Below are 72,089 nucleotides of genomic sequence, written 5' to 3'. Positions count from 1 at the left end.
TACGTTTGGAAGGGAATACAACCCGGTTCCTAATACATGTTAAGAATTGCATAAGTTAAAAGTAAAGTAAAAAGATAAAAGATAAATTTGTAAAAATAGTCTAATTTAATTGAATGTGTTCGTGTGTTGAATGTAATATGTATATGTGCGATATTTATAGACAAAGCTAATTCTACTAATCAAAATATTGTGGCCTACAAAATCTAGCCTCATTCAACTATTTTCAAGTGTACGCGACATCCCACAATTGACTTATTTCCCTCCATCTCACGACGTTTTCCGTTTTCCTAATCCATAGTATGACATTATCTCAAAACGTGCCTCTATGAAGATAGTCGCTTCTATTAATGGCATTATAAACAACGAACAAAAACAAAATGTTACATTGTAAAGTTCTACATATCTTTGACTAGTTCTGATCCACCTATAATCTACGTGAACCTTAGTGAATTTGAAAAAGATTAGTTTATCTTGTATTCGACAATTTTCTAAAGGTTTAATTGCACTTTTGGACCCCTATCTTTCCAAAAGTTGCGGTTATGGACCCCTAACTAATTTAAATACAAAACAGCCCCCTATGTTTTGATTCTTTGGCAGTTTTGGCCACCCAAGGCAAAATAAAAATAAAAAAGTTTGACACGTGGCACCTCACTTAGGGTGCCACGTCAGCGTTGACCGAGTCAACGCTGGTCTGGGGGTTCAAAACTGCTAAAGAATCAAAACATAGGGGGCTGTTTTGTATTTAAATTAGTTAGGGGTCCATAACCGCAACTTTTGGAAAGATAGGGGTCCAAAAGTGCAATTAAGCCTTTTCTAAACTATAATATGTATATAAACCTATAAGAATGATTTTTTTTGGGCCGTGGCCCACTTAGTCCCATGAGAAGAACTGCCCCATCTTAGAGGTGGTGTATTTGCAATGACTCCTATGCTCAAGCCAGTGAAAGTTTTAGGAAAGTCAAGTATTTTTTCAAAACGAGAGAGTGTATCATTTACTACTAGTTAATTACTAGGAAATTAGGAATTGAAAATAAGAGTAACACCCGGAGGTAATTTGGTAGTTGCATGAAATTCACATGATTTATGGATCATTGTTATCAAAGAGTTCATATTTGATCATATAGTATATCTTTCTTTTTGTTACGGGGGGGATATACGATGAAATTTTGGTCTTTAATTGACTTGGAATCTTAGTTACAGATTTAAGGTTTTAGATTCGGGTGAAGGTGGCTAACGAATGTGTACCTTTTGCATGCACAAGTTGCTTAGTTTCGTGTTTTGTTTGTATTTATTTATTTATTTATTTCCATTTGATTAAAAAAAGAAGAAGAAAACTGGGGCATCTCTTATAAAAGGCGGTGTAATAGTGCAACTTCTGTTACTGCAATTTGGTTTTCTCACACATGTTAACGTACATTGTATTGGGCATTGGCAACCAAATCTTTGAAAAGTATAGCATGATCAAAGAAAATGATTGATTTTAATATTATTATAAAAACATGATTTATTTAATAGTTTTGAAACTGTATACTGCTGCTGGTTTTGGTCAAGTGCACACTGCTTCTAATCCAAAATATTTGGACTGCACTACAACATTCTCATAACCTCCTAACCCATTTTTCTCAATCTCCGATTTTTCTTTTTCTCAAGGCAAGTAGTTTCGTCATGGATTGGTTAATACCTATCGTCAAAAATTACAACAAACATATATATATTTTTTTAAAGTTTTCAGAAAAATACACCAAAATTATTTAGAAAAATGTTGAAGAGACCGTCATTGATAATTTATTATACACGATCTTAACAATAATTCTCAGACATCTACTGCTACCACTAGCTCCCAACATGTTCAATCTAGCATAAGAGAAGCATAGTTTCGAGGTGAGCTTACCCGATAGATTTGCGTGCCATTTCCTTGGCTCATATGCCCAAACGGAAAAAAAAAAAAAAATCATATAAAAGTTTTGTATCGTTGTCTCTATGAGCATAATTTAGTTGATAAAAATATTGTTATATGTATGAACTAAAGTTTGAACTCTATATTCTACGCTTATTTGTTTAAGTAAAGATGAATTTCTAATTATTATGCTACTTGGCCAAAAATAAAGTCTTTGTATTACTTAGTTTATTAATTTACCTTTTTCATTGAGACGTTTTACAAATGTCCACACTCCACTGTTCATTAAATCACTTTTTAGTTAAGGACAAAACTGTTATACATCTAGAATAAAATTGTTTTCAAATTATCATGGGATTGTCTCGTATATTAGGTCACATTTTTTAAGATGTTTAGTGGCATCGACAAAAATTATAGGGTTAATAGTGCTTTATCCCTCTGTAATATAGGTCATTTTTTATTTTCGCTCCTGTAAAATATTTTTTTTTTGAATTTCATCCTTGAAATTTGAAGCTTTTTTGGTTTTGGACCTTCACGGAAAATTTCACCCCCTGTAATTTGAGCAAATATAGGTTTACCCCCTTTATAATTTGAGAAAAGTTCGGTTTACCCCCTGTTAATTTGAGCAAATTCTGGTTTACCCCCCTGTTAATTTGAGCAAATTCCGGTTTACTCCCTGCCATATCTTTGATTTTGTACTATCAAAATTCATGAAGGTCCAAAACCAAAAATCTTCAAATTACAAGGACGAAATCCAAAAAAAATATTTTACAGGGGATAAAATCGAAAATGACCTATATTATAGGGGTAAAACACTATTAACCCAAAATTATATAATCAAGCTATCAACCATGACGTTTCTAGAATAAAACATCTCAATTGAAGTTGTGTAAGAGTTTTACTACATTGTTGCATTGTAAGATCCATTCTAAAATTACAATCTTAAATATGATAGAAGTCATTCACCAACCATGATACTACGATCACTTAAAAAACATAGAGACAAAAAAGAAAAAGGGAGAAATGACTCATAAATGCTTCAAGCAGACTTTGATATCTATAAAGTTGATGACTATCCAAGGTGTGAAAGTTATCAAATGTGCAGCTCTTTCAAGCACCAATGGAAAATTAACTTTCAAAAGGAAGGTAGAATTTTCATAGATAAGAACATCATTTTTTGATTTGGTATCCTTAAAACCAAATTGTTTTGTAGACATTGTATAAACCAAAGTCTTAAACTTGTTATATTTGGAATAAAATTGTTTTGAAAAAAATATTTTTATTATCGAAGATATTATTAGATTAAATCATATAATAGGTCCTTTTTCATAAGATATTTTGTGAAACTTTTTAAGCTTGTACAAGCAGGTTATCATTCACGGAATCTCAAGAATAAAACATCTTTGTCAAAATTGAATTAGAGTCCTAGGATCTGTTCTATAACTACACCCTTAAACATGGTAGAAGCACACAATGAATTAATTTTCTATGATAAATAAGTGATTTATTCTCAAGCACCCTTAAACTTGATAAATAATTTTCTCAAGCAAAACTTTAAGATATTGTAAAAAAAATGTAATAATGATGAAAAACTTATCTAATACTAATAAAAAACATGGTGTAGACAATTAAGACCTAGTTTAAATTTAATCTCCACTAATAAACATCGTGATTTATTCCCAAATTAGTTCATCATTGAGTTTAATATCGAGTTTAAAAAAACATTATACATGAGTTGATGAGCTGTTATAAAACCACCACTCCAATCCAACTCAGCAAATTTCTCACATCATTCATAATCAGACGTAATTATTTACCGTTTTTTGGACAGCTACCGTGAAATGAAAGATACTACTACTATTTCTTTGGTGTCAGAAAATAGAATAATTTATTATCATTGATTGACGATTAAAATAAAAAAAGAATTAAGTAATGGATTGGGCAGGATGAATCCTATGGAACGCCGAAATCCACGTGTAAGAATCGTGAGTGCTAGAACTTGCTCGATATTTACCATCAAACTACTATAAAAACCCATTTCATGCTCTCTCTTCTCTCATAAAATTATTCAAATCAGAAACAAAGAACCATTGAAATTGAACTGAATTCATAGTTTTGTGCTTCTGTGTTTTATTTATAGAAGGAGCATTCCCTCCTGGAATGTACTTCTAGTTTACTTTGAATTAATTTGTTACTACTTAGTCCAATTTACATTTCTCCACAAGCGTTACGGTAAGTTCGGTTTCTTTGTGATTTATTATTAATTCAATAAATATTATGGTTTTTCTTTTGTTTTTGAAAGAAAATATTATGTATTGTAAGAGGATCATTTAACACTCACATAGCAGTTTTTGAAGATGGTAATTATTTTATGGTACGTTGAGAATCTAGATTTTGTAGGTAGTAGTAGTAGTACGACGAACTTGTCTTTCATTTTGGGCATGTGCTCTGCTCTGCTTTGTGTCTTTTTAATTGTACTTGTGTTTTTTTCCTTTTAAAGTCGGTTTACTTTTAAATTCAGTGACGGAACTGCCCTTGTTTCAAGAGCCGCCTTCTTCTATATCACAATTCACAAGGGTATAACTGGGAAAACTTAATTGTTGGATCATTTTTTTTCTTTCTTCTCATAAAATTGGATCAAACAAATAAACCTTAGCATATTTTTATTATATTAGAATTAGAATTCTCAATAATATGTTTACATATTTTTTTTTATAAAATTATTGTTTTTTTAAGTTCTTCGTACAAAAATCATAAACGCATTAAGCTTAAATTTTACATTTTTATACAATACCTCTCCGTCACAAAATAAAAATTAAGCAATATTTTTTTTTTTTTTTTTTCAGTAGTATTAATTTGATTTGTTACTACAAAATACTGCAAAACTTGATGTTATGTAACGTTCTTTTGGTAGCTTAGAATGTTAATTCATTGATGCTTGCAATTTTCATTACTTTTGATATTGATATTGATGATCCAACCAATCTTATGCTCCTTATTGTTTGCTATGGTAACACAGTGATTAAGTGCTGAGGAAAGATGACTATCACACATAATATCTCCGTTGACAATGGAAACTTGGTTGTCCATGGCAAGACCATACTCAAAGGAGTCCCAGAAAATGTTGTGCTGACTCCTGATTCTGGTAATGGTCTTGCTACTGGTGCATTCATTGGTGCTACAGCTTCCCATACCAAAAGCCTCCATGTTTTTCCCATTGGTATCTTAGAGTAAGTTCTTCTATCTTTCACAACCTTAAATACACTTATCAAGGTTTTAAATCATGGTCACAGTAACAATTGTTGTCGCATTTGAATTTCTATTATTACAGTGAATCATAGCTGCGTCGTGATCTTTGATATTCTGATAAATCAAATCAAATCACGGTTTTGTTGTTATCCATGATATTCTAGTTAATCACGGTCGTGGCTGATGCGGTCTCAATAAAAACGATGTTAAAATCAAAATTATTGTAGCAGACATTTTTGTTGACCATGTTCTGTTTTCATTGAAACTAATAAGACTAATGAAACCCTTGCACTTTATTTGCAGGGGGCTCCGGTTCATGTGTTGCTTCCGGTTCAAGTTATGGTGGATGACACAGAGAATGGGAACTTGTGGAAAGGATATTCCTCTGGAGACTCAATTCATGCTTATAGAGAGCAAAGATAGTGAAGAGGAAGGGAAAAATTCTCCCATCGTCTACACTGTCTTGCTTCCTCTATTGGAAGGTCCATTCCGATCTGTTCTACAAGGCAATGAGAAAAGCGAGATTGAGATCTGCTTCGAGAGCGGTGAGTAACTCTTTATCATGCGAAAAACGGTTTAGTGTAGGCTACATGAGACTTATAATTTAGTTATGTTTACTGTTAAATTCAGTTCCTTCCGGTCTGCCATAATTTGTGGGGTGGAGCTGTCATTAATGCGAATAGAATTGGGGCTGGATAATCTTCAATCAATTGAATCAAACAAATGGAGTTTATAGCTTTGGAGAAAATATATATAAGGTGGTATCCCAATCAAACTCCTTTTGGTATTTGATTTGGTTTTGCAGGTGATCATGCTGTTGAGACAAATCAAGGCCTTCACATGGTTTACATGCATGCTGGAACCAACCCCTTTGAAGTCATCAACCAAGCTGTCAAGTAAGACATTTTTCCCATTACTTTAGCGTTGTTAGGATGAATAAGCATTTGAGAGATTGTTTGGAAGAGCTTATGAAAAAAACTTGGGACATGTCCATAAACGATTTTTAATTTATTTCCATAAGCTCTTCAGGATAGTTTATGGAAACAACTTATAGCTTATGTGAAAACAGTTTAACTTATTTTATCTTGTTATAGAAAATAGCTTATACATAAAACACATATATGATAAGTGTTCGGGTCAAGTCGACGAACCCAGCTGGGGACACTATCCATCAAGTGTCTCATGCTAGGCTAGCCGGTTGAGCTTAGTTGAACTGTTTATCCAAACATAGTTTGTCTTGTACTTTTCCCCTAGTGTCCCCGTGATCGTTTAACTGACTTAACACATGTTACCTGACCTTGTTTGCATTGTAGTAGTTAGAATATATTCTTCATTTGGTGAACATTAGAATTTGTATATTGACAATTGTAGTTGTACTGATTCCTTTTTCTGTTTGATCTATTAAGGGCTGTGGAAAAGCACATGCAAACATTTCATCATCGTGAGAAGAAAAGAGTAAGACCCTCTTCCTTGAAGTATTACGATGAATATAAACTATGCATAATGGTTATCTTATGGATCTTTTAACCTTGTTCTGTTGGTTTATATGTTCATGCAGCTGCCATCTTTTCTTGACATGTTTGGTTGGTGCACATGGGATGCTTTCTATACTGACGTAACAGCTGAAGGTGTTGAGGAAGGCCTGAAGAGGTAATTATTGAGAGAAATTGTATACTATGTTTCGTTTCATATGAAGTAAAGATGAATTTGAAGCTGATCTTTGAAGATTAACTAAAAAATGAAATTTGTTTAATGTAACTGCAGTCTATCAGAGGGAGGTACACCTCCGCGGTTCCTCATCATAGATGACGGCTGGCAACAGATTGAAAGTAAAGCAAAGGATCCTGACTGTGTTGTACAAGAAGGAGCACAGTAAGACTTATCTCTTTCTAGAATAATGTTATTTTTCTATTTTCAGTTCAATAACTACATCTCAGTTAAGAATATAATACTTGTTCTTTTGTGACTAAACTGATTAAAATACTTGCAATTGATACGTCTTAAATTGTAATTATTATTGCAGGTTCGCTACTATGTTGACAGGGATTAAGGAGAATGCTAAATTTCAAAAGAATAAGAATGGAGAGCACAATGAACCGACATCAGGTCTTAAACATCTAGTAGACGGAGTGAAGAAACATCACAATGTCAAGTATGGTCCTATTTCCTTAACTTACTTTTTTATTGACAACAGTTTTCAGAGAATGATTGTTTGATGCGTTGCTCAGCGAATTAATTATTCGAATTCTTAATTGGTTACTTTGTTGATGGACAGAAATGTTTATGTATGGCATGCACTAGCTGGTTATTGGGGAGGAGTGAAGCCAGCAGCGACTGGCATGGAACATTATGACACTGCCTTGGCATATCCAGTGCAGTCACCGGGAGTACTAGGAAACCAACCCGACATTGTCATGGACAGCTTGTCTGTACATGGGCTTGGTCTAGTACATCCAAAGAAGGTTTTCAACTTCTACGATGAGCTCCATGCTTACTTAGCTTCATGTGGAGTAGATGGAGTGAAGGTAGATGTGCAAAACATTATTGAAACCCTTGGCGCTGGACATGGTGGCCGAGTCTCACTTACTCGCAGCTATCATCATGCACTTGAGGCTTCCATTGCTCGTAACTTTTCCGACAATGGATGCATCGCGTGTATGTGTCATAACACTGATGGACTTTACAGTGCTAAGCAGACTGCTGTTGTGCGGGCCTCTGATGATTTTTACCCGCGTGATCCCGCTTCCCACACCATCCATATTTCGTCTGTTGCATACAATTCACTTTTCCTTGGAGAGTTTATGCAGCCAGATTGGGACATGTTCCATGTAAGTTATACCATATTCATCTCCAATTAAAATTTTATCAGTGCCTGCTTTTTCAGATGTTAATTTTTCTTCATTCTAACAAATCGATCTTTGTGACTTCAGAGTTTACATCCGGCAGCAGAGTATCATGCAGCAGCTCGCGCGATTGGTGGATGTCCAATTTATGTCAGGTACAGCGATATTATCCAGCTGTACACCTGTTATTTATACATACTGAATTGGACATATATATTTAACTGATATATTTTTCTTTTTATGATGGTTTTATAGCGATAAGCCAGGCAACCACAATTTTAACCTTCTTAGGAAGTTGGTTCTTCCTGATGGTTCTGTTCTCCGTGCTCAATTGCCTGGAAGGCCTACGCGCGACTCACTCTTTGTTGATCCGGCAAGAGATAGGACTAGGTTTGTTTACTTAACTCTTAACATATTCGTCCTTTTGAGGCTATGTTTCTCAGAACTAAATTGAGGACTTGTTTATTAACTTCAGTTGTAATTTTCAGCTTGCTAAAAATATGGAACATGAACAAATGTACTGGAGTTGTTGGTGTGTTTAACTGCCAAGGTGCTGGGTGGTGCAAGGTAGAGAAGAAAACTCGCATCCATGATACATCTCCCGGTACACTTACTAGCTCTGTGTGTGCCTCTGATGTTGATCTGATCAACCAAGTAGCTGGTGCTGAATGGCATGGAGAGACTATTGTTTATGCTTACAGATCAAGTAATATTAATTAGTCACAATTAATTTTAGCAAATGAATAGAATGTGTATAAGAATGCATTTATTTCTGACTTTCAATAAGTTACAATCATCATGAAATCCACCTTCATATTTTCAGGCGAGGTGATTCGATTACCGAAAGGGGCTTCGATTCCAGTAACACTAAAGGTTCTGGAGTTTGAACTTTTCCATTTCTGTCCAATCCAAGTAAGACATCAAAATCAGCCTATGCTATATGTCATTGTTTCTAGAAATTTTCTGCCTCTAGTTTTGTTATAATAACCGATGTAATGTTTTATTCGACAGGAAATAGCGCCTGGTATATCATTTGCAGCAATAGGCCTAATGGACATGTTCAACACAGGAGGAGCTATAGAAGAGGTTGAAATCTATAGAACCTCCGACAAACAAGAACTATTTGATGGCGAGGTGACGACTTCACTCAGTTCCAACCGAACGACAACAGCAACTATTGCTTTGAAAGTGAGAGGAAGCGGCAAGTTTGGAGTTTACTCCTCCCAGCGTCCGCTGAAGTTTGCGGTAGATGGCACCAAAACCGATTTCAACTATAACTCCGAAAATGGGTTGACAACCTTCTCCATCCCAATTCCTCAAGAGGACATGTATAAATGGTCAATAGAGATCCAAGTTTAAGTCATCAAACACTTGGTATTTATAGAAATGTGTAGGGAGAAGAGTTTTGTGGTAATAACTACTACACTTTTGGTACCATGTAGCTGAGAGATTGGGAAAATTGGGTTGGCTGTTATTTTAACTTGTAACTTGTAACGTATGTAGTGCAAATTATGTCGTGTGTTGGGGAGAGGAATGATGTTCTTCTCCCATTGGATGTAGTATGTTTTGTTTCTTTTAAAATAAAAGATGTTCAATGTTTGAAATTTTTTGAGTGTATAATTCTTATATTTAGTAAACAAGAAAAAGAGTAGAACATAACATAAGATTATGAGGGTTTGCTTAAAAGGGTGTCTAAAGAACATTTCCGAATCGAAATCTACATGATCTGATTATGCCAGATTTTGATGTTGGTCATGATAATATGTGTTTTCTTCGACATCATTACATGACCAATTGAATTCAACATTATCAATTTTATAATCCCTGTGTTTATCCTTTGGTCGGTCCTTTCAACGAACGTAAGTAATATCGATATCTTGAGAATTACAGATAAATATCGACATTTTTAAGGGGGTGTTTGTTTCACCTCAGTAAATTAGATTCCTAGGAATCTAAGATGAGAATTATTTATTCCTATGTTTGGTATACATGCATACAAAAATATTTCAAGGAATAAAACATTCCCAGTAATTTTTTTTCATCCATGTTACTCTCTTTTTATTCCCAGCATAAATGGATGGGAATGATGTATTCCCGGCAGTTGATACAAGTTGTTTCTCAAAAGTTCACATATACTCTTTAAATAACGGCAATGCAACCCATCACTGCACGTCTCTACATAATTAATCTGCCACATTTTCTATTTCTAACGGTTAAACACTTTTTTTTTTTTTCAAAGTTAATCAATTTTCCTCATTTACTTTTGAATGTAGGTGGTGCATTTATTTATTTATTTATTGAGTGAAGGTATTGGAACAATAAAACTCAATTTATTTTGATTGCATCAATAGAAGTAATAGAAGTAAGACATGGATAAATTGATGTACTATATGATAAACTAAAATTGTCTTACAAATTATTCTCTAGTCACATTTATAAAAAACTTATTTTCTTTCTTTTTAAATTCATTAAATAATTAATGTATCTATGATATAAATATAATTTATATATACATAAATTATTTACCAAATTTAAAAAGAAAAAAATTACTTATAAATGTGATCGGATAGAGTAGTTTATATTGTCGCTACAATGACCAACAATAATTTAGAAAAATGAACACACATCTAGTCTAGTCTATTTTACACAGCAAGGATATTTTAATAATTACATCATTTCCTTATAAATGAATTCCTGGGGTTTCAAATCAAAGCCAAACACTTTTTCCAAACTTTCCTAGGAATAAAGTTTCCACTCTTATAATCCTGGGAAAGTTAATCCCAAAAATATTTTTTGATTCCATGAAACAAACGCCCTCTAAGAGTATAATTTTTTAATTATACTCTTTCTCAATTACTTCTACTTAATCTTTTTCATTAAAACTAAAAGTAATTTAAAGAAAAACAAAGTTTGTTTTTATTTTATTTTGTAGAAACAAAGTTTATTTTTTGTTATGTGAATATTTAAACTTGCATAAAACTAAATTTGATTCCCTATATAACAGTGGTTTTATGGTTCTAGGAAATGTTGAAATTTACTGAAATTAAAGAATTTATTGGCGAATTAAAATAAAAATAAATAGAAAAAAACTCTAAAAATTCACCACCTTAACTGGTGAATACTATTATAAAACGACATTTAAAAAAACCGGAGCAAGTACATCAAATACCTAGCAAATATCCAATATTTTTATTTAATGACAGACTATCCAAACATACACAACTACGATAATCATATTCATACAGTTGCTTATGCTTGTAGTGCTTAAGTTACCTTTCAATTTTATGATGTTGATACCATTTATGTTGCGATTGCAATTTTGACTATTAGTATATGTGTTGATTTTTGTTTTTGTACAAAACATGTAATGTAGATTTCATTCTATAAGTCCCCTACAACAGAAAAAATGAGGGTTGAATGAGAGAAAAGATGAAAAGAAAATGAAGAGAAGATTATAAGAGAGAAAAATAATCTAAAATATGAAAAGATAGATAATTATAAATTAAATAAAGATAATGCTAAAGAGAGAAATTTATGTAGAGGATCAGAATCCCAACAAGAATATGATAAGTACACCAGCTGAAAAATATAGATCCAATCAAAAGAAGAGATGTTCAAGTGATATTTTTTGTTGAGGTCCAACATTTCATCATGACATTATTAATGACATTATTATGAAATTAGTTTAGGAAACTTTTGGACACACATAGTTAATTAATGATAAGTTTCAAATGACAAACTTCTACTCCAAAACCATGCCACCAAACCATCTTCTTAAAGCTAAAGGTAATAATGCTAACAAGTAACAAGTATTACAATGCATGAAGAAACCCCTAATTCAACACGCTCGATTGGGGTTGCATCATATTCTCGTTGAATAAAATATTTAGATCACAACCTGCATATGCTTCATGATAGCCCAACTTTACACGTTGATTAAAAATCGTTTGATAACAACAAAAATATATACAAAGTTAGAACTACGGGTATTTCTCAGTAATAACTAAAAAAAAATGTGCGAAATTAAATACATGATTATCAACATTTACTGTTAAAAAAAAACTTAAAAAAATTAAATAAAATGAAAGTTTCCTTTGAATACGTGTGCATGATGAGAATCGTTCATGTATTATTTTGATTTTTGAGTACAAGTACGGCACCGATAGGCTATACTTTAACCATTTTAAACTTGTTTTCCCATAAGTATATGTATTTTAGTTTTGTTTGAACAAGTCAGAATAAAATATATTAACATAAATATATATATTTTAGTGCTAATAAAATTTATATCAATTTTTACTCCATATAGATAAACTACAAGCACTGTTTTATAAATGGTAGAAATGAAAATGGTCAAAAAAATAATTTAGTAGATCCGTAATTATTCTATAGGTCGATTAAAAATATATTTAGCATTTTCTCTTTACTTGAACAATTTTGAATATTTTGATTTCAAAAATCTCTCTATTTTAAATTTAAAATTAACTTAATGTATTAAATCCTCAATTCTACCCTTCTAGACGTTTATGCCTTTCTTATAGGTTATCTATCTATTTGAGGTAATTAAATTCTCGATATTGTTCAATGAAAGACGGGGGGGTTGATGGTGGTGGTTGTGAGGGACATATGAAATTTTTTTAGATTGTTTGAGAAAGGAGTATGGTGGGTTGGGGGTTAGGAGATTGAGGGAGTTTAATATTGCTTTGTTGAGTAAATGGTGTTGGCGTTTGTTAGTGGAGGGTAATGGTTTGGGGCGTAGGGTGTTGGTGGCTAGTTAAGGTGTGGAGGATAAATAGTTGGAGGATGAGGGCCGAAGTTGTTCTTCTTGATGGAGGGAGATAGTGAGAATCCGGGATGGGGTAGGAGGTAGTGGTGATGGGTGGTTTGCAGCATGCATGTCGCGTAGGGTGGGGGATGGTGCGACAACCTCCTTCTGGCGTCAATGTTGGTGTTTCTCTTCGTGATCGCTTTCGGCGTCTCTATGGTTTGGCTGACAACATAGCGATCATGGTTCGGAACATGTGTTTGTGTGGGTGGAAGGCAGGGGGTGAGGCGTGGAGGTGGCGTCATAGTTTGTGGGTGTGGGAGGAAGAGCTGCTAGAGGAGTGTAGGGCATTATTACTTACTGTTTCTTTGCAGGATACCATTTCTGATGTGTGGCAGTGGCATTTGGACCCGATAGGGGGGTTATTCCGTTCGTGGTGTTTATGACATGTTGACATCTCAGGAGCATGCTCAAGTTCATCCAAGCATGGATTTAATTTGGCATAAGCAGGTTCCCTTAAAGGTCTCTATTTTTGCGTGGAGGATGCTAAGTGATAGATTACCAACTAAATCAAAACTAGCGATTCGTGGTGTCATTTCTATAGAGGCACGGTTGTGTGTGGCTGTGTGTGGTCACGTCGAAGATGCTCATCATCTGTTTCTATCGTGCTCAACCTTAACCTCCCTTTGGTCGCTTGTGCGAGCATGGACCAGTTTTGATGGTGTGGACACTCAGGTTATTTTAGATCACTTCTACCAATTTATTTATTACACAGGTGGTCCGAAAGCGCGGCAAAATTTTCTACAGCTCATATGGCTTATGTGTTCTTGGATCTTGTGGAATGAGCGAAATAATAGGTTGTTTAAAAATCAGAAATGCTGTAGTCATCACTTACTTGAAAAAGTAAAATATTATTCTTTGTGATGGCTGAAAACTAATCATGCTACTTTTGTTTTTGGTACTCAGCTGTGGTGGTCGAATTCCCTCACGTTTTTGGGTATCGACTAACACTGGTGTTGTTACTTGGTTGACTGTTTGTATATTTAGTGGTCTCTTTGGCATACCTTGTTAAGAGGGGATTGCTTTGGTTTTGTTAATATAATTCATTTTGGTTTGTTAAAAAAAAGATTTTATAGGTAAAAATATTACATATGTAGACAAAAGATACCTCATAGTTTAAAACTTGCACTCACTTACTAGCAAAATTATTGAGTCGGTTTTGATATTGTCGCATATTAAACGTGGACACACACCTCTCAAATTAAAAACTTAGTTCGTCATGTTGTGTCGCTTTGGTATATTTTGCTAGCCAGACCTAACACTCATTGATTCCTAACTATTTATCTTTTTTGATAAATAGACAAAATAACAATAATTATTGAAAGCTTACACACATAAGTGAAGGAGTCGAGATTCAGATTTCAATCATGGTATTTGTCCTAATAATTTTGGTAATTTTACAAGTGAGTTAGGATATGTGAACTTTTTTTTTTTTGAAAGAAGGATTTCTGGACTTAAATTTTTTTATTTTTTTTTGTCACATAGTCTAGCGGTCGAAGAAATTCACAAAGATGAATAGATAAGAAGTCTGGGATTCGATCTCCGATCATTATATATATTATGCATTATTTTTTAACAAGTTCACATAGGACTAGAACCATCTATTATAATACCCAAAATGATTACCCCGTAAGAAAAACAAGGCCGGAATATTTATAAGTTTCAATATAGTACTCATTATATTTTCGTTTTTCTTTTTCCGTTTCTTTTTAAATACGCAATATATGAAAGATGTCGCCTCTTTTATTTTTTAGGGAATCAATATGACCAAGTTGTATCCTCTAAAAGAAATATGTCCTAAGTTATTATTTTTTTTTTTTTAGGTTATGTCCAAGTTGTAGACTGTAGTTATAATAAGAGTAATGATACATAGACACCCTTTATTCTCATACACCCTTGTACATCCCATGTATTAGGAAGAGAAAAGAGAAAGTGTGCTTGTGTGGGGTCCACGTGACTACGTGTCAGATTTTTGTGTGGGTGTCAAAGGATGTATTACCACCTAAGGGTGTCTATGTATCATTACTCTATATATTTATAGAGTAATGATACATAGACACCCTTAGGTGGCAATACATCCTTTGACACCCACACAAAAATCTGACACGTAGTCACGTGGACCCCACACAAGCACACTTTCTCTTTTCTCTTCCTAATACATGGAATGTACAAGGGTGTATGAGAATAAAGGGTGTCTATGTATCATTACTCTATAATAAATTATACGATTTCCATAATCTTTAAGGAATTATCAAAATGGATGTAAGGAATTATACGGTTTATATATCCGACCCTTTAATAAAATATGGGCCAAATTATATTAATTTTATGACTATATGTACTTATCAACTTATCAATTATCATTTACGATATTTTTTTTTTTATTCAAAAAAATCTTTTAAAATTTTGGGTTTTATTTTGATTCTTTAAGAGTAGGTTAAATTTGAATTCATTTGTCGAAATGACACGCATCTATCAATTTAGTTTGATATTGGTAGAAAAGATGTTAATAATAGTAAAAAGGACTATTCCTTAAAAAAAAAATAGTAAAAAGGACTAGTCTCCTAAGATTGAAACATTTTATTAAAATGACACTCATCAATCAATTTAACGTGACATTTTTAATAAACGATTTATTGAAATGCCGCTCATCTATCGTTGGCTGAATTTGGGAGTTATCATTTTCTTTGATATAAATTTGATTAAATTTAGCGTGATATTAGCGTCATTTCAATAAATCATTTATTAAAAATAGTACGTTAAATTGATAGATGGACGTCATTTCAATAAATGATTTTTTTAGCATAGTGGGGGTCATTGCATGAAGAAAAAAATTGAAGGCTAAAATCGTGCATTTGTGATACTTCAAAGGAGGAAAATGCAATTAAGTCTTAATATTATTTTCAAAAATTATTTTTGTGACTATATTCTTCCTTTAAGAGCCTATAAAGTTGATGCACGCACAAATAAATCACATAAATAAATCCCATTTATGGAGCAAACGTTGTATGGAGGAAAAGGAAGTGTGGTATAGAGACTTTGGGCATTTCGTCTCAATCTCTTATACCTAACTAAACTTCCATACCGATATATAACCATATGTGGGATATATTTAAATATGAAAAGCAAACATGCTCTTTTTAATTTCCTTGTCTATAAATACACAATCACCCCCCTCCTAAGTTCCATACCTCGATACATAGCTTTTGCTAAATATATATATTCTCATCAAACAATTATTATTCTTCACCTTTCAAAGTACATCTATATATATTTCTCAATATAGTATAATAATACAAAGGGAAGAAATTAACTATAATGGCCCTCCTAAGACATTTCCTCCTCTCATTCACTATCGTCATCATTTCATTTGTTGCTTGCAATAGCAACTTGCAAGAGGACCCACTTATTACTACATACGTTGATGATTCACCTTCCTACGATGATAGTGATACATTATTATTCAAGAACATGATAGAGCAAAACACAAATGATGTTTTGTGCTTAGACCAATTTGGTGTCTCTTCACGTTCACTTAAAATTGTTAATGTTAGAGATTATGGAGCTAAAGGGGATGGTCATACGGATGACACACAGGTATAATAAACTCTTAATATATAGCTTAAAAATCAAAATATATACGAACTATTGATAAATTTCATATTTAATATTTTGTATGCCCATACGATACTAATTTGGTTTTCTATTAACATCAATGATTTTCTAAAAAAATAACTTAAATTTTCCTATAATTGGACATATAATAATATTCAGGCATTCAAGAAGGCTTGGGAAGTAGTATGTTCGTCAGGGCAATCAGTTTTAGTGGCACCTCAAGATTATAATTATCTACTCAAACCAATCAGATTCTCTGGTCCTTGCAAATCTAACATATCAGTTCAGGTTAGCTACATTATATATTAAGCTAGTGATTAATTAACTAATTAGTTCTTCCTTTTTTAAGCTCCATATTTTTAAGTAAATTATAATCTCAAAAAGTAACTTTTTTCAAAAATTTATTTGTAAGATATCTGGAAGTCTTGAAGCATCAGATAATCCATCAGATTACAGTGAAGATCAAAGACATTGGCTTGTATTTGTGGAAGTTCAACAACTATTAGTTAATGGTGGTGGAACCATCGATGGAAAAGGAAACATATGGTGGGAAAACTCATGCAAAAGGAACAAAAAGAAAGTAAGATATCACAAATAACGTCCCAATATTTTAATCAAGTCAATTATGAATCAATGAATCTATATAATAATCATATTCAAATTAATTATGACCAACCTTTTTATGAATCTTCTTTCTTTTTGCAGCCTTGCAAGGATGCTCCAACGGTATGTATACATAGCTCTACCTAAAAAAAAATCAACAATTTAATATGTTTAGTCAAATCTCAATCGTTAAATTTAAATTGAACATTGGTTTAACGACTATGAGTTGACTATTCAGATTAAATTGTTACGGATTTCATAATCAAGGATTTTAATTGGATATACTTGTTAATTAACTAAATTTATTTTTGTAGGCTCTAACATTTGATAGTTGCAAGGACTTAATAGTTGAGGATTTGACAATACAAAATGCGCAACAAATTCACGTTTCATTCCAGGATTCGACTAATGTTAAAGCTTCTGGTCTCAAAGTGTCATCACCAGGGAATAGTCCTAACACCGACGGAATTCATATCACCAATACCCAAAACATCAAAATCTCTAGCTCTATCATAGGAACTGGTATATTAATAATATTTAAACATCTAAAAAATTAAGATTAGGAATGAAATTCATATGTTTTTAAGACAAATTAAATTTATATATGTATACTCATAATTAGTTCATTTGATTTTCCTGTAATTTGTTTCAGGTGACGATTGTATATCAATTGTAGATGGATCTAGTAACGTAGAAGCCACAGACATTACTTGCGGACCAGGCCATGGCATCAGGTAGTTAATTACTTGAGTGAATTTCAAGTTTTATTTTTGTAATTTATATCAGTTTTATTATATTGTTGTATTATTTGCAATGATTTATATATCTCAGTATTGGAAGTTTGGGGGCTGGAAAATCCAAGGACTTTGTTTCTGGAGTGTTAGTGAATGGAGCTAAGATTTCTGGAACTACAAATGGAGTTAGAATTAAGACATGGCCGGTAATTTTAAACTTTTAATTTAGTCCACTCCTTCTAATTTATTTATTTATTTTTTTTGAAATTCAAACATCTTCATTAGATAATAGAAGAGTTACAATCAATACTAGTTGTACTAACAGGAAAGGCATATCCATTCCAAGACTTACAACCATATTTGCATAGCATAGCCAACAAGCCTATGTGCTAAAACATTTAAAACTCTAAAAATATACATAATAGACACACTGTTGGATAATATGAGCATTATGAAGTCTAGGAACAGCTGCAATGGATTGCTGCCCCTGTTGTTTGATTAAACTCAACAACAAAATCAATCGCAACATTAGTAACATCAGGGGGGAAAGTGTTAATCAGTTTGAACACCATTTGGTTCCTGTAAAACCAATTTTTCCACAAAATAGTGCAAAATAACTGTGAGCCTAGATTCAGTGGCGGAGCCCTTCATGGGCTGGGGTGGGCCACGGTCCACCTGGAAAAATTAAAAAATCAACGATTATAGATCTATTTTGCGACATTTTATGCAATTTTGTATCGGTTTTATGTTTTGGTTGATCCAAATTCCTGCAAAGTGGTGTAGTGGTCCACCCAAAAATTTAAATAATTCAATTATAGGTCTATTTTGCGAGATTTTATACAATTTTATGTCGGTTTTAGGTTTCGGTTGATCCAAATTCCCGCAAATTGGTGTAGTGGTCCACCCGAAAAATTTAAATAATTCAATTATAGGTCTAATTTGTGAGACTTTAAACAATTTTTCAATAGTTAATTTTAGTGGCCCACCCTGACATTTTTTTCTGGCTCCGCCACTGCCTAGATTGTCCTTCTTTCCTAACCAACTTAAAAGCCAGCTACTAAGAGAGGATTGTAAAGGGACATGGATTCCAAGGCTAGATGAGAACCAAACTAGCTTAGCAAAATTGCATCCCATAAAGAGATGATGTTTCAGTTTCAGAATTACACATAGGACACAGAGGTTCAATTTTAATCCCTTTCTTACACAAGTTCCCTCTAGTGGGTAAAATATTTTGGGACAACCTCCAAATAAAGTTCTTTACTTTATTCGGGAGATTTACACGCCAAATTTCTTTCCACAGCTTCTCACGGGCATCATGTGATACACCCGGAAGTCCATTCCTTCTGTCATCGCCTAGCATGTGATAAGCTGAACGCACAGAGTAATTCCCATGCTTTTCCCCAACCCATATCAACGTATCTTTAGGGAGCCTGCAAGATAAGGGAATGTTTACAATGAGCCTTGCCTCGAAAGGATTGAAAATGGAGAATATCAAATCTCTATTGCACTATTTGGTGTCTTAATCAATAAGAGCGCTAACATATGCACCCTGCTGGAGTACATTAGTCTGACTCCGAACTCTTGAAGTGCCTCTGTTTGAAAGCCAATTGTCCTGCCATATTTTTACTTTCTCCCCATTCCCAATTCTCCATTTGCTTCCTTTTTCAATTACATCTTTAGCACTCATGATACTCCTCCAAGCATAGCTAGGTGAGAAACCCATCTTTGCCTCCATAAAACTTCCATGAGGGTGATACCGGCTTTTAAAGACTTTCCCCATGAGCATATTCTCTCCTGTTAGGAGCCTCCAACAATGTTTCCCAAGAAATGCTTTGTTGAAATCACTAAATCCTCGGAAACCCATCCCGCCTTTGTTCTTAGCCTTGGACAATTGCTCCCAACTCATCCAATGAAATTTCCGTTCTCCCTCTTTTGCTCCCCACTAGAATTTGGACAATAAACCTTCAATCTCATTACAACAGCCTTCTTGTAATTTGTAGCAACTCATAATATAGCTCGGAATGGCTTGTGCAACAACTTTGATCAGAACCTCTTTCCCTGCTCTTGACGGGATTTTTTCCTTCCATCCCTTCAGCCTTTTCCAGACACGGTCAATAACAAAGGAGAAAATTTCCTTCTTGGATCTACCAAACACCACATGAAGGCCTAGGTATTTAGTATGGGACATCACAGTCTTTACATTCATCTTGTTACAAATCATTTCTTTTTCCTCTTCACGCACATTTCGACTAAATGATGCCTCAGACTTATCCAAATTGACGACTTGTCCAGAAGCCATCTGATAAGACTTAAGAACCTGCAAGATTGTCTCAACTTCTACTACATTCGCACGAGCAAATAACAAACTATCGTCAGCAAATAACAGATGTGAGATTATGGGCGCCTTTCTAGCTACTTTGATGCCATGGATCTTTTTTATCTTAGCTTCTTTTGACAGCAAACCTGACAATACATCAACACATAAAATAAACAGGTAAGGGGAAAGGGGGTCCCCTTGTCGGAGGCCCCTTTCAGGGGAGATTGGTTTGCTGGGCTGGCCATTGATCAAAATTTGATAGGAAACAGATGAGATACACCGTATTACAAGACCAACAAAGGCCTCGGGGAATCCCATAGCATGCAACATTCCACGTACAAAATTCCACTCAGTTCTGTCATATGCCTTTGACATATCTAATTTAAGAGCCATTGTTCCTTTCTTCTTCTTTTTCATCCAATGGAAGCATTCCATAGCGATAAGTGCATTATCAGTGATCAATCTTCCTTTAACAAAGGCACTTTGCTCTTCATCTATTATTTCCGGTAAAATTTTCTTCAACCTATTCGCAATGGTCTTTGGTACTATTTTCATCGCAACATTACAAAGGCTGATTGGTCTTAAATCCTTTGGGGATGTTGGGTTCTTGCATTTTGGTATGAGAGCTATAAAAGTCTTATTCATATCTTCTGGGCTTCTACCGTTATTTAGAATCTCTAAAGCATAATTCAGAACTGCCCCACCTACTAATCTATCATCCACTAATAATGATCATTTAAAATAAGTGTATGTTTGGTATCACAGTGAGTATGTGTGCGGTTTATCATTTCATAAACAAAAACTTATGTTTACACATTTTTCAATTACTTTTTTCAACGTAAAAGTCAAACTCTTCAAATTTGGGCTTTCATGTTTTCACATGTTTGAGGCATTTGGCCGCATATCCAAACAGTCACTGAGTTTGTTAAAATCATGTTAAGTCATCGTGATTTTGTAAAAAATTAAAGAGTGTGGTTTTAACAAAATCACAATGATTCGATGTGAATCAACAAATCCCTCAAGATGTCAAACATGCATTAGGCTTATCAAAATCTAATTAATCGAGTTCAATTTTGCTCCATTTACTTTGTTGCATTTATTCTCAATTTATAAGAGACATAGACATAAATGATAGTTTAGTGGGATCCTCTAGTGTGATCCACTAAATCAATAAAATATTTCCCGTGTCTATCGCTGTCATGAATTGACAATAAGGGGGGTGTACTCAATTGAGATTTTTCAGGATTTTAAATGATTTTTTGGTTATAAAAAAATCGTGAGGTATTCAATCAAGATTTTAAAAGATTAGAAATAATTCCAGTGGTATTCAATTAAGATTTCAGGCATTTTTAAGGAGTCCAACAAAATCTGATGGTATTAAATCAAGATTTTTCTCAACTTAAAAATTGTCCTTTGTTATTCAAAAATGTATAGATTTTAATGGATTCCTTGATATAATGGATTTTGTGAGACTTTTTAGTTGAAAATTTTAAAACTAACAATCTCATATAAAGACCTGAGATTTCTTAAGACTCTTTTTATTTCCATTATTTATATGTTCTTTCTTTTCTCCCACTTCACAACATACGTTACTATTGAGTGTTGATATCCTCATTTCACTTTTTTGTTTTTCTTTGAGAGTCTTTATATCTTGGGTTCTTTTTTTTTTTTTTTTCCAGATTCTAATTTTGTGGTTTTCGTCATAGTTTATTTTATTTGTCGTCGTAATTCACATTATTATTTTTTTACTCATGATCACGTTACTGCATGTTTTTTTTTTTTTTTTCAGTTCTTCCTAAGACTTTTTGTATTAATTTTATTTTTATCATGTAAATTTTTGATTTTTTTATGCAAATATTAGATTTTTCAGTTCTTCCTAAGACTTTTTGAATTTTTTAGTTCAATAGAGGCATCCATTCTTGTAATTTTGAATTTTTTTCTAAAATTTAATAGAGTGATTTCAAATCTTAGGAATTTTCATAAAGTACTTTCAAATCTTTAAAAGTCTTTGAGTTAAAATTCCTCAAAATCTCAAAAAATCTTGAAAGTTAATGCATTCTTACACAATCTTTTAAAATCTTCATGACTTTTTTATCAAAATAGTCTTTTAAAATCTCAATTTAATACACCCTACTAAATGAAGCAAAGTAAATAGAGCAAAACATAACTCTAATTAAACACAATAATAGCGTTGGACCAATAGATGGAGGAAACATTCACTAGTACATACACTTTGAGAGCATGAAATGAAAGTAAGATTATGAAAATTGAATTCTTTATTGATCATAGGCCTAACTTACTCCCCTTTATTACTAATAGTACCTACCTTCCTATACAAATAAGACATAAATTTTATTTGGTCTTACGGTGATTAAATACAGGGAGGTTCAGGAAGTGCTAGCAACATCAAATTTCAGAACATTGAAATGGACAATGTGACCAACCCCATTATAATTAACCAGAATTACTGTGACAAGAAAAAAAAACCATGTAAAAAAATGGTAAATTATTTTTCACAACTCTTCCTATATAATATATATACACTACAAGTACACTATACTTATTTATTTATTTTGATGATTTTGTGTTGTTTATGCAGGACTCTGCAGTCCAAATTAGTAATGTGTTGTACCAGAATATAACAGGCAAAAGTGCTTCTGATGTAGCTGTAAAGTTTGATTGCAGTGAGAAATTTCCATGCAAGGAGATAAAAATGCAAAACATACTCTTAATATGTGAAGAAGGAGAACCTGCTAAGGCTTTATGCAACAATGTTCAATTGTCTTACATAGGAAATGTTAACCCACGCTGCAACTCACAGAAATATACAAATTAAGGTCTCTCTACATGATGTATATAATATGATCCATACAAAAATGCAATTAGTTCATCATTGTAGATATGTGTTTATACAATGTAAGGTGATACCCAATTGAACATTAATTTGTAGTGAGTCATGTCATTCTTTAAACATGAATGTAATAAACTGATATTGCCATTACTTGTCACATGTTTCAGATTGTTGTAAGGCTTTGAATTCATTGTACGTAGGAAACTCTTACTGTTACATATATGTAAACAAAAGGTTTACCTATTAATCTCAATAATACATTTTATTAAAAAGTCTGGTATATGTCTTGTAAGCACAACTAAATTGGTAGCTCTAACGACAATATTTTGTAGGAGTCGATGTTCGAACCACAGACCCTTTACTTCTTCACATTTAAAAAATGCGAACTTTACCCACTAAATTCCCTAAAAAAAAAATTACTTGGTAGTAATTAGCTACGGTGAATGATGGTGAAATTTCTAAGTGAGAAAAGTGACCTTAACAAGATTTGAACACCAGATATTTTAAGACAAAATTACCAATGTAAAATATGTGTGTGACAAAGTATATATTTAACTATCTCTCGGTATTTATGATATGTTTAAATTGACTTATTTAAAGTTATCTAATGACATATACACTTGTGGAAGAGTTTATAGAAAAAGTATAGGAAATGTACATAAGCCATATCAAGGGCGGACCTACAATATAGTGACACCTTGGATTTTTTTTATAATTACACTAGTATCCCTATGTTATTTCTATTTTGCAAACCATGATATTTTTTTCATTTACAGTATGCACCGGAAGTCTATCGTTGTGCGCCTCAATTGAATTTGGATTTGCACGGATGCTTTATTTATTAATTGATGTGACAACGTATTATTGGATGAATGTATAAAACAATTGTACGTTGATCATACATTCTAATTAAATTTTTAATATGTATAATTTCATTTAAAGTTCGGTTAGAAAATAAGTAAACTCTGGCCAATAATTATTTCATCCAGAATCGAACTCAGATTGTCCTAAACAATTCTTGGTTTTATATATCTGAACCTTTGATAAAATATAGGCTAAATTATCTTCTTACTTTTTTTTACAATTTTTTTTTAATCATTGAAGTTATTTTTGGGTTTATTTTGATTTGATTTTTTTTTCCTACCATTTTTAATCTCGTAAATTACAAAAATAAAACACGTTGTTGATCCTTTAATTTTTTTCTGTTTCATTTTAGTGTTTTAAGTTTTAAATATTAGACATTTTAGTTTCTTAAAGTTACAAATTTTAACACGAGAAATGATATATGTACAACCATTTTGTAACAACTTTTGTGACAACTTTCTCTCTCTCATACTTACATTATATTTTTACTTTATCTCTCTATTGCTTTGATTTTCGTGTCAATATATGATTTTCTTTGTAAAAAGATGGTTGTCCATGTAGTTTGTCAATCACATTGATGTTCAAATAACATTGTTCCTTTAACACACATGAATCCTTTTTATCAGTCTTTGCACTTTCTAATTATAGTCCTGATATTTAGACACCCCCCACGTGGAATAATTTAATTTAGAGAAATGTTAGGAACACTCTATTTCTAACACTACCTTAGTCTCAAAAATCAAATAAAGTTGATGTATTTAGTTAAAAATTTGAATCAAATACATCAATTTTGTTTGTTTGTTTTTTTTTTTTTTTTGCATATATTTGAGACCAAATGGAGTACTACATTCATCCATTACAAGATTCACTACAAGAAAAGTGTGTTCAAATTTTTTAATTTTGTTTTACTTTGAAGTTCCAATTAATTTAATATCTTCCATTTTCTATATGATATTAATGAATACACCAATACTTGATCATTTTTTTTGTCAAATAGCTTAGTCGCTAGAAATTCACAATTTTAAGATGAATAAGTGGAGTGTTCGGTATTCGAACTCCGACCCATACATATAATATCCTTATCAACTGAGTCAAGTTCACGAAAACTGATCAGAATATATTTAGTACAAGTTTAATTTTTTCTTCTTCTTTCTTTTATACATTTGTATAAAATATTGCAATAAATTACTTAATATGGAGCCCTTATTTATTATTATTTTTTTTTTATCACTGTCCAATGTATTCTTACGCAGTGCTTTTGTTTTGATGATAAGAGTTATCGGAGGACGAATCAACAATTAAGATTACGGTTCACAATTTTTTTTTTTTAAGGAAGATTACGGGCCACAAAGTTAAAAGTATAATTTATTAAAGAAAAATAAATTTTTAAATGCACAACATATGTAAGAAAATTAAGAAATTATAAGATATATTTAAAGTTCAAATCTATATATACAAACTAAAAAGAAATTTTAAGAATTTAAGATATTGAACCTGAGAATGAGCAACAAAGAAAGAAAATATGAAACAAATAAAATGCAAATATAGAAGGATGTGTTCACAATAAAATCACGAGTAGTGAATTGTTGGTAGTGATTGAGAATGTGCAAACAAAATTACAGACGATAATTTAAAATTCTAAGCAAAATTGCAAGGAGGGATCCTAAATTGATATTCTAGTTAATGCGATTATGGTTCTTGTATAAATTATAGACAAAACTTCATTTTCTTATTCGATTTTAAAGATTTAGGTTAAGGATTAATACAACTAAACCTAAAAACTTAAATGTTTAAGACTCACATTCGAAAAAAATAAAAAACAATTATAATACATCATATAAAGTTCACACGAATAAATATAGAGATGAAAATATATAATACATACTAATATAATTATATTTTATAAAAATGTACGGTGACAATGGTCTCAGCTGGTCCATCTTCTAGCTCTCATACTGTATTAAAATATAGAGTTGATGTTCCAAAAATTTGTGTATTATGCAAGTCTTATCTTATTTTTTTAGGGGAAGTCTAATGTATGATTCTTTTTTCGCAAAATTATGTTACTATTATTTTAGATTGTTCATTTAAGTTGTTTTTTCCCCTTCAAATTGACCATTTATATTACATTATATTTGCACCTTCAGCTTTTGAATTTGAAATTGAGATTTAAAAGAAGAAAATAAAAGGAGGAACCTGACATGTCTACGAAGGTTATCAGAATATTAAAATACCTCACATACTTTTTTTTTTTGGTTCGACCTCACATACTCTTTATTAATGGAATTTGTTAAAACTGAAATCATTGCGAGATAAGGTTTCTCAGAGTACAAGGAAACTAAGGGGAAAGGGACACTTGAAATATGGAGTTCGGTCACGAGATAATTCAAGTTAGGTCAAAAATTGTTTTATTTATGAATCTATCCCTTGCGCATATATGCATTTATTTTATTTTTTTACTAAAAATAAATGAATTCATTCTTGGTAGAGTATATCAATATAATACAAATTCGTAAAAAATAAAAAGGATGAATTTGTGAACAACCTCACAACATCCATGTTAATAGCATAAAATGACAAAGTACAAAAACCTACACATATAACCATATTCAAGTCTCCAGAATACTATGTCTCCGAATCTGCAACGTTGACGACGCCAAAGCCATTGATTGGATCCGCACTGAATCAAAGCTGATATGACAATCTAAGTCGAACAAATATCTGAACCAAACAAAAAAGACAAACAACGTCACACTAAGACGACGAAATCACGAAAGGAAAAACGAAATAAATGTGAAAATCACTAAGAGAAAAACAAGTTAGAGGGGTGATTTTGGGTTAAAAAAAATTACCCCAAATCAACCCTCTTTAATGGATGAAGGAGAAGAAATTAGGGTTATGGTGACGGCTCACAACTAGTGTTCTCGTGACGACTCGCATATATACATGTATATACATATATACATGTATTTTAATAAATAAAAAATGGTACAATGTATTTATTTTATCAAGTAGTGTAGTGGCTATAAATCAATCCTTTGAGGTGAATCAATGGAGATTCAGGGTTCGAACTCTAACCTATCCATACCACAATGCTCCTGTCTATTGAATTTATGCTCGCGAAGACTGTTACCATGTATTTTAATAATTAATATTAATATATTATGCTCATGGAGACCGGTAGGATGTATTTTAATAATTACTATTAGTATGTTTAATTTTATATTCTGACTCCAAATTGTATTGCAAATTTGCATGGTTTTGTCCTTCTATTTTTTTAACGAACTTGGCCCCTGGTATTTTTTCTTTGTGATTTTGTAGTATCTTTCAACTTCCTTTAAAATTTATATTGAAGTGAAATCATTTATTGAAATAGCATCCAAATCTCACACCTACCATGATTTTTCATTAAAATAAAAAATGCTAATTATCATGCTAAGTTCATAGATGAATGTCATTTCAATAAATATGAATTAAATTTCTAATTAATATTATAATTATCACGCTAAAATTAATAGATGAGTGTCATTTCAATAAATAAGTGTAGTATATAAATTGGGCATTTCCTCTGAATCTCTTATATCAAACTATACTTCCATACCCATATAGCAATTTCCTTGTTATATATAATATTCTCATCAAACAACTTTCAAAATCAATAAATATAGTAAATACAAAAGGGAGGAAATTAACTATAATGGCTCTCCTAAGACATTTCCTCCTCTCATCCACTATCGTCATCATTTCATTTGCTGCTTGCAGTAGCTACTTCCAAGAGTTTCCACTTATTACTACATACGTTGATGATGATGATGATGATGATGGTACATTATCATCCAAGAATTTGATCAAGCAAAACACATGTGGCCTTTCAAGTTCACTTCAAATTTTTAATGTCAGTGATTATGGAGCTAAAGGGGATGGTAAAACTGATGACACACAGGTATATATAATACACTCATCATTTATAGAGACCAAAAACATATTTAATTCAAATCATAATATACTCATCTGTTCCCATGCGGGATACATAATTAATATTCAGGCATTCGAGAAGGCTTGGGAAGCAGTATGTTCTTCAGGAGGAGGGGAAGCAGTTTTTGTTGCACCTCAAGATAATATTTATCTACTCAAACCAATCAGATTCTCTGGTCCTTGCAAATCTAAGATATCATTCCAGGTCAGTTACATTATAATGAACTATTTAGTTCTTCATATTTTAAGCTTCACCTTTTTAAGTAAATTATAATTAATTATAATCTCAAAAAGTAATTTTTTTCGAAAATTTAATTGTCAGATATCTGGAGTTCTCATAGCATCAAATAATCCATCAGATTATAGTAAAGATCCAGGACATTGGCTTGTATTTGCCAAAGTTCAACAACTAGTAGTTAATGGTGGTGGAACCCTAGATGGAAAAGGAACCATATGGTGGGAAAACTCATGCAAAAGGAACAAAAATAAAGTAAGATATCACAAATAACGTCCCAATGTTTTAATCAAGTCAATTATGCATCAATGAATCTATATAATTAATCATATTCAAATTAATTATTATGACCAATCTTATGCCTCTTCACTTTTTTTTTTCTTCAGCCTTGCAAGGATGCTCCAACGGTATGTATACATAGTTCTACCTACATTTTCTCGACAATTTAGTCCATTTAGTCAAATCTCAGTCGTTGAATTTAAATTGAACATTGATTTAATAACTATGATTTGACTGTTCCAATTGAATTGTTTAGAATACGGGCTTACAACTTTCATAATCAAAGATATTAATTGGATTGAAATACGTGTTAATTAACTAACTTTGTTTTTGTAGGCTCTGACGTTTGCTAATTGCGAGGACTTGATAGTTGAGAATTTGAAGATACGAAATGCGCAACAAATCCATATTTCATTTCAGGATTCAGTTAATGTTACAGCTTCTGGTCTGATTGTGGCATCACCGGAGGATAGTCCTAACACCGATGGAATTCATGTCACCAATACACAAAACATCAAAATCTCTAGCTCTATCGCAGCAGCTGGTACATTCATAATTAAATATCTAAAAAAAATTACAAGAATACAAATTTATATTTGTATACTCACAATTACTTAATTTGATTTTCCAATAATTTGTTTCAGGGGACGATTGTATATCAATTGTAGATGGATCTAGAAATGTAGAAGCCACAAACATAACTTGCGGACCAGGCCATGGCATCAGGTAGTTAACTTCAGTGAATTTCAAGTTTTCTTTTTGTGATTAAAATCAGTTTTATTATATTGTACTATTTGAATGTGGATTTTATTTTATTTGCAATGATTTATATATATCTTAGTATTGGAAGCTTGGGGGCTGGAAAATCCAAGGACATTGTTTCGGGAGTAATGGTGAATGGAGCTAAGATTTCTGGAACTACAAATGGAGTTAGAATTAAGACTTGGCCGGTAATTTCAAATTTTAATTTAATCCCCCCTTGCTTTTGTGTGTAATATATGCTCAAGAGATTTGTATAAAGAAAAAAAAATGCTCAAGAGATGATTTGCAGAATCCAATAATTCGTAACAATTTCCATAGACTAATTAACTTAATTGTTGAAATCATGGTGAGCCGTCGTGAGTTTGTAATTTAGTTTTTCGGTGATTAAATGCAGGGAGGTTCAGGAATTGCTAGCAACATCACATTTCAGAACATTGAAATGGACAATGTGACCAACCCCATAATAATTGACCAGAATTACTGTGACAAGAAAAAAATGTCATGTAAACAAATGGTAAATTATTTTTCACAACTTTTGCTATATACACTACAAGTACACTAGACTTATTTATTCAATTTTATGATTTTATGTTGTTTATGTAGGACTCTGCGGTCCAAATTAGCAATGTGTCGTACCTTGCAGTAAGAATTTTCCATGCAAGGAGATAGAAATGAAGAACATAGACTTGATATATGATGGAGAACCTGCTAAGGCTTTATGCAACAATGTTCAATTTTCTTACACAGTACAAGCTACCCCAAACTGCGGCGCAGATAAATATACAAATTAAGGACTCTCTACATCATCCATCATGGAAAGACTCTGTATATACTATGATCAATAATACAAAAATGCAATTAGTTTATACAATGTAAATTGATAATAAGCATGAATGTAATAAACTGATTGGAACCTTTTATTGTCACATATATGTAAGCAAAAGGTTTACCTATTATTGTCAATAATACATATATTAAAAAGTCTCACATTTTATTGAGGTATTACAATTAATTTTTTTTCAAATTTTTTTTTTTGACAAGTTTCAATTCTTTCTTTTAAGAGCTCTTATACATAAACCATCTTAGGTGGCATACACCCTTTTACACCCAGACACATTTGTGACACGTGGCAAAAACATTGAAAGAAGAGATGAAAAAGGTGATGATATGATGTAAAATTACTAAAATACCCCTAACACATGAGGGTGTACATAAGAGGTGTATGAAAAAGGGTGTCTACCTATCTTTTTCCATCTTTTAAAGTATGTTTCATGATTAATAGCAATTAGCAACGGTCCAATAAAGAAATAAAATGAAAGAAAGCTTGGAAACTTTGTTGGTCTTTTTTATAGCATTGAGCAACGGCTTGTAGAGCTTTTGCTTTGTACTGTGTTGAAATGAAACTTCATGCTATTATCATATTGTTAGTGGCATCTTTAAACTTACATTTCAGATTTTATGCCAAAAGTTAAGGCTAGAGGATCTAAATTTCAGATTTTAAAGTAATCGCTGTAAGAATTTTTAAGCACAAAATTAAGCTTTTCATGATAAGTGGCTCCACTTACTGACTTAAAAAACGATAGCCTATGAAAATGGTGGAGCATTAGAATTTTTTATCTTAGATCATTATTTTTCCTTTCTTAAGATAAGCTACAAAAAAAAAAGCGTGTTGAATGAAATTAACTACCAAATTACATAGTCCTCACAAAAGTTTTCATGTTTAATTTCTCTCATAAAATAATATTTGCAGATTTTTAATAAGTAAGAATTGAACTTGGTATTCAAGATTTACAACACTCACACGTGTTACACATCAACCACTTGTGCAAGATCCATTAGATACATCTCTACATAAGCTTTCTCTCTATGACAAAATTAAGACAATGGTAAATAAGAAATTACAATGAGACCAACAAATTATATTGAAATAGCAAGTGAGTCCAAATTCAATGACATCAATAGTAGCTTAGGTTCTAGAACTAACACATTGCTACTCTATACATTCATTAATTAAAAGTTGTCTAAACTTTCTTGTATCACATAGCATTCACTAGCTATAGCGAAATTAAACAAAGCATACATCAAGTTATATACTTACTAACTTAAAAATAATGTTTGTGTTAGAATAGAATAATATGCATCTAATATGGAATAATAACCCAGAAACATACATCGGACACGTCACTTAATGTTGACACCTGTAATAATTTAAGAATGTAGATAAATTAAATGTAACCATAACCATATGTGTCTTTGTCAAACACCGAACACGCCTTCAATTTGAAGCGTCATAGTAGGTTCTTCATTCTGATACCTTTTTCATTTACTTCCATCACCACCTCCTGCTGCAGCTTCTGCCTTTGGTTCTGCCTTTGGCTCTTCGGGTTTAGGTTCAGCTGGCGGCGGTGGTGGTGGAAGACCTGCATCAATGCAACTTCTACACTTCCTTTCAACCCAACCTTCTATATCATTCTCACCATTTCCTCCAAAGTGTCTTCCACCACACAACCTTGCAATCATTCCAGCAATCACACCTACTATAGTGATCACTGCTATCACCACTATCAATGTCTCAATTGATCGATGTGAATAACGATTTTGTTCTGCCGCATTAGGCGGTGCTTCAACATAGGGCTGCATTTCACTCCCTTGTCTTCCATCCATGATTCTGCTCAGCTCAAAGTTGAAGATGAATTTGCACTCTTGATTAAGCCTAGCCAAGACTATTCTGTTTTTCTATGTGTAGTGTGGTGAAGAAAATTAAAACTAAAGAGAATATAGATGAAAAAGGTGAACTATTATGGTATGTGATTTAATGCAGGACAGAGCAGTTGGCAAATAATTGTAGAATGGGGAAATGAGACACCACAAAGCTTAGATTCTGAATTATATAGACCATGATTAGAGTGTGAAGTGAGTTTGGTTATATTACTATTAACTAATCTTCATTGGAGAAAAATTATTGTGGCTGTAAAATAGGATTCCAATTGTCATGAATATATGTCTTTCTTTTTGTCCTTTCATGTTATTATGTTACATTTCTTTTCGTCTGTCCACTTTATTTCAATGTTTTTTTTCCTGATTTTTAAATAAAAAAAAAAAATTAAAAGCAAGTGTGACTTTTGAGGTGCAAAAAACTTAGATGAAGGCCAAAAGCTTCTGACTACCCATTAACCCAATTAATAATGTAGGGCATGTTTGAATTGACACTTGATATATGCAAATTCACGTTTTGTTAAAACTTTAAAATGTAGTTTTGCCAAAATCACGATAATCTACTTATTTTGTCAAACTCAGGCACGTAGTTGAAAACAAAGGGAATAGCTTAAACTCATTCAATCACGCTGTTGCGAATTTGGACAATCCGGTTATATTTAGACGTTTCACATTTTAATGGTATGTTTTAGAGTCATCCTATTAAGATTAAACGACTAAATATTATGTTTTAGAGCCATCCGATTAAGATTAAACGACTAAGATTATGTGACTAAATAAAGAGGGGTTATCGTAACTGCGAGGAATCTAAGCTTGTCAGCGGGGATAGGGGGCTCTTGGATTGCAATAGTTGCAATAGTCACAAAATATATTTTGATTTATCATCCCAAGTTTGTCCTTTTTGATGTCACATGTTAATGTTTCAATCTGCTTGTGACATTGACCGCTAAGAATATTAGTGATTTTGTTTGTTTTTGGTCTTGAAAGTTTCCATGCTATTTTCTGGCAGCATTATTGTCTTTTATATGTCTTCATTTCAGCAATTTGAGAGTTATGAGCTCTCAGTGTCCAAACACATGCTTGTTTGTCAACTTGTGGAAGCTTTAATGGATACGAATCACCTGAGCACTGAAGAATGGTTAAGACTCAGGAGACTCACTTCAATGTGACTCTTCAGACTCTGTATAGCCTCTTCCAGAGCTTGGACCATCATAATTTGCTTTGTTGGGAAATATTTTGGAGTTATCACCAATTATATGATCTTCAAATAATTCTCTATGATAAATATTTGATGATCTTGCATTATTTCTTAAAATATGTAACCTAGTGAATGCAATATTGGAAGAAACATTCTGGAGATCCAAAATTTAAATTTTGGTTAAACAATTATTAGTCATATTTTACTTATTTTTTTTGGATGAAATTAGAAAAGTCTTTTCCTTTTAGAATTGGAGATTAATTAAAACCAACTAAAAAAAAGTATTTCTTAGAATATGTTTAAACGACAAATACATTCAGTTGGTATGGACAATGCATAATAATATGCAAGGTCCAGGGTTCGACCCCCCGCCACCACAAAAAAAAAACGACAAATACATTCATTCTATTTTGTAAAATATTGTATCATTTGTCCCCGTCAGCATAGTTCAGTTGGAAGTGACATGCATTATGGGGATGGTTGAACCCCCAGACACCCCACTTATTCACTTTAAAAAATGGTGAATTCTAACCACTATACTACTCGACATAAAAAAGATATTGTGTCATTGAAACCTACCTCATGAAGTAGTTAGTGCAACTTTTTCAATAAATAATAGTGATGAATATGTTTACAAGATGTTTTTCTACTCAAAGTTTAAAAGATGTTATCTCTGGTTTTATATATAAAACTCAATTGTTTTCGATATTTATTTATTTATATATATTAGTTTTGCTAGAAGTCATCCATGAAGGTGTTTTTTAGCAACCCACACCTCAAGATGTGATTTCCACTTTTTTAAAAAACACCATTTATAAAAATTAGTTGGTGTCTTTTAACAAATGCTCATAAAATAACTTGTTAAAAAACATCTTCATAAAATATTTCATATATATATATACACACACCCCTAACAGTTTTTTCTAACTAGCTGGAAATATAAACTTATTCTCTCTCTAGAAAAATTATCCTACCTATTATTTGTTGGCAAAAAGATATGAACTGAATAGAGATATTATAATAAAATATAATAGATACAATATATAATTTTAAAGAGAATTATTTTATACAAGTTTCAAGAGATCTATAAACCCCATACTACCACTATTCCTTAAGATAGGGCTAACTTAATAAATTTTTGTCCATTTTCATAGACCCTCTTTAAATGTACAACCTTATATTTTATCATTAATATACCTCTAATTATTATCTTACATAAATAATTCTCTCTTTTAAAAGATAATTTTGAAAAAAAATAATAAATTAGTTACAAATGTAATGTTCTTGCGAAAAAAATACATTTAATTACTATCAACTTAATTTATTAATTCTCCTAGTCATACACAGATTCACCATGGGGCAATGGGTCATCCGACTACACTTGTCTTCACTTACTTATTGTATTTTTAACCTAAAATTAGATATTTATGTTGTTTGACTCCATTTATTTAGTATTATTGTCTTCAGATAGTCTCATTCATAACATAACAAAACTATGAAGGAATCTAATGAGTGTTCTTAAAGCACTAGTTAATAAATTAAAAGAAGTAATTTTTTTTATAAAAAATTGTTATAATTATTAGGTTTAAATATGTTTTCGATCCCTATAAATATGTCAAATTTTTGTTTTAGTCCCTCTAAAAAATTTCTTTAACTTTTAGTTCCCAAAAGTTTTTCATCTTCACTTTTAACCCTGCCTTTAAAGTAAACTCATATGTAGAATTCATATTTTTGAATAAAATTTCTCATAAAAATTTATAAACTTATAAACTTGCAACTTATGAACTTGGTTGTCTTAGGTGTTTAAATAATGATTTTGTGAGGCAATCTTAATTTAGGAGTAAATAGCCCCAAAATGTCTCCGGAAACTATTAGGGCCTTGATGAATAATTTAGCAAGTGAACTAAACTCTCGTCAAGTAATAATATTTATAATGTTCGTCTATGGATAGTATTTTGTTAATATTCAAAATGTTAGACCAAGAGTTGTTATGTTATTTTGGTTTGTGTCATATTTATATTACTTCATCCGTTTCAAAATATATGTCACAATTAATCAGTTTGCATATGGTAATGCATAATTTTGACTGTTAATATCTTTAATTATCTAAAGTAAAAAATTATAAAAATTTAATATTTTGCAAGTATTTATAGAAACAAATCGAACAACATCTTACATTCTAACATTTATATTTATATGTTAGTTAAAAAGTATCGTTAAATTAAGTCATGTGAATAGTGCACATTGCAAAAATGCGACATGTATTTTGAAACGAATGGAGTAGTAACGTTGGATATTTTGTTAATATCTTACTCTCAGAAGACTAGGATGAATGAATTCATTACACTGATTAATTATGATGGAGGTTCCTTTGTTAGAAATGAATCTCAGAAGCATGAATACTCAAGTGGAGAAATGGATGTTTAGGAGGAACTAGACTGAGAGTTGTTATGTTATTTTGACCTTGTAAACATTGTGAAAAATTGTAGGAAATATGATTGTGTTGCCAAAATCCAGTTGACGAATTTAGATTATGGAGCATACTTTGATTTGGTATTTAAGCCCTTGTCCAATGATAGTGACATTAATAAGACAGATAAAGAATCTGTAAAGAAAAATGACAATGAGGTTGAGTTATATTACGGGCATCCTAGTGTTGATAATCATGAGTTTGTGGAGATGACTGAATAGGAAATCCAAAAGCTTGAAAAGGAAATACATTTTTCAATAAAACTCAATGCAATACAACTCGATAAGTCACCAAAGGACCGTCCTCTTGAGCTTAACTCAGTTGGTATGAACAATGCATAAAATATACAAGGTCCGGAGTTCAAACCTCGACCACCACCAAAAAGTCACCAAAGAACCGGCTAAGGCGTATTACTTGTAAGTTGTTGATGCCCTGGTAAGGGAACTTACAATGAGTATTCAATCCCAATCTGAGACTCTGTAGAACAAGAGCTTCCTGATCAACAAGAGTTTCATGCACAATAAGGTAGTGCTGATGATGAATTTCGTTGTGCTAAAGAACATATCCAACAAGAGACAACATTGTCTGAAGAGATTAAAAAAAAAATAGAGAGAAGGTTAAAGGAACGGGGGAGGCAAAAAGGAAAAGGAATGTCAATGCAAAAAAAAAAAGTCAGTAAAAGGGGTAAGCAAAAGAAAGAAAGAAATTTTTACCACAGCGTGAAAATGATTCATCAAGTGGTGATGATTTTTTTTTTTAAGGATCAAGTGGTGATGATGATGATCATGTACTCCCTTCATTCCTTTTTAATTGTTATTTTTTTACATTTTACACAAACCAAGACAATCAGTAAATGTTGCTCCTTTCGATACAATAATTTATCATTCTCTAAATTAAAGGAGGACAAAGTTAGAAGTAAGATATAAGATATAACGTAAATTTTAAATATGAGGCATACTAAAAACTATAATTCATTGAATTTCGAAGTTAAATGTACTAAAACATTTTTAGTTATAAAATATAAAAATAATTTATTTTTAATTTAATTCAAAGAAATTTTTCCCGTGTGGTACACGGGTATACACTCGTATTTTAAATTGAAGCCTTTATGCATTAATAATCAAAACACACATGTATGCACGCACATTTGCACTCAGAACATGGCACCAAATTCGTAATTTGCACATGGAACTAAACAAATCTTACAATGTCTAAAGACTTGTCAATTGCCCTACATCAAGTGGCATGATAGTCAACTCATAACAACCTGTGAACTCAAGATGTCATAGACTTGTTTGCTTCCACCTATCTTTGGGCCACACTGTCAACATAAAACATCCACCGAGTAAAAGTGTCTCTGAGTTATATAATTTGGTTAAAGACTTCGGAAGAACCTCAATTCTAGGGCTACAGTAAATATCAAGATAAACTAAATGTTTCAGTTTACCAATACAAGAATGAAGGTTCCTTGTGGTCAAGTTCTCAAGAGTCAGCACATGAAGTTTTTTTATAAAAAAAACTAGACATGATCAATTTACAAGAAGGCTCGTCAAATTGACCAGGAGTATTAGGGTCGTCGTGGCATGATGGATATGTAAATTTATGTGATGATAAAAATGTCCTCAACTTGCCAGCCACAAGAGGACTACTTGGGTCTCGCCATGAAGATAAAGATGAAAATATATGTTTAGGAAAAAAAGATATGACGAGTTTGTTTCTCGATATTTTGATGCCTCTATTTTGTTAGGTTGATTATGACATACTCGTTATTTGAAATTGAACATGCCAAGTCATGCATGAGATCGTGCATTTTGAAGTTATAGATGTTACCTTTTTGACTTCTTTTCACGTCTTGGAAGAAAGATCGATTAATTAGGTTATGATGTATTTTTCTGCATCATCTTTTCAACTTTTACTTTCATTTCAAGATGCCATATTTTTTTCTATGCCCTGATGCATCTCTAAACTCTACTCCACTCGTTCCTTTTTAAGTGTCTCTTTTGTAGAAAAGTTTTGTTTTTATTTAAGTGTCACTTTCAAAGTTTAATGCAATATTAAATATATTTTTTTACCAATATTACCCTTGATTATTAATTATGGAGAGAGAAATATATGAAACAAGATATTAAGAGACTGTTTGACTTAGTTTTGGTTTTTAGTTTTTAAAACTTGTTTTATAAATCTGTTTTAAAAACCTGTTTTTAAGAAGTGAATGAAAAAAAATGCGTTTGGCAATCTAATTGTTTACAACTGTTTTAGAGATGAGAAAAATGAGAAAACCTATTTGGTACGCTAGTTTTCAAAAGTTGTTCTTAAGAAGAGAATAAAATAAATATAATTGGTAATCTATTTTTTTTTTAGGAATGGTAATCTTAATTTTGAAATCTATTTTATTATTGTACTATATAAATAAAACAACATCTTTCAACTCTCTTGGTTGACTTTTTTCTTTCCGAAATTGCCCTCAATTTTCAATCTTTATTTAGAACATGGGTGAAAAACAAAAAAGCAAGTATAATAAAAGAAACTCAAATAGATATAGAATTGAAGGGCTTGAAGAGGTCCATATAGCCTAGTTCAAATGACAATGGATACATTGTTGGGCTGAAAATTTGCGATTCTGTATTTTCCTAAAATTGGTACGAAAAACAAATTTCTAATCAACGCAAGTTAATGGTCACATCAAGAGTAAGTTTTTTTTTTTTTGAACCAGTCAAGAGTAAATTATAAGAAATGGAAACTCAAATACATGGCCCTCTATCATGAAAATTCAAAAGAAAAATCCATTCACACTACTGATATAATTGAATATTAATATATAGTTATATCACAAATATTTCAGTATGAACAAAACGAAATCAGATAATTCTGTATAAACAGAATGAAATCAGAATTTGAAATACCGGTTGCCAACATTTATAGACACAAATATAGAAACCTTATCTGATAATTCTATGATGTAATTAATTGACGATAATTCAATAACGTTACCATTGGGTGTCGAAAAATTGTACAATTTCTTATTTATCAACACCGCTTAATTTGGAGACACATATTACTCGTTATAAAGTGACACAAATGCAATGAGGGAATTAGATACTGCACGAACCGGAGTTGCAGCTGAATATGGAGCAAACAACACTTCCAATGGATTTCACAATTTTAGCTTTTGCAAGGAATGTACTCGGATAAAGTTTGAAAATCAAATGAGAATGCATTTTTAAGATGTTGCTTTGGGCCTAATCATGCTCTTATGTCAATTAAAACTTGTTAGTTGGTAAGGCAATAAGATTAAGTTCAAAATAATATATTGGAATGCATTCATTTTTGTCAATACGCATCTTATATGAGGGAATTCAATGTGAGAACCTATATAGTTGGTTTGGTTGAATACAAAATGTGTTCACTTCATTCTTTTGAGTTTTCAAAGAGAGTTACAAATTTTTACACTAAGTATAAGACACTTTAGTGCCAACATCTTGAACAAACAACCATGAATTTAATTTTAATCCAACATCATGTTGATACACCGATTTGAACGGTGATAAAATTAAAACTACGTAAATTTTTCGTATTCTATTATTTTGGAATTGATTTTGCGTGCTTGTGTATTTTTAGTTAGGATTTATTTTAAAAATGAATGAATTGATCTTTATGAGACATGCTTACTATTGAGCAAATGAATATTTTTTTTTAAAAAATGTAGTGAATGATTGAGAATTTTAAAAAAATGAACATAAGGTATTGTGAATGAATGTAGTGATAGTCAATGATGGATATAGTGAAAAATAAACGTTTAGTGACTAAAAAAAACAGCATCTATGTCAAGAAATGTTGTTCTATTAGCTTGCCTAAGACCGGTGCAAGTTAACTCATGCTCGGTACCAACGCAAGTTAAATCACATTGGACACCGAGTGTGAATTAACTCTAGTTGGGATTATTTATGGTGTAAATGAGCAAAACTAAAAGGGAGAATAGTAAAATCTTTAATATAAAATGCACAAGTCTCATGATAAAGTTGTTATTTTAATCTTTTTAACATGTACAAATTTGCATATAGTAGAAAAACCTTATATATATATATATATATATATATATATATATATATATATATATATATATATATATATATATATATATATATATATATATATATATTGTGTGTGTGTTTGATTATAATTTTTTTATAATGTATCTAAGTCGTATTGTATTCTAAATTTTAAAAAAATTGTTTATACGCGAATCTGTTTTTTTTTTTAAACAAATGCATCATATCATTTTTGCATACGTATTATATATTTCCAAACTTCATAGATTATATATTTATTTTGTTAAACATTATTTCTAGTTCTAACCCTTTGAATTAGGTATTAATCCTTCAATTCTTAAGAGAAGAACCTTAATAATCTAAAAATTGATTAACTGATAAATAAAATCTAATCAATAATCGTTGAGGAAGGAGGTTGCTAACTCAACTAATTTAAACTAAAAGAAAAAAAATTGAAAAATAGATTCAAATTCAAACAAATGAGTAAATAATTAAAAAAAAAAAAAAAGGACCTATAAATTGAATTATGCTACTCCTAAACGATTTGTCTTTGACAAATGGCAAACCAAAATAAATCATGAGTTTAATTTTAATGAAACAAAAATTATGATTTCTAGCTAATTTAATTATTAGAGCGTGGAATTAGGGAGGAGACGATTCCCTCTCATTCCTGGATTTCTGGTTGATTGGGACATCATCTCTTTCTTCCCTATATCCGCGTAATTCACAATTTTTTTTTTTCTTTCGAAATCCATTCCTCATTTTTTTTATTTCTGGAAGGATTTCGTTTCTTCTTCACGGTTTGAGCTTGGATCATGGGGACTCCTGAATTCCCAGATCTAGGCAAGCATTGTTCTGTTTCTGATTGCAGACTCATCGATTTTTTGCCCTTCACTTGTGATCGTTGCAATCAGGTTTTGTTTTTCATCTCTCTCTGTTTAATTTGTGTGTCCTGTTGTATTCTATTATTTTCTTCTGGTTATTGCTATAATCAATACATTTCGTCTATTTAAAACATTGAATTAATATTGTTTTTGTTTTTAATAACATTTTCTTCTGTTCGAATCCGTAGTTAGTTCAACTGCCAATGTCGATATTGTTAGGTTGGATACATCTTGTATTGGTTTGTATTGTGTTTGTCATTTAATAATGTTGCTAGAACAGCATTTAAGTGTTTGATTGATAAGGGTTGGGTAGCTCAACTAGTTCAAGCTAAGGGTTAAATTATTGGAGGTCTTCAGATCCTCGTAACGAAAAAAACTAACATAACATTTAACATATTATTTGTCATTAAAAAAAAGTGATTTATATTCTGAAGTAGTTTAATAGAATTGAATTTGAAACACTTCAGAATACAAAAGTTGGGACATGTAAATGATTGCTTGCATATTACTGAAACAGTTAGTTTTGATAAGAATTTTGACTTGTCCAGTTCTTGGGGTTTGAAAAGCTGTAGCTGTGATAGACTTTTGAGTATGATGTACATATATAGGATTGTGGATTACTAGTTTCCTTCTTTTCAATTAAGCAACTATGTGTAGGCTGATTATATCAGCTCCATCTTCTGCAGGTATATTGTTTGGGGCACCGAAGTTATATTGAGCATAATTGTACAAAACCCAACAAACAAGATGTCACCGTTGTTATATGTCCACTTTGTGCTAAAGGGGTTCGCCTAATTCCAGACCAAGATCCAAACATAGTTTGGGAGCATCATGTCAACACAGACTGTGATCCATCAAATTATGAAAAAGCCACAAAGAAGAAAAAGTGTCCTGTCCCAGGATGCAGAGAGACCTTAGTATTCTCAAACACAATCAAGTGTAGGGACTGTGAGGTTGACCATTGTTTGAAGCACAGGTTTGGACCTGATCACAAATGTCCTGGACCCAAAAAGTTGGAAACAAGTTTTTCATTTATGAGTCTTTGGAATATGAGTAGTGGTAAAGAAGTGTCAAAACCCAATTTATCTTCAACCACATCATCTAAGTGGACTTCAAGCCTTCTTGACATGGCTTCTAAATTGAGTGGAATAGGACAGAGCAGTGGCAGCGGTACTAGTAATAATCAACTGGAGAAGTGTCCACTATGTGATGCTAAGTTTTCCTCAGCCGCTAGTTTGGTGGATCATGCAAAAAAAGTTCACCAAAGGAGTGGTGGCAACCAATATGGGGCAAAGAAGGTGTCAATTTCTGCATGCCCCAAGTGCAGTAAAGGTTTTTTGGACCCAGTTTCCCTTGTAGAGCATGTTGAGAGGGATCATGGTGGTTGCTCTTGAATATTGTTGTGGAGTTAAAAGAGAATGAATAGCACTTTCTTGATGCATTATCAAGTTGTAAACATTTTTTTGCCTTATTTGATAGCAAAATATTTTGTGAATAACATTTTGATGATGGTATAGATTTATTTTGATCATGGGTCTGCAAGAATCTCCTATTTTTTCGTTATTTGCGAGCCTACAATTCATACATACACCGAAATACGGATTGATTCTTCTTTGTTGTCACACTGTTGACTGAATTATTTCATTTTTTCTTTTAGAATAACAATGTATATCGTCCCTTTGATTTATGGTTCCAATTTCCATTGTATATGTGGAAAAGATAGGGAAAATGAAAAAAAGAAAATAACTCGAGATGGCAGAAAAATTCAATGGAAAGTTGCTCTGTGAATACCAGCAGAATGTTCTACAGTGGCTCATTCTGAGAGAGGATTCAAATGGTTTACCACCATTTTGAGAAAGAGAAAAAAAAAAACAGAAGATGGGTTTGGGTACATCAACAAAGTGAGCACATTAACACCCAACCTAGATCTCTATGTGAAAGGATTTTCAACCATGCAAAAGGGGTTGACATGATAATACCCCTACTTTATTTGATAATGAGTGATAAAACGTTTGATAAGAAGAAACTAAAACCAACATTGGTTGCCTTACAAATGAAAATAACATTGTTAGTTGGGACCTAGAAACAGAACACAGGATGTAATATTATGCTTACAGAATATCGTGATTTGGATATCAATGAGTCATAGAAGAAACTATCCCGTTCTGTTTGAATGAGGAGGCCATTTCCCGATAGTAGAAACTATGAATGTGGAGGCCACCCTCAACGATCTTCTGGTGAGCATGGCAATTACAATTTGAAATTTCCACCCTCAATTCTGTTTGTGTAATTTCTTTTTCATTTTTGTATTGGATGAAATTCAGATAACTGTTGATGTGTGTGTTGTGGACCATAATGATTTGGAGCAGCTATTACAAGTAAAGCTCATAATAATATAGAAAACATTGATCAGTTCACTTCATTTGAGTTCACAATTGATTTTTTCATATCTATGTAGTTCAATACTTGGCGTAAGTGATTCTAAATTCCTAATTCAGTTATTGATTTCAAAAAGTAGCACTAAGTCTCATAATATAATGTCAAGCATGTGCATGATTCAGTTTTCCATCTTGCTGTGGCATACAATTGGAATTGAAACAAGGAAATAATGAGGCACCTAAAACCAAAAAAACACTAAAAAAAAAAAAGAGAGTAATATGCTGCTTTATGGTTTCCAACCCCTGTTGTGGTGCCTGCAGATATTAATTTGGAAATAATGGATTGTGTTGCTACACTTTTGAATTAATGTTGAAGTAATTGATCCTGCCCTAGAGATGGTCTAAAGGAAAAGTCATGACCCTTTGTAGGTTTGCTGTCTCAATTTTTCACCATCAAGTTCTCAGTATTGTGAAGTAATCCGTGTCATTTTGTCAAAATTCTGCATTGTTGTGTACAACAATGATATAGCATATTTATAAAAGGTTTTGTAGTTTGTTGGTTTTTGTTATTGGATAAGATGAATAATTTGAGAAAAATGAGTTTTACCCTTCTGTGCATTGCTGTTATATGAGAATAATTGATCTACCCTCAAGTTTTTATCATGGGTTAAAACCGCTAGGGCAGACATAGATATACAAGAATACATAACTTGTTATTGTAATTTCTTTTCAGACCAGTCTAATGTGCACCATGATAAGTTTGATTAATTGTTACTAGGGTAAAAGACCAGGAGGCTTCAATATCATTATATATTATATATGTTAAAGGCTTAAAATGGAGCATGTGTTATTTCCAAATCAAGAAAAGTAGCAATGATGCATAAACTATCATCAACACCATTATGTGCATAAAATGCATAAACTCAGTGATTGACTAATCTCCAGGGCCGGCCCATAGCCCGTCGAGACTGGGCGACGACACCGGGCCTCCAATTTTTTGGGGCCCAATTTTTTTTTTTTTTTTTTATATGTAAGCCACGAAAATAATGGTTATATATCTATTAAAAGCGAATTAATTTAATTTGTACAGCTTGCTTTAGTGGTGTGGCCACTTTTTGATGAGTGTGAGGTCATGTGTTCAAGACCCACAAAAGTGTGATTTTTAATATATTTTTTTTAAATAACTTATTTATTTTTTTGGGGCCCAGATTTTTTTTTTTTTTTGCATCTCTTATAAAATTAAAACCGGGTCTATGAATTTGTTAAGACGGCCCTGCTAATCTCATGGGTTCAATCCCATTATCTAAATATCAATTCTCATATACATTTAATATTTTATCAAATCAACTAACAAGGATATTATGTGCAGGGTTCAAGTTCGAACCTCGAATTCTCCACACATAATGTATGTGAATCTAACTACTAGACTACTTGACAAAAAAAAATATTTATCAAATGAGGAAAATGAGATCTTAGTCAAATTAGTCGAAAAAATAATCTCACAAATTTTTGCTTGTGAGTAAACATTAAACATACATGTGGCCATTTAGTTGATTTTTTATTTATTAAAGTAATAAGATATATTTGACCAAAAAAAAAGTAATAAGATATATAACTGGTCCACATCTTCATTATCAATGTATTGGTTCACAAATATCACCTTATATACATTCTATAAGTGCGACAGACTCATTTCCTCAAATTATTATGATTTAACTTTATCACATTAATGTGTTTTAACTTTATCGAGACATACAATTTAGATTCTCGAAGAGATTACATAAACAAATTGAAATATAGAAACATGATGTATAATATTCTTAGTGAATATTTTCTAAAAGAGTGATATAAAAATGATATCATTTGTCCATTTGAAAATAAATATGAGAACTACCGAAGAGTTTTTGAAAATTGATTTAATGAAAAAATATTGAGATGAAATATGTAGGAAAGATAAATATTTATTTGAGATTATAAGTTTAGTATTTGAAGAGTAATACTTTTGTTAATGATGAAGCCTACATAGCAAGATGCGCTATATATGGACAAATCTCATTTGTTGCACACTCAAATGGTCGTGGACAAAGATCATTTGAAAATTTGAGTAAATAATAAAGAACTAATTAGTCCAAAAGTACCATATTGTAGTTAATTGAGGGATAACAATGTACCTTCATAATTATTCATGTTATCATATATTATTTGTTATTTTAGATATGTTGGTTATTTATTTGGTCATTAATTAACATTAATGTGTTTGATTGAGGTTTATTATTTAGCACATAGAAAAAACACGAACAATTTGTCTTACAAAACAATCAATACAACAATCCTTTTATGAATATGATCTCATGTGCATTGTTTAGTTCAAAGGATGAAGGGAGATAAAACAAAAGCATATTTTTTTTCAAATTTTGTTTTTGCATATAATCTTCAGAAGAGCGGTGATCTAATATTAAAAAAAAATTGTTTATGCTGATAACATGTTATGAAATAAATTTAAAGGACAAGATTAAAGACATAGAAGATGAGAACTTTGTGTATTATTCTCTTTACAAATATAATATTTACGTTTCACAAAGATACTATTTCATAAAAGTTGACGTGGAAAGTTAATGGACGGACATAAACTAATTTATATATTCATATAACATCAAACATAAAATTTATTTTTTACAAACAAAAAAACATAAAGATGAAACATATTTCCTCAAAAAAAAAAAAAATAAATAAAGATGAAGCATATAAAAATCACTAAAAAAATTCAAAACAAATAAATAAAAAATCAGAAAAAAATAGATTTCAATCTGCATAATGGGCCAAAACCTTTGATCCCCACCCAAAAAGACGCAAACCTAACCTAACAGCTTCTGCCACTGTCACCGCGACCGTCGTAACATATTGCATTGTTGAGTTGAGCGTGGTAGCTCTGAAAACAATCATGACAGAAAAGAAACGAAAACAGATGAACGACACCAACCTCCGAAGTAAAAAGTCGAAAACCAATCCTCGTTCGCCTTCATCTTTGAACAAACAGATTCAAACCAATGTCCATTTCGATGAAGCCACCACTGATGTTGTTTATGAATACGAGGAACAAGATGCAGAGGAAGAGTCTATGAAGAATAAGCGCTACGACCCTGTTTCCGTAAAGGATCGCATTCCTTCTCATTTCAAGGTAGCTTTTCCTTTTAACGCTCTGTTTGGATAGAAATAGTTTCCTTAAGTAATTATCATTAATCGATCATATGTATAAACTACGATAAAGTCAAATAAGCCAATATAATTCTTCATGTTTCAGGCAACTCATCCCTTCTATTTCTATTTCTATTTTTAGGATGAGAATGTACAATCTGATAATGAGTTCGAGAATGACGATGATTGTTACATTGGAACAAAGAGGGATGCAAATGCTGAGGGAAGACATGTGAGGATGATAGAAGGAATTACTGGTATGCCTACTGAGACTTTTCAAGGTAATGCAGAGAATAAGAAGTTGATGATGAGTGATGCTTTTGATCCTAGTTGCGAGGTTGTTGTGTGTGGTGATGGACTCATTACCATAGAGGATCTTCTTAATCCAAATTTTGTTGATCACAATAAACTAAAGATTAGGGTTCAATCAATTGAGAAGAATGGTAGAACTATGCATACACCACTTCCAGAGGCTGATCAAGCCAAGGTAGAAAGGAAGGTAGCATATGTTATATCAAAAAAGTATGTCACAAAGTATCAGCCTTTTATTCAGACAAACAGAGATGCAACGACTATATCCTTTTATGAAAAAGTAGATATAGGGTTTTCAACTATAGGAGCTATAGCTTCTGAATTTAGACCAAGATCTAAATTTGAGAGAGAAGTAGCTGCACTAGTACTGGAAGCTCATAGAGATGATGGTTCTAGACTTAACAAGGTAATGATGTTGTTTACAATTGAGTTTGACAACATTGATTTGTGAAGTTAACTCATTAGGGTTTAACATACTTGGGTGCTTTTAAATTTTACAAGTCAAACTTTAATTTGTATGTTAAGTTGATGACCATGTATTATTAGTAAGAAGATTTGAATCTAAAATGTTATTTTTTTTTGGCTTTTAGTGATTTCTTCACAAATGACTGGACTGAATTTTATTTTATTTTTTAATATTTCGTTTGCTTCTCCCTCTATTTCTCAGCGTTCTTAAGTCTTTTACCCTTTTATCAAATTATGTTGAAAATTTTAGCAGCATGGATGAATAAAATGTGGACTTTAATTTCACACACATTCAATTACTACTGCCAAAAGTGATGTATATATTCTTGATACATTATGAGATGACGTAGTAGACAAGCCATAACCCTCTTGACTAGCATAATATGAAAAATTTAAGTTCAAATGTATTTTGAGATTTTTAGCCTGTATTCAAATTTCAAGTGTCTTTTGGAGTTTAAGAATAAAATAAGCACTAACCACATTGTTATATTTCTGTTTGCAAAGCATTCTTTTTTTATTGATGTTGTCTGTGATGCATTTGACTTGTATTTATTTGTGTATTGATGATTTGCATTGTTTCATGTCGTTTATGATGCATGAAAGGTTTCTAAAGAAGATCGGAAAGAAAGGCAAAATCGGGCCAAACTGAGGAGCCTTCTTTTTTGTAATGAAAAGAAGGCAAAACGTATTAAAAAGATAAAGTCAGGGACGTTTCATCGTCACCTTAAGAAAGATAGGTTGAAGTCAGAGTCTTCTCGGATTGAAATGGACTCTAAAGTTGCTAAGAAATATGATATGAAAAAATATTTTAAGAGAGCAGAGGTATATCTAGTGTCTTTATTTATTTTTTTTGAAAGAGGAAATTTTTTATTGTGAGTCTTGTTCTCACTTCTGATTGTTTTAGGAACGCATGACTCTGAGACACACACACCATAATCGGTGGGCAAAGAATGTTAAACAACACGGTTTAAATCACAAATATGAAGAAACTCGTGCTGCGATGGATGAAAATTGTCGAAAACATAAAGATTTGACTAGAAAAATGCACTCTATGAAGGGTAGCAGCAGCAGCAATGATTCCGAAGATGATGATGAGAACTCTGCTGGTTCTGACCTGGATAGCAAGATTTTGGGAAAGCTAATGAAAGTGTTAGGGGAGAAGGATGAAATCACCGAGTCAAGATTGTCATCTTTAGGTTTTATGGTAATTATCTATTCTTCTTCTCTTACATTTTTTCCTGAAAGAAATATTTGTTACCTAGTCTTGAAGAAATATTTGTAACCTAGTCTCTAATGATGATATATGTTAATGTTCCTAATACCCAAAGTTTAAACACTTAGTGTGTTTGGATGGGGTAATGTTTTGAGAGAATTCAAATACTTAAAAAGGTGAATTCTATTATTTGGATAATAATTTGAAGAATTTTCAAAATGATGGTAATTTATGAAGTATTTTGTTCTAAGTTAAATTCAGAGAATTTCAAATGACACCTAAAAGCTAAGAATTTTAAAAATTTTCAAATTTTGCATCAAATTTTCAAAAAATTTCAATATGACCCAAATAAATTTCCAAAAAATTGCAAATTTGTCCCTCAAAATTTTCAAAAATTATAATTTGACCCCTTAAGTTTTTGAAATTTACAAATTGATCCCTAATTTTAATTTTCAAATTTGACCCCCTAAAAATTAAAATTTATAAAAGTTGTCCAAAAATGATGGTAATGAAATTTTTAATTACTCCATCCAAACAAAAGTATTGAGAAATGAAAGTAATTTAATTGAATCATTTAAATTGCCTAGAATTCTAAATTTTTTAAAATTTCTCAATTACCTCATCCAAACACACTCTTAACTTTTTTTGCTTGAATTGTCGTCTTTTTAGATGATTTGTTCTATTGGTATTTGAAAGGGGAGGATCTCCACGTACGAGGAAGACACATATCTTTTGCATATTATATTTTAAAATATTTTCTCTGGTATCCAATTTAGTTTTTTGAAATTTGTTATGGGTGTAGAGACGTGGATTGAAGAAAAGTAGAGAGGCAGTTGTGGAAGAATGTGAAGACTTATTGAAGAACCTGGAGGATTTTGGTAGCTCAGAAGATCGAAAAGCTGCATCTACCAGTGGCAGAAGAGTATTTGGAAAGGCTAAAGCCCATGTTAGGCTAAATATAAAGGTATGCCACTCATTTTTGTTTGTCAAGAATATAAATTGAACTATTGGTTTGGCCTTATTATGTTGTCCTTTCCTCTTCTAGCACACTGAGGGTAACGACGCCGACACAGACAGTGAAGGAAAGATGGTGGGTGGAATTCCGACTTCTACATCTAAACCATCTTATGAACTTCCATCTCAAGAGGAGCTCATTCGACAAACTTTTGCGGGGGATGATGTGGAAGCTGAATTTCAAAAGGATAAGCAGAAGATCCTCGATGAAGAAAATCCTGAGCCAGAAAAGCCTATATTACTTGGATGGGGTCAATGGACAGATACACAACAAAAGAAAGGTTTACCATATGGGCAGCTCAAACAAAATAAAGATGCCCTTAGAAAAAGGGATGAAACTCTTAAGAAGAGAAATGATGCTCAACTAAAAAATGTGATCATCTCCGAGAAATCAAGTAAAAAGGTTAGTGACGTAAAATACAAGGGTTTAGGACCTTTCATATGTTTCCAGATCATATACATCAACATTCATTCATGCAATAATTTGTTTTCCAATAAGAAATTTGAGGAGTTGTTTATTCTTGATTGACATTTTTAAATTTTGGGGTTTGCTATTTTTTTCTCAGTTAAAATAATTGAGTATGTTTTAATTATATTCTTTTGGATGTTGCAGACTGAGAAACTCTATACAAAAGTGCTGCCTTACCCTCATACTTCCAAAGAGGCCTTTGAACAGAACATGCGCATGCCCATGGGACCTGAATGTAACCCTACAACTGCAACTGGACTTCTTAATCAGCCTGAAGTAAGTTTCACTAAACAATTCCTCTTGTTAACTTGAAATTCTTCATTTTTCCTTTGTTAAGTATCATGTTAGTGCCTTTTTTTCAAAGTAATTAAGAATAATATATGGACTAGCTTTCTTTTTGAGTGAGAAAAGCCCTTAATTGGATACTATTAATGGATTTTAGAGGGTTCTAGTACCAAACTAAATTACTTGGGAAAAAAACAGTAAAGTATGTTTGTGTAATTTTTGTTTTGTAGCTTTCTTGTAATGTAAGTATATTATTGTATGTGCAGGTGGTGAAGAGACCAGGTGTTATTATAAAACCAATAAGAGTTTGAGGAAGGGAATGAATCCTCATAAGAAGAACATTGTGTATTACTAGTATTCACAGGTGGAATTGTTAGTTGATTTATTTTAGGCTTAATAAAAATGCTATCTTTAATTTATGTTTAAGCGGATAAGGTAGTGGCAAAGAAGAATATGATATCTTGGACATTTATTTTCTTGTAACAGATTCTGTTTATTTTATTTTATTTTGATGAATTGTTTTTTGGCCGAGTGAATGTGAGTTGACTATGGTCATAAGCTTTAACAATTGATGTTTTAGATGCGAATTGGATCATATAGTATTTAAGTTGAACTCTTCTCATGAGTTGGATCTTAACAAACATAGTAACATTCCTGTATATCGGTAATCTTTTATTAGGTTAATCAGTTAATTGACTGCTTTACTGCAATTAGTTGAATAAACTCCCGGCATTTTCAATTTTCAATTGGTAATTAGTTGACAATTTACAAGTTTGTTTCTATTTATGTTTTTTCTTATCAAAACTATCTTGCATGACATTGAGGATCAAACTAAGAAAAAAAAATATTAACACCGAATAATGATGAATTCTACTCTTTATTCAAACAGTTTTGTTCATTTCCAAAATAAATGATCAAAATACCCCTACTCACGCTAGTGTTAAATCTGCATGACTTAATTAATTCACGCAGCGTGAGTTAAGTCACGCTAGTGTTATACCTCACATGAGTTAACACTTGCAATTTTCTGTCGATTCACTTCACAACAACAACTAGTAACCTTCTTCCATCAATCAATCATCAGGGTACTCTCATTTAATTTGATTTCACTATCCTTCAAAAAATTGTCGAATATGCAGGGTTTTGATTTTCCATCCATCAATCCAATGTAACAACATTGATCATCAATTAGTTTAAAATTCCATGTAATAATTGCGTCGAAGGCATTATGTTAAGCATCCCAAATTATATCAAAGCATGGTACTGGTTACTACAAGCAATTGTTGGAGCAGTACAAGCAATAAATTCAAGAGCCTACTACTATTGAGAAATGCAACCTGCGTATGTTTTGGGGGAGAATTGATTTACATTCAAGCATCAATTTGCAACCTATATTCATTCAATACATTAAGCAATTACATCGATTTGCAATTTGGGGGAGAATTGATTTTTCCTGGGTATGTTTTGTCAAAATATTCTTACGTGACTTAAATCACGCTGGGTTTAACATCAAGTAGGGGCAATATGGACATTTACTTTGAGAACGAGCAAAACTGTTTGAGTAAAGAGCAGAATTCAATAATGATTGGGTTAAAGCTTCATATATTTGCAAAACCAATAAAAAAAAAAACTCCTTTGTCAAATCATGTAATTCTAGCAAAAATATGTTTATCCTAAATTATAGAATAAGTATTGGTTGACACTCTTTTTTAGTGTACCACTCATGTACACACCTATATAGCATGTGCATCTTGGTAATTTCACCTTAAAACCACAATATCTCTTTCATCCACTACTTCTTTCTCTCATATCCTTAAGGGTGGTACAAAGGTGGTATGCCACCTAAGGATGTCAACCTATCATCACTCTAAATTATATATCATTTTATAATATTAACAACTCATTAATGCTTCTTATTCTATTATACATTTTACTATTTATTATCCTATCTTTTTCTAATATATAACTGATCTTTCTCATATCATTAACTAAAAATATTATCGTAAAATAATTCATATTTTTTATTTTTCATACAATATTAATCATATTTTTTAATATTCAAAATGACATATAATTTGAGAAAAAAGGAGTATTAGATTAACAGCAACAACTCACCATGTGAATCAAACTAATAATAATTGTCATGGACTAAATTGTAAAGGACATTTATTTATTAAGAATCATATAAAATTATGTGTGGAGGAATAAAAAAAATGTTTTTTTCTTCAAATAAACAAATATAAAACAAGGACTCTATTGTAAGGTGAGAGGGTGCTTAATGCAATGATGCATGTTGACGTGCCTTACAGTAACTAATCTTTTTTTTTTTTTTTTTGAGAAACACATACCTAATTAATTAATTTTATAAAAAAAAAAGTAATTAATTAATTAATTTAATCAACCAATTATTGACATAAACTATAGAGGAAGAAGAGGAGAAGGAAAAGGAAGAGGGTGAATGTGGGCCCAGAAACCATTACAATGTTCTGCACATTTGCCTTTCCTCCATTGTTCCCCCTTTTTTTTCATTACAAATAATTCTTTCTCTGACAGCCCAACCACATGAATTCAAGTTCATATATCATCACATTGTATCAACTTTTTATTGTCACAAACATTTTTCCTTGTTTTAAGGGACTCATTAATTCCCACCCTCTTCATGCATAATACATTGGTACATTTTTTCCTTAAATTTTAACATTAGCATATATGTCAATATTAACCTCATTGTAAACTGCATTTTTATTATTATTCTTTAGAGGATCAAATTCTAGTGCTGCATTTCCACATTACATTCAGATTTTGCTATCTGGAGGGTGGTAATTCAATTTGAAGCCTGCCTATTTGATGTTTTGGCCTTTCTTTCCCTTCTTCACGTTCAGTGTCGGATTTTTCTGATTGATCCATGCAAGAAGGGAAAGAGAGAAGAATTTCAAGCCAGATTTTTTGAATTTCCTCAAAACTAATCAATTGGTTGATGTTGCTTGAATTTGAAAATGACTACGGTATCTGGTGTTGTTTCCCGCCAAGTACTGCCTGCTTGTGGTTCCCTTTGTTTCTGCTGCCCTTCCTTGAGGACAAGATCTAGACAGCCTGTCAAGAGGTACAAGAAGCTCATTGCTGACATTTTCCCTCGTAATCAGGTCAGCTTTTTCTGTTTTCTGTTTTATTTGCTTTTTGGATGTTTCAATGTCGCTCTAGTCACGACACATTGCTTCACTTTAGATGTAAAGTATGTAATCTCAACCGTTGACACGAGAAAATCAATATTGATATTTCAGTTTATACATCATCTATTGATCTTCTCATGTCATCAACCACTGAGCTTGGGATTACTTACTTTGTATAATGTAGCCATGTTGAAGGAAGTAATTACCTGTAATAGATTGTAATTTATGTTGGTTTGATGTCAGTTGTGGTAAGACATCGGTTTAAGGCACACAAGTATTCATTTAAGTAATGTATATGCTTATAATGCCTCCATCTAGCTAAACAATGAAAGTATAGTACTGTTCTTTACTATTTGAAAAATCCATTGTTACATGATAGTGACCTTTAGGTTTATGCATCACATAAAATTAAACAAGAGATATGTAAATCTCATGATATCCTGGCTGTATTGATTTTCTTTTTATTGTGTATGAGTTGACACAGGAGGAGGGACCAAATGATAGGAAAATAGGCAAGCTTTGTGATTATGTTGCCAAAAATCCTTTACGCATCCCAAAGGTATGAACTATTTTAACAAAAGAAGAAGTGTCTTGGTCATTGACATTGTTATATATGAAGCACACAAGTTTCTAAATGCTTAAATGTTGTTTGGACGCTCACTAAAGTTATGTAATTGGTGATCAGATTGTGACTGCCCTTGAGCAAAGGTGTTACAAGGAGCTACGGAATGAGAATATTCACTCAACAAGAATTGTCATGTGTATCTATAAGAAATTTTTGTCTTCTTGTAAAGAACAAATGTGAGTTCATATCTATTTTATTTTATGCTTGTATTAGATGGCTTAATAAATGGCTATTAAAATATCTTTGAAGTTAATATCTGTTAATTTAACATGAAGTTCTTTTTGTGCTTGTTGCTTAACGTTGTGGAATTAAGAGATTAAAAATATGCGGTGCATTTCTTTTTTCTGTTTATTGATAGGCCACTGTTTGCTAGTAGCATACTAAGTATTATCCAAGCCCTGCTGGATCAAACACGGCAGGATGAAATGAGAGTTATTGGATGTAACATTCTTTTTGATTTTGTTAATAATCAGGTTTGTTTCATTTCTTCTACTGATACAAGTTTTAACTTAAGGTGATTAATAATATAAAATAGCAACTGAAATTTCTTGTTATCCTTCTAAATTTTGACCAGAAAAACGCTTGAGACTCGCGTATATTTTAATTTTTTCAGGTTGATGGAACTTACCTGTTCAACTTAGAAGGCGTTATCCCAAAGCTGTGTCAATTAACTCAAGAAACGGGGGAAGATGAAAGTGCCAGAATTCGCCGTTCAGCTGGTTTGAAAGCTCTTTCATCAATGGTATTTATTTTAGGATCCCGCCGTTGTTCTTAAAATTTAGACAAGATCTTGAACACCAGCATGTTGAATATTTATTTTATGACTCCACCATTGTTCTTAACTCCTTTGTTCAAGGGTAGTATAATCTGTATACATATCCTCTAGAATTAAATCAATTACTTTGCTTTGTAGGTTCGGTTTATGGGTGAACACTCTCACATATCAGTTGAATTTGATAATGTAAGTACATTATTTACTCCTTTTATATTATGACTATTTAGTTTTCTGATTTTTCTCATATTGGCTTATAATGAATTTTGTGTTTTTTCTTTAGACACAATATATATGTAGTTAATCTTACAGCATATTGTATAGTATATTGTGTGGTCTGCTTATTTTTCTCCAAAATACTTCTTATTACAATATAAGTTTCCCGTAGAATGAAATGGTAATGGATGACATGAGGGTGATAAATGAAATAGTATAATTCCCCTTCTGAATTGAGAGTGATCTTCATTTTTATCAGTGAATATACGAAATTATCAATGAAATAGCCGTGGAGAATATGAGGGTAAGGCTCAGAAAATAAATGCCGGGGCATTTTTGTAAGAATCATATTAGTGTGGCTGACTCTTACTTCTGAGTTTTGATTGCATCCTCATATAATAATTTGTATTGGTTTTGATAAAAACCATCAAATATATTGTTCAATCTATAGTTAAATTTTCTCTGCATTATATAGATTGTTTCAGCTGTCTTGGAAAACTATGAAGTTCCTAAGGAAAATTCAGAAAGTCTAGATCATGAGGAACAAGGTACCAACATCAGAAATGAGGATCAAATTATGCTAGATGTCAAAAAGAGAAACCCATCGTGGAGTAAAGTTGTTAACGACAAAGGCGAAGTAAATTTTGCAATGTAATTGTTTTTATCAGCAGAAGATCTTTGAAATGGATTGTGTTCTATTTATTTCATTAACTTTCAATGTTTATGTTTCATAAATGAATGCAGGGAAGATGACAAGAATCCCTCGTTTTGGTCCGGGGTTTGCCTACATAATATGGCCAATTTAGCCAAGGAAGGGACTACTATACGTCGTGTAATGGAATCTTTATTCCGGTACTTCGATAACGGAAATTTATGGTCTATAAAACATGGTCTTGCTTGTTCTGTGTTGAAGGACATATTATTTTTGATGGATGATTCTGGTATACTATTTTTCTTGCTTGACCGTAAACTTCTCCTATGTCATATAATCATTTGTTAATCGCTCAAAGTTTCCTCTATTATTATCGTTGCAGAGAAAAACACACATGTATTGCTCTCAATGTTAATTAAGCATATAGATCATAAAACGGTCCTTAAAGAACCCAACATGCAGCTGGACATTGTCGAGGTGGCGACTTCACTTGCCCAATATGCAAAGGTCCAACCTTCTGTATCTATCATCGGTGCAGTAAGCGACATGATGAGACATTTGCGGAAGACCATACACTGCAGCCTAGATAACTCCAATTTGGACACTAATTGGAATAAGAATTTCCGGGAAGTTGTGGATAAATGCCTTGTTATCTTAGCAAATAAGGTACCTCCACAAGTTTTAATCTAGTTTATGCCTAAACATTCACAATATTTGAAGTATTTATTGTTTTGTTGGTGTTACATTCTCATAAACAGGTTGGAGAAGCAGACCCAATTTTCGATGTTATGGCTGTGATGTTAGAGAATATCTCAACTATTACAATGACATCAAGAACCACAGTCTATGCTGTCTATCGAACTTCTGAAATTGTAGCCACCTTACCGAACTTGTCCGATCAGAAAAAGGCAAGGAATCGATTTACGTGCTTTAATTTTTTTTCCTCCATGCTTTGTGGATTTGAGTTTCATGGATAAATTTGATACTAAAAGTAACGTTACTTTCCTCCATAGGCATTCCCTGAAGCATTGTTTCACCAACTACTCTTGGCTATGGTCCATCCAGATCATGAGACACGAGTGGTAGCTCACCGCATTTTTTCTGTCATTCTTGTGCCAACTGCTGCTGATCCCAAAGCATTGGGTGTTCCACGAACACTTTCAAAAGCAGTCTCTTTTTTCTCCTCTTCAGCTTCTATATTTCAGAAACTAAGATCGCAGAAACGCTCTTCAAGTGTAAGATTAAGCCAGTATAACAAAGAAAATGTAACGCCAGCTAATAACAATGTTGGGATCATAAACAGATTGAAGTCAAGCCATAGTCGGGTTTATAGCGTGAATAACCCTCCTCTACCAAATAAAATGGATAACAGTGACAATCAGAACTTGGTGAGTCTTTCATTTGAGTATACACTACAGATATAATGTTATTATGCTTGAACACTTCAACTCCATTCTAACCAGTGTTCTGTTTTTTCATTAGCTTGAATTGGATGTTATCATGGTTAATATTATTTATGGTCTTATTTTCACTTGAGAACAGGAGGTTGTCACCCTAAAGCTGAGTAGGCATCAGATAAGCCGATTAGTATCATCAATTTGGGCACAGTCTACCTCTCCTGAAAATATGCCTGCAAATTACGAAGCAATTGCTTATACATACAGCTTGGTGTTGCTTGTTTCTAGAACTAAGGTGGTAACTGGTTCCATGATTATGCTAAATAATTTTTAAAGGGTCACTTCTCTTTGTATGGTGCTATGTTTCCTTTTTCATGATAATATGTGATACTTGCAATATTTTTACAAATCAAAGGAACTCGGTTAACTGTAACTGTGATATTGGTTGCATTCTTTGGTGCTGCTCTAGCATTCCAACATGTTTTGTGGGTTTTTTATTGACAGTGTTGAGGAGTGTTTATGCAACTTTAACTCCCTTGTCATCAACAACTTTGATGTACCATTATTACTTGTATAATTTTAATACTACTCTATTCATCTATTTTCTCTAAAATGACTACAGGGACTCAACATTGTTGCTAGAAATATATGTATTTCCCTATAAACTATAATGGTACCGTAGATTTCATATTGCTCTCATGAATGTGTGATGGAATATGAATGTCAATGATGTTACTTATAGTTTTTGATTATTCATGCTAAGATATTGTATGTCAGTTTGCATTGTTCATGGATCACACTGCAAACTGACATAGGAGGTTGTCTACATTTGTAATTTTATTTTATATAACTTTCCAAATTTATTGTCTTTGCAGAAATCTTTTAAGGAGTTAATAATACGAAGTTTTCAGCTTGCATTTTCTTTATGGAATATTTCTCTTAAAGAAGGTGAGCTTTCAGTTACGATAAACTTAGCACTAAATCTAGTCTAATAGGTAAGCAATGTTGACACATAATTTAAACTTTTTATTGGTATGAAATAAGTTTTTAAGTTTAAAAGCTAGGTTTAGAATAAAATATGTTTGGTAAAAAAGTCTATTAAACGCCGATTTTGAGCCACAATAATGTAGATAATAGCAGCCCCGCCATGTTTACCTCTGCAGCTCCTATTTCTGTTGACCATGGGCAGCGGAGGACTAGTGATTGGTTCCTAGTATATGAGGGGCCACTTTGATTTGCAAGGAAGAATAAAGGGTTTTTGATTACCTAAGGAGATAGAAGAGATGCGACCGCTCCTTAGGTTATCTTGAGTTTATCCCTCAACTATTTGAGGATTTCTTGGTAAATTTCTCAAGAAAGAGGGACTTTTTTGTCCCTATAAGAAATTTGAAGCCAGAAGAATGTGAATTGCAATGTTGAGCAGCTCAACGTTGAGCAACCAGTTGAATGTGAAATGTTGCGTTGTGATTGATAAGAAACTAGTACTTTTCATGAATTACACAAGTTAATTACCAAGCAAGTCTTGCAAAATAAACCACCATTTGAAAAATATTCTTTATATCCATTCTACTATAAACCGGATACATTTCTGTTGGGAGTGGATGCCAAAAAGATACCAGGATAGTGCAAACTTACTGTGACGTTGGAATGTCAATCCTTTCAGCTATTAATTCCTACTGCTTTTGCAGGGCCATTGCCACCATCTCGTCGGAGATCACTCTTTATTTTGGCAATTTCGATGATTATGTTTTCTTCAAAAGCGTACAACATTGTCCCTCTTGTCCATAGTACCAAGGAAGTGCTTACAGAGATAAAGGTAAGACATATGTTTCAACAATGTATGTGATGTCTCAGATCGAGCCATCAAATTAATAGATAGGGAACTGGTTAAGGAATAAAAATTAGAAATTGTTTAATGGAAAGCAACATGTTACATAAGGCACTGGTTAGCATTTGCCGTCAAATTTAAAGGCGTGATCTTGGATTCTCTTTTAGAGGATTCTTGGAAATAAATCATCTTTTAAACCCTTAGTTTTTACATTCTGGAATCAGGTTGACCCCTTCCTTCATTTAGTTGAAGACAAGTTGCAGGCGGTCAGCTTTGCACTTGACAATCTGGCCATCAACTATGGATCCAAAGAAGATGATGAGAGGGCCTTACAAACACTTTCAGAATTATTGACTTCGGCACACCAAACACAGGAATCCTTTGCTTCTGAAATCTTAAGAAGCTTGGACATTTTTTCAAAAGTAAAGCTCTTGCTTCTTGTATATGCTTTGGGCTGTCAAGGGTATAAATGTATTCCCATTTCTCAACATTCTGAACCTTTGGTCTTTTGTGCAGGTTGAATTATTGTCAATAAAGGAGAAACTTCTAGAAGAATTCTCACCGGATGCTACATCTGAACTAGGATCTCAGTTGACCTTGAATGTTCCCAGAAAGGTCTGTCATGTGGATTTCTGAAGCATGAATTTTGCTCCAAAACTAACAAAAATGTCTACATGTTATTATTTTCTTTGTTTATAATTGCAAGTTGTGATGGACGTCATTACTTTTACATTTTCAGGATGCTTCAACAATTGACGACGACTTCATTTATGAATTATTTGAAAGTCAATTAAAACAAAGTCCAAGATTGTCCACGGAGGTCCCTAGCCTTTTAAGTGCTAATCAACTTTTAGAATTAGTATGTGACGCATTGCTTGCCCTCGTACATTTTGTTTTCATTGGATTTTATTATAAGCTCTTCTCATATCAATGATACAAAATTTGGCACCACACTTTTGAGTGCAGGTTTTCGACCCATCCCAGCCTGCTGCTGGGAGGATTTCTGTATCAACTGCATTTGATACGCCTTACGAGCATATGGCTGATAACTGTGAGGTACTTATGATGGGAAAGCGCGAGATGTCCAGATTGATGAGTAACGTTCAGAAGCAAGAATGTTCAACAAACCCCCCTCTACCGAATCACAATAATGAATCGAAAAATATGGATTCATCTTCCCATGTGGACAATCAGAAGGTACTTCCTTGCTTTTGTATCCACATTTACTAAACATATATGTCTACAACTTTAAGGCTAATGCCTTTATTATGGCCAACAACTTTATTACATTAGTATTTACATATAAATTTTTTAAATGGAATATCTAATTAAGTTTATATATACATGCAGGTGGAAACTCCTCTCTTTGATGATAATTTTGTGGAATTGTACCAACCAACTTCTGTCCCGGTTCCAAATTTGTGTGGAGTAGAATATCAAGATCAACCTCACTTATTCCAATTGCCAACATCAAGTCCCTTTGATAATTTTCTGAAAGCTGCCGGTTGTTGATCCTGTAGATGTAAGATAACATAATGAAGAAAGCAGTTAGGTTTCTAAGAAACGTAAACTCGATGTTGCTAAGGCCAAGATATGTCTGGAAATATTATATTGCTGCTGTTTTGATCATATATAATGAGTTGTGTTTCTGAATTTTCGATATTAAATTTCTTCATTATTTTTGTCACCTAACCTTGTGTATGTTGGCCTGGAAAGGCTTCATGCTATGCAGTCCTTGTAAATCATAAGAATTAGAAGATATTTTAGATCGAGCTCCACAACAAAATGTTCATATTTCTATCAACATCAATTTAAAGTAAAATTATTTAAGTTGAACTTCGGTTTTTCATTCACTTTTCACCATTTAATAGTATCTCACTAAAAATTCAAGTTGGAGTAGTGTTCTGGAAAGCTAAAATTCAATTTTAAAAGAATACTACATGCAAATTAAACATGACAAACTAAGTTAGCGTCACACCAATTGCTTAAAGTATAACATAGTCTATTTAAACAATTTACTCATCTTATCACCATTATAAACAAATATTTCTTTTATAGATTTATTAAATACCTTATATATTCGGACTATATTATAAACATCAATTATTCAATGAACATGAAAATACAATATTTGCTTATAATAGTGATTGAAGAGAGTAGTGATTATACTCTCGTTGTTACGTTTGAAATAAAATTTTTAAAAAAATATCAATTCTATATGAGTCAAAGTTATGTTTGAACTTCTATTTGTTTTTTAGTACACCATTTTTTTGTAAATTTGATTTTCTTCCCCCTCTTATGAAACACGCATTTTTTTTAAAGATTTTTTAAGTAAACTCATGTACTGTACCACTGTTTGTCTAAATATTAACTTTCAAAACACATTAACCTATGTTCCTAAAGTTAATTAAAATGGACTACTCATACATTTGGGGTGTAATAAGAAAAATAGACAAAATTGTCCCGTGAGCATAGCTCAGTTGGTAGGATAATGCATTATTATATGCAGGGGCCGGGGTTCGAACCTCGGACACCCCACTTATTCACCTTATATAAAGTGAATTCTAACAACTAAGCTACTTGACCTAAAAAAAAAAAAAAAAATAGACAAAACTTACATACACTATTTTCTTAGTAAAATCAAGCAATTAACACTATTTTCTATCTTAACTTCCCCATCCGCTTTCCTTAAAAAAAAAAATCCCCTCCACAAACTTCTCCCAAAAGTATAAAAATTCACTTGTCAATATTCTAATATTTTATTTTTAAGGAGTCATATGCTCTAACTAAGCTATAGTAAAAAATAACATTGACTAACAATTGAGTCTAGTGGAAGAAGTTAGACTTTCATTACATGACAAACCAAAGTTCAAATCTCGGCTAAGAGAGGTGGTCACATTTATTGCTCGACACACCACAAATAGAAAAGTGGATGGCCCCTATGCATATCAAAACAAAAGCGGGTGCAAATAGCAAGACCTTATCATAGCTCAACTCTATATTACAATACTGGGCCAAGTGGGTAAGCCCGTATATATATAACACAAAAACTACAACAAAAACGTTTCTGGCTCTTGGAGTAATAGAAATCGCAATCTCTGCCATCTTCATTTTGCATCATTGAACAAAACAAGTAGATCTCTAGCTTCAGGTACGAACCCTAACCCTAGCAATCTTCTCTCTACGCGCTCTGAATCTTTATCTCAAATATATAACTCTGTTAATTCGGTTATCTTTCTGTTTTAAACGCTTTTTATGCTTCTCTATTGATTCGATTCTGTCAAAAATGAGTAGGGTCCATTTCTTAATGTTCATTATAATTTTCTTCTTTGCTTATTTTTTCTATCGATTTTATTTTTCTTCAATTAGTTTTTCCAATTCTGTTTTTAATTGATATTGGAATTTAGGTTATTCAATTTGTGTGTTGGAATTTTTTGTGCAATTTTGATTCCCTTCGTTGATTCTTAATTTTTTCGAATTTTTGTTCACATTTCACCATCATGTAGGTATATTAATTAATGTTTTTAGTTTTTGGAAAAATCTATAAATATTTGCTACATGCAATATAGGGATTGTTAAATGTTTATAGTTTATTGACTTTGATGTATGCCCCTTCTGCTAACATTTTTGATATGGTGTGTTAAATGGATATATACAATGAGAGTGCCAACTGCAAACCCCTTTACCCTTTCATTCATTCAAATCTCATGGTTTGTTCATATTGTCATTTTACGTTTAAAGATGATTTAGCGATTTAGTTCAACGATGGTGCATAGCCATTAAACACTTATTTATATTTCTGCATGTATGTGTTGGAATCTATGAAGGACAGACACAGACATTGGACACACACTCATAATAATTTGAGAAAATGACATATTTCAATGTAATCATATGTGTTGGTGTTGTCTTGGTGTTGGACACGCCTAATCCTAGGAGTATATGTGCTTCATAGGTTGGAATCTAATATTGTTGTGTTTTTAGTTTTTAGGATATTTAGCATTTAGCGGCAATTATGGAGATTTAAAATCAGAGATTTCTGTTGTTATGTTCACGAGTTAATAGGATTAGAGGAATCTTGTTTTCTGCCAGACTGGTTGTTGATCTCACAATTTTTTCGTCAGTTTTATCATTTGTTTTCTGTATAGAGATGGATATTTCTCTCCTTTTGTCAATATATTTATCTATTAAAATGGAGTTAATTATTTTTTGTTTGTATACAGTTTAAGTTTTCATCATGTCAGGCAAGTATATCGTAGCTTCCTTAATTGGATCATTTGGAATTGCATGGGTCTGTGATTATTATGTTTCAGACAAAAAGATATTTGGAGGTAAGTTATGCTTTTCTATATGGATCGATTTACATTTTGTTGTTATTTCAGCTGTTTGTAACTTCATATTCTTTCTTCAGGTACTGTGTGTGCCACAGCTTCAAACCCGGCATGGCAAGAAGAGACTGACAAGAAGTTTAATGCATGGCCTCGCACTGCTGGTCCTCCAGTCGTCATGAATCCTATTAGTCACCAGAATTTCATTGTGAAGTCTCGCCCAGAGGCTTAATTTGGTTGTTTATTGGTTTTGAATTAATTGGTTCACCTTGGTCATGGAATGTCAACATAAATGATAGTTAAACTTGAGATGAGACTCTTGCAGTTCAATTACTATTTGGGGGGTTTTTTACGATGTGAATGTTTTTTTTTTTTGTTAGAATAAAAAATGTTGAAGCAATCTTGGATTGATTGATGCATATATTGTTTTAAAATTCTATATGCTAAGAGCAGCACGAATCTCGGATGTTGAAGCAATTCTTCCTTTACAGTCATTGTTTCAGCTACCAATGTTATTTTGAAATTCTATGTGCTAAGATTAGCAGAGTTGTTTATGGTTTGATTCTTCCTTTAATTTTCTTTGCTACCATACTGGTTTTTTCAAGACAAACATCGTTTAGAAAGGGCATTCATGGTGGGGTGACATTCCCTTTGCTGTAAAATGTGTCTGAGTAGGATTTATTTGAAGTTAGTGTTTTTACATGTGAACATGATTTTCTTGGTACAACAGGTAAACATGATATTTTTCAAAGAAAAGTTAAACATGATGTTATTGTTACTAAAGCAATTAAAACCACATAGCATGCTTGATTTATTTTCTGTGTTGGAAATGCCACATGATAATTTCTTACAAAAACACATAGTAATTTTATGGTTTTGAGCTCTTAAATATTGTTGAGATTTTCAAACAATGTTTTCGTTCATTAAGCTCTTAAGTAGTAATGTTTTATGATTTTCTAGCAAGGTAGTCGTTCATAAAAAAAGTTAAGTATATCTATCTCTTCTCAATATGATAAAAGTACAACTATCTATAAACAATGTTTTAGGGCACTTAAAATATTCTTCCTGACCTGTGCGACTATCTTCTCCAACCTTTTCTCAACTTCAATTTCCACCCCTTCCTTCCTATCTCCTTATGGTTGTTTTTTATGTGCATTGAAATGATTGAAAGAATGTAACGTTATATTACATTTAAAATTTATACTTTCTAGGGGTGGAATTGTGCCAGGTTCTCAGGATTTATTTAGACTTATTTTTGGAAGCTTTATGATGGTCGCCTCCATACAAATGTTGAGAGCAAAATTCGTCATATGACTAATGATTCTACTTATATTTGATATGGTGCTTATGAGAAAACAATTATGCTTTTTCTTAAAGATTGTGATCAAATTTGAGAAGTTTGTGATCCTCTTTTCTTGTTAAAGAAGAACGTCTGAGTAAATTCATTAGTTTGGATCTCTATCTATGATTCGTGAAAGGTGATTGATTGTTATATAGTTGTTCGGCGTACTTCAACTCACATTGTGTGGCTCTTCACCTTATCCATCTTTCGGCCAGGAATATCTCTTTGAAGCATATTTATAGGAGTATACTCTTGTACTCATTTTCTTGTCAACTTGGGTCATCATGGTTCTTTTATTCTTCAATCTCTTTGTTCTTGTAACTCTTAAGCTTCGGTTTGATGTAAGACTATTACTTTTCCCACCCTGCTGCCTCCTCGCGCACTCTACAAAATTTACTAAAATACCTCTGGTTCGGATTACGTAATCCGGACCAGATTGTTAGTGTTTCCGAAAACAGAAATCCGGACAGATGTTATGTAATTTTCTATGTCTTTCTTTGATGTCAAAGGTCTCTGTTAACCGTTATATGAACCCCACATAAGCTGCAATGCATTGCAATTGCAGGGTTCCTATGAACGGTCAACAATGACCATGACACCATTGACACCCCTAAAAAACTAGAAAACAATTGAAGAAAATGTAAGAAAAGAGGTGAAGTGAACAATGAAGATATTTGTTGAAGATGGAAGTCTATTATAGCCTAAAACAAGTTCTAGGTCATTAATACAGTCAATAAAAACGTGTTAGTGGTTGTTGTAACCGTCCAAACCCACATTAATGGCTCTGAATCTTTCCGGATTTTACATTCCGGAACGCCCTTAGCCCTACAGGAAGTGTCAACTTTTCTCTCGTTCACCATTATCGCATTAATCCGAAAAATATATTCCGGAAAACAGATGTGCATTCCGGATTTTATATTCCGAAATGCATCAGTCATAGCCGCTGGTCTACACCGCACATTTTTGTAAGTGGTCAAGTAAAAAAAAAAACGTGGTAAAACGCGTTTTTTGACTGCATTTATGGCCTCCCAACCGTTTTTGCCCATCCCTCCCTATAAATAGCCTTCCAAACCCCACCATTTCTCACACCATCCTCTCCCACCCTCTCCTCCTCTTCTTCCTTCTACGACCATGGTTTCCCATCGTTGGCCTTTCATAGATAAAGGCCTCGTTGAAAACTTTCAGGGTTTGTATGAACGGTTAATGAGGATGAAACTGCGCTGCAACGAAGCGCGGTTCATCTGAGGTCATGTGGATCAGTGTGGTTCTTAGCTTGACCTGCCTGGGCGTAAGTTTGAGCACCCCCCACCTCCCTCAGGGGCATAGTTTTCTTCTTCCCTCCCTCCTCTTCCTCCAATAGGCAAGTTACTGATATGTCCCATCATATACTAGTGGTTAGGCTCTTAGGAGATTAGAATTAGGCTCATAGGAGATTAGAAATAGATTTAGGATCTTATGTAATAAGCTTAAAAAGCTTGAAAATTATTGTAATGTATTGTTCATATATTATTAAAATGGATTGTTTTTATGTTTGTGTCTTTTTATTTCTGTTTTTTTATTTTATTTGCATTTTATTTTACGAATTTTGAAGATTAAAATTGCAAAACTTTCTGGTAAAACATTATTCTGGATTTTCAAATCTGGAAACATCTGCAAAATTCTAACACTGCAATCCGAAAAACGAAATCCAGACCAGGGATAAAATTGAAAAAAAATACGGCGTGCGAGGAAAGACATGAGGTGGGAAAAGTAATAGTCTTGGTGTAATATGTGTGTAGTATCGTTAGATTAGTTCCCTAGTATTTTTGTAAGTTCATTCTCTCATAAAAAAAAATCTTCTAATTTTATTACTTGTTTTTTTTAGCAAAAAATAGAAACTTCTAATTTTATTACTTGTTTAAATAGTTTTATTTAGAATTTTATTATTCTTTATCTAAATAAAGAATTAAATATTATCCAATTTTCAAAGTTTATATTATCTTGATTTAAATCATCAAGTCTTAGTTTGATCGGATACAAATATATAAAAAGGTGTTTTTCTTTTCACAAATCACGTCTATCTTTTGACTCTCTCCTCTAAAAAATTTGTGAATGTCAAATGATTGAACTAATTTTGTAACAAATTATTTTTTTTTAAAGTGTTTTTTGTTACGATATACAAACGTAAAATAAATTCTAACTTTTTTATAAAATCTCTAAATTATTCAATGTCAATAATTTTTATCTTAATTCATAACAACGCTCTTAACAACTTCTCATTTGAAGTTAGGCGTTGTTTTTATTTTATTTTTAAGATTTTGATTTTTTTTAAAAAGCTTTTACATACGAATACAATACTATAGCAAACGGACTCTATATGTGTGATATAGATAAAAAGTGGTTTTAGTGTTTGAAACGAAATCCGTAATATATTTTATGTATTTATATTTGAGATATTTGATAAGAAAATATTTGTAAAGATTTATTTTTCAAAAGAAAATATAAGAATTTTTTTTTTCTCCTAAACAAAAAGGCCCGTGTATATATCTTATCTACTTTTTTATTTATATAGTAAATAAAAACACAGGGCTGCTTATATACAGAGATTTGGAATAAATTTAGTTTCGTAGTGATCACGCCGAGTTGTTTAGTTTGCCCTACTAGCTAGTGCTATATATATTTCTTCAACTATTCAACCTCTCAAAATACTTGTTTGTTTTCAATTTCTTTTGATAGCGTGAAGAAACTTTTAAGAATTTAGATTATGGCTTCAACTTCAACAGGAACAACTCCAAAGGAATGTCAACAGGATCAAACAAAGGAGAGAAGATCAATGAAAACGTCTTCTGAGAATACTACTACTACTACTTGTTCGGGCATCAAAGTAGAACAAGGCGTTATGAACATTAACGTAGAGGACGTTGATGATGAAAATATTTGTTCAAGTGATGATGGCTTCACTACACCAAAGGGTAAAATATTCAGGATACCAAAAGTAGACTATGAAGATTGTCCACCGGCTCCCATGCAAAGAAAATCAGTAATGCTTGATTCTCCACCATCCAAAGAAGTTTTTGTCTCAACAGAAATAGATGAGTTATTCTTGTCTACTATCAAACAGGTTTCAACTTGATGCTGCTTTATTATGTTATTAATTCCAATAAATTATGAATTTTTATTTATATAGGTATGACTATTTATTTAGATATTTCATTACAACTTACTCATAGCTGATCCTTTGAAGTGATAGATGTACGACTATTTGGTCTTTAACGATGCATATGTTTTTTCTTCCATCATTAGATAAATAAATCTCATTATATTTTATTTAATTTAACGGGGAGATTAATTGATCTAACGGTGGAAACAACTTTGTGCATGATGCAAAATTTATGCGCCATAGACTTACCAATTTTTATATTATACATAAATATCTTATACAACTTTTGATTTTATTTTATCTCTGAAAAAAGGTTATCCTCCGTGTATATATTTTATACAAGTTTTTATTGATATAATAAATAATTAAATAAGCACCACCAAATAAATAAATAAATAAAGGGTTAAATATTTTTTTGGTCCCTATAAATATACAAACTTTTCATTTTAGTCCCTCTAAAATGTTCCTTCAACTTTTAGTCCCTATAAAATTTCAATCTTTACTTTTGGTCTCTCTTGGAAAGTAAACTCATATGTAGAATTCATATTTTTAAATAAAATTTTGCAGAAAAATGTATAATATTATAAGGATCTCTCCCAAAAATATTTAGAATTGTTTACCAAAACATGAATTAAATATAAATTTTTATATTTTTAGAGATAAAAAATTCATATTTTGTTAAAAAATTCTTTTTTTTTTTTTGATTGATTTTTACAATATTCCATAAATTTCTGCACAATTCATTAAAAAATACGAAAATTTACTTATAAATAGGGACCATAAGTAATGATTGAAAATTTTATAGAGACTAAAAGTTGAAGGAAAAATTTAGAGAGACTAAAACGAAAAATTGGTATATTTATAGGGACCGAAAATATATTTAACTCATAAATAAATAGGGTTATACATACCTTATATATGTAACCTCGAGCAAAAAGGGGTTCCAAGAAAATGCTTGGTTAGGTTTCATCGATAGTTTTTTCGTAGTGATAGCAGTTAATTTGCCTTAACGTGTGTCCACTCCAACTTTTGCACCTCTCAAAATACTTACCTCTTTTCATATTTTTTTGATAGTTTGGAAACCCTTTAAAGAATTTTGCTCGCTCAAGCATGGCTTCAACTTCAACAAGAACAACTCCAAAGAAATGTCAAAACAACATTGAGGAAACAAAGCAGAACAAATCAATGAAAAGGTCTCCTGAGTGTGCTAATACTTCACCGAGCCCTAAAGTACAACAAGGCGTTACGAACATTAATGTAGAGGACGTTGATGATGAAAATATTTGTTCAAGTGATGGCTTCATTACACCAAAGGGTAGAAGATTCAAAATACCAAAAGTGCACTATGACAATTGTCCACCGGCTCCAATGCAAAGAAAATAATGCTTGATGTTCACCTTCCAGAAAAGAAGTTTTTGGATCACTAGAATAGATGAGTTATTCTTATCTATATTCAGAATGGTTTTGCTTGAATTTTATCTCCTATAGATTATGAGTTTTTTTTAGTTTAGTGGTGACTATTTGCTTACAAACTAAATTGACTGTTTGAAGAGATAGAGTTTTTTTTACAGAAAGATAATTATCTCATTTCATTAATAAGGACATCTTGAATACAATCAGATAATAAAATAGTGGATACTAGCATAAAATGTGGCCGCCCTAGCAAGTCTATGAGCAACCTCATTTGCTTGTCTCCTAATAAACTCTATCCTTGTTTGTGAAAAAAGATGAGAATGTAGTCCTACATTCTCTGATGATAGCTCCTAAATCAGATACATCATTTGCTGTGAAAACTATCTACTACTCTCTTAGAGTCGAGCTCGAAAATAATATTATTTAAATTCTGCTCTTTTGCCCATCTGATAGCATATAAAAGACCAATAGCTTCTCCCTCAGGCACATCTAAGAGCAGTGTTGACCAAATGGTTCTGGCTTTCACCAACCTCCCACGATCATCCCTGATGCATATCCATATGCCAACCCGGTTGATTTCTTTGAAGAAAGTAGCATCTAAATTGCATTTGAAATGACCTTCATCTGGCTTTCTCCAAACTGTGTCGTCAATACGTTGTTGTTGTACATCCGCTCGATTACGGCTATCTTGCGCGTTTTGCCAACCCGTTAGAAGATTAAGGCCTCTGTCATGAACTGCTGCAGTAGTCATGACTTCATTCCTCCAGATACAATCATTTCTCTGTTTCCAAACAGACCACATAACGCAAGCCCAAATGACTCTTTGACTCGAATCTAGCTCTTGCAGGATTTCAAACATGGTGACCCCAAAGCTGAGATTTAATTGAGCCTTTTGCTGAACTTAGCTCCACAACTCTAATTGCTGCCAACACTGCCTGTCTTTGTGCAATAAAAAAATAGATGCATACTATCTTCTTCCTCATTCTCGCATAAAGCACAAGTTTTTGTGCAATTTACCCCTCTGTCTTGAAGTCGGACTCTTGTTGGAAGAGCATTTCTGCACGATCTCCATAGAAAAGTTTTCACCTTAGGAGGTACCTTAAGATTCCAAAGGAGTACCCAATTTCCATCACAACGGTGAGTCCTCAAATCCACATGTTGACTGAGACTGATACGATATCCACTTCTAACAGAATAGATACCATTTGTCTCTGACTTCCACACTCTTCTATCGTGCTGATTAGGTTCAAAGATTGGAGTATTAAGGATGCGATTAGTATTTTCGTTGCTAACATGATTTCTCAATAAACCAACATTCCAAAACCGAGTTTGAGATATGAATAGATCTGAAACTGTAAGCTCTTTGAATTCTTCTGGCTTCTGTAGAACACCACCATCCACTAGCCATCGTTGGTCCCATATGTAACACCCCGTTCCCAATAATCAATTAATTAACACATAAACATACATCAGAGTAATTCCCAAACGGGCATGTCACACTACAACTTTAAATTTCTTAAATAGAATATAAAAATCTATTTAATTAAACATCCTTCAAAATCATCATTTAACTTGTAGCGGAATATTTTCAACTTTAATTAACAACAACATCCAATATAAGTAATCTCCAATAATTATCCATGGCATAAAAGCCTCAACAAGGAAATCCAAACATCAATAGGGCTACAACATCAATATTCAAAACTTGATACATAGGAAAGAAGTTAAGCAATAAAATCGCATCCTACGTATCAGAGCCCTAGACACTTTGAGCCACCACCTACTACTCAGGATCACCTGCAATTTACCCATAGGAAGGGCAACATTTTCAAGCAGAAGGGGTGAGATTCACAACAATAATATAGATGATAAATTCATCAACTAGAATCTAACACCCTATCATAATATTAATTCATCAAGTATATATATACATCATCATCATCAAACCAAATCATCATCATATAAGTATAAATATATATCCATCAAACAACATCATCATCATCAATATGGCAATTACATCCAACAGTGCCGACTCATGCATATGACATAACAACACCGCTAAGACAACACCCTAAACTCCTCAAATAATGCAAATATGCATGTGGTACCATATTCAAGACCGAAGCCCTCACCACTAGTCGAATGGTTAAAGCATTCTTTTTCAGGACATGAGTCCTCACCGCTAAACACCGCTTTGAACGACAAGGCGTTCCAGAGCCGAAGCTCTCTCGCTTTTATGCTTATGCAACTAACCCACTTGTGTATATCTACATACAATCACCCATACATATATGTACATATGACTTACAACTCTACAATGCAATGACATGTATGATTTAATTAAATAAAGCATACATCTCAGTCAACAACAATTCATTACCATCAATCCAACAATTTCATATAATTCATTTGAGTATAATCATACATAAATCATCACTCAAAAGTTAATCATGTTCTTGGTAAATAATATAGTCATATATAATCATTAGCACAGCCAAAAGAATCAACCAAACAATGTGTTTAACTGGGTATACAAAACTCCAAATTATGGTTCAGTTCTGGGCACTTTCGCCAGGCGAACTACTATTCTCGCAGGCGAAATTCAACAAAAAGGCTTCTTGCCATGGCGAGCCAATGGCGAGCGAAAGGCGAAAAGCTAGTGGGCACTTTCGCTAGGGCGAGCAAAAGGCGAAGGGATGGCGAGCTAAGGCAGTGTTCTCGGGAAACTTTCTGGGCAGCTTCGCCAGGGCGAACCAATGGCGAGCAAAAGGCGACATTTCGCCAGGCGAATCGTGACAGTTCCAGAATCGTGAATTTGCAGTGTTTCACCAAAAATCCCAATTTTCCTCAATTCAAACCCCAAAACAGGTTACAGTAATGTTATGCAATCCTAAAATCGGCCTGAACACAATCTAAGTTCAATTAACTTGGTTCCTATACATTTTCAATTCAATAATTCAAAATCAAAACCCATTTTTCCCAATTCACCAAAACCCTCTTTGTTAGAATCGGAATCAGAATTCAATCTATACTATTGAAAGTAAAACCTCACTCTTACCTTAGATTCACAGAAAGAATTGCTCAGCAAAAGTCGATTCTTGGCTCTACTTGTTCTTCTCCCCCTTATTCTTGGTTTTCTCTCCCAAAACTTGTTTCACGTAAAAACGTTTTTCTGACTTTTCTCTTTTCTTAACTCCCAAAAAGTAACTTCTCTTTCTCTCATTAAACTCCCTTTAATTCTATTAATTAATAATTAACTTCCCACACTCCAAAATAACCCTACTTCTCACTTATTCTAATTATTATTAAAATAAACTATATGATAAAATATAACACACCACATAAATCACCAATATTATTTAAAATCATCTAAAGACTCTAAATAAATCCAGTATAAATAAATTAACGACTAGGGCGTTACACCATACACAAATATCAGTACCTGAACCAATACTCCATTTGTATCCTTCGCTAACAACTCTTTAGCCATCGTTGGTCCCATACACAAATA

At 32.3% G+C, this 72,089-nt stretch overlaps 7 protein-coding genes and 1 pseudogene across 7 annotated transcripts; 7 read left to right on the top strand and 1 right to left on the bottom strand.

The window, feature by feature from the left end:
* Positions 1-3,958: 3,958 nt before the first annotated feature.
* On the top strand, positions 3,959-9,593 carry LOC25499041 (probable galactinol--sucrose galactosyltransferase 2). The gene is made up of 14 exons (XM_013594176.3): positions 3,959-4,129; positions 4,917-5,127; positions 5,450-5,691; positions 5,952-6,042; positions 6,553-6,601; positions 6,705-6,796; positions 6,911-7,018; positions 7,170-7,298; positions 7,422-7,974; positions 8,077-8,144; positions 8,245-8,379; positions 8,478-8,695; positions 8,813-8,901; positions 9,001-9,593. Exons 2-14 carry the CDS (start codon positions 4,937-4,939, stop codon positions 9,346-9,348), a joined length of 2,313 nt encoding a protein of 770 aa, XP_013449630.1. The 5' UTR covers positions 3,959-4,129; positions 4,917-4,936; the 3' UTR covers positions 9,349-9,593.
* A 6,218-nt stretch (positions 9,594-15,811) lies between these two features.
* On the top strand, positions 15,812-23,084 carry LOC25499040 (polygalacturonase). The gene is made up of 9 exons (XM_013594175.3): positions 15,812-16,411; positions 16,589-16,717; positions 16,842-17,009; positions 17,135-17,155; positions 17,347-17,554; positions 17,685-17,766; positions 17,864-17,972; positions 22,465-22,584; positions 22,683-23,084. Exons 1-9 carry the CDS (start codon positions 16,133-16,135, stop codon positions 22,917-22,919), a joined length of 1,353 nt encoding a protein of 450 aa, XP_013449629.1. The 5' UTR covers positions 15,812-16,132; the 3' UTR covers positions 22,920-23,084.
* Positions 23,085-27,495: 4,411 nt separating this feature from the next.
* On the top strand, positions 27,496-29,840 carry LOC25499039 (polygalacturonase-like; annotated as a pseudogene).
* Positions 29,841-30,953: 1,113 nt separating this feature from the next.
* LOC25499038 (uncharacterized) lies at positions 30,954-32,060 on the bottom strand. The gene has a single exon (XM_024770053.2). It carries the CDS (start codon positions 31,711-31,713, stop codon positions 31,369-31,371), a length of 345 nt encoding a protein of 114 aa, XP_024625821.1. The 5' UTR covers positions 31,714-32,060; the 3' UTR covers positions 30,954-31,368.
* Positions 32,061-40,073: 8,013 nt separating this feature from the next.
* On the top strand, positions 40,074-41,928 carry LOC25499037 (zinc finger AN1 and C2H2 domain-containing stress-associated protein 13). Its single transcript, XM_013594172.3, has 2 exons — positions 40,074-40,395; positions 41,052-41,928. Exons 1-2 carry the CDS (start codon positions 40,297-40,299, stop codon positions 41,757-41,759), a joined length of 807 nt encoding a protein of 268 aa, XP_013449626.1. The 5' UTR covers positions 40,074-40,296; the 3' UTR covers positions 41,760-41,928.
* Positions 41,929-45,561: 3,633 nt separating this feature from the next.
* On the top strand, positions 45,562-50,212 carry LOC25499036 (U3 small nucleolar RNA-associated protein 14). The gene is made up of 8 exons (XM_013594171.2): positions 45,562-45,921; positions 46,081-46,656; positions 47,319-47,537; positions 47,620-47,919; positions 48,731-48,892; positions 48,974-49,345; positions 49,556-49,687; positions 49,963-50,212. The coding sequence occupies exons 1-8, from the start codon at positions 45,685-45,687 to the stop codon at positions 50,005-50,007; spliced, it is 2,043 nt and encodes a 680-aa protein (XP_013449625.1). The 5' UTR covers positions 45,562-45,684; the 3' UTR covers positions 50,008-50,212.
* A 1,943-nt stretch (positions 50,213-52,155) lies between these two features.
* LOC25499035 (protein SEMI-ROLLED LEAF 2) lies at positions 52,156-60,083 on the top strand. The gene is made up of 19 exons (XM_013594170.3): positions 52,156-52,839; positions 53,351-53,425; positions 53,552-53,667; positions 53,850-53,964; positions 54,105-54,233; positions 54,405-54,452; positions 54,955-55,130; positions 55,224-55,420; positions 55,514-55,797; positions 55,890-56,039; positions 56,145-56,519; positions 56,674-56,823; positions 57,404-57,476; positions 58,217-58,344; positions 58,581-58,778; positions 58,873-58,971; positions 59,096-59,215; positions 59,323-59,553; positions 59,707-60,083. Exons 1-19 carry the CDS (start codon positions 52,693-52,695, stop codon positions 59,866-59,868), a joined length of 2,973 nt encoding a protein of 990 aa, XP_013449624.1. The 5' UTR covers positions 52,156-52,692; the 3' UTR covers positions 59,869-60,083.
* Positions 60,084-61,351: 1,268 nt separating this feature from the next.
* Positions 61,352-63,238, top strand: LOC25499034 (uncharacterized). The gene is made up of 3 exons (XM_013594169.3): positions 61,352-61,507; positions 62,580-62,687; positions 62,768-63,238. The coding sequence occupies exons 2-3, from the start codon at positions 62,594-62,596 to the stop codon at positions 62,914-62,916; spliced, it is 243 nt and encodes an 80-aa protein (XP_013449623.1). The 5' UTR covers positions 61,352-61,507; positions 62,580-62,593; the 3' UTR covers positions 62,917-63,238.
* Positions 63,239-72,089: the final 8,851 nt, after the last annotated feature.

The sequence above is a fragment of the Medicago truncatula genome, chromosome 7 (assembly GCF_003473485.1).
Source record: "Medicago truncatula cultivar Jemalong A17 chromosome 7, MtrunA17r5.0-ANR, whole genome shotgun sequence".
In the NCBI taxonomy this organism is placed as follows: Eukaryota; Viridiplantae; Streptophyta; class Magnoliopsida; order Fabales; family Fabaceae; genus Medicago; species Medicago truncatula.
The sequence above is the reverse complement of the archived record's forward strand: the minus strand, read 5'-3'. Positions and strand labels throughout refer to the sequence as shown.

Bases quoted from the DNA above. Each gene is read 5' to 3' on its own strand.
- LOC25499041 (XM_013594176.3), top strand. From the start codon at position 4,937: ATGACTATCACACATAATATCTCCGTTGACAATGGAAACTTGGTTGTC. The intron at 7,019-7,169 runs GTAAGACTTATC...TTATTATTGCAG, and splicing joins GTTGTACAAGAAGGAGCACA to GTTCGCTACTATGTTGACAG. The intron at 8,380-8,477 runs GTTTGTTTACTT...TGTAATTTTCAG, and splicing joins CCGGCAAGAGATAGGACTAG to CTTGCTAAAAATATGGAACA.
- LOC25499040 (XM_013594175.3), top strand. From the start codon at position 16,133: ATGGCCCTCCTAAGACATTTCCTCCTCTCATTCACTATCGTCATCATT. The intron at 16,412-16,588 runs GTATAATAAACT...AATAATATTCAG, and splicing joins GTCATACGGATGACACACAG to GCATTCAAGAAGGCTTGGGA. The intron at 17,767-17,863 runs GTAGTTAATTAC...TATATATCTCAG, and splicing joins GGACCAGGCCATGGCATCAG to TATTGGAAGTTTGGGGGCTG.
- LOC25499035 (XM_013594170.3), top strand. From the start codon at position 52,693: ATGACTACGGTATCTGGTGTTGTTTCCCGCCAAGTACTGCCTGCTTGT. The intron at 52,840-53,350 runs GTCAGCTTTTTC...GAGTTGACACAG, and splicing joins ACATTTTCCCTCGTAATCAG to GAGGAGGGACCAAATGATAG. The intron at 55,131-55,223 runs GTAATTGTTTTT...AAATGAATGCAG, and splicing joins GGCGAAGTAAATTTTGCAAT to GGAAGATGACAAGAATCCCT.
- LOC25499036 (XM_013594171.2), top strand. From the start codon at position 45,685: ATGACAGAAAAGAAACGAAAACAGATGAACGACACCAACCTCCGAAGT. The intron at 47,538-47,619 runs GTATATCTAGTG...TGATTGTTTTAG, and splicing joins AATATTTTAAGAGAGCAGAG to GAACGCATGACTCTGAGACA. The intron at 49,688-49,962 runs GTAAGTTTCACT...TTGTATGTGCAG, and splicing joins GACTTCTTAATCAGCCTGAA to GTGGTGAAGAGACCAGGTGT.
- LOC25499038 (XM_024770053.2), bottom strand. From the start codon at position 31,713: ATGGATGGAAGACAAGGGAGTGAAATGCAGCCCTATGTTGAAGCACCG.
- LOC25499034 (XM_013594169.3), top strand. From the start codon at position 62,594: ATGTCAGGCAAGTATATCGTAGCTTCCTTAATTGGATCATTTGGAATT. The intron at 62,688-62,767 runs GTAAGTTATGCT...TTCTTTCTTCAG, and splicing joins AGACAAAAAGATATTTGGAG to GTACTGTGTGTGCCACAGCT.
- LOC25499037 (XM_013594172.3), top strand. From the start codon at position 40,297: ATGGGGACTCCTGAATTCCCAGATCTAGGCAAGCATTGTTCTGTTTCT. The intron at 40,396-41,051 runs GTTTTGTTTTTC...CATCTTCTGCAG, and splicing joins CTTGTGATCGTTGCAATCAG to GTATATTGTTTGGGGCACCG.